At 45.3% G+C, this 60,948-nt stretch overlaps 2 protein-coding genes, 1 long non-coding RNA gene and 1 other non-coding gene across 6 annotated transcripts; 1 reads left to right on the forward strand and 3 right to left on the reverse strand.

Moving 5' to 3' along the window:
- The first annotated feature begins 2,937 nt into the window (after positions 1–2,937).
- Positions 2,938–4,325, forward strand: LOC120678576. 3 transcript variants are annotated; one of them, XM_039959826.1, is made up of 2 exons: positions 2,938–3,498; positions 4,165–4,325. In XM_039959826.1, exons 1-2 carry the CDS (start codon positions 2,962–2,964, stop codon positions 4,183–4,185), a joined length of 558 nt encoding a protein of 185 aa, XP_039815760.1. In that variant the 5' UTR covers positions 2,938–2,961; the 3' UTR covers positions 4,186–4,325. The 3 variants fall into 3 exon arrangements, with proteins under 3 accessions (XP_039815760.1, XP_039815761.1, XP_039815759.1); XM_039959827.1 differs by lacking the exon at positions 4,165–4,325 and adding an exon at positions 3,881–4,010; XM_039959825.1 differs by lacking the exon at positions 4,165–4,325 and adding an exon at positions 3,759–3,931.
- A 22,932-nt stretch (positions 4,326–27,257) lies between these two features.
- LOC120680144 lies at positions 27,258–28,419 on the reverse strand. The gene is made up of 2 exons (XR_005677487.1): positions 28,175–28,419; positions 27,258–27,771 (listed from the first exon to the last, which is right to left on the reverse strand). It is a non-coding gene; the product is annotated as an uncharacterized LOC120680144 (long non-coding RNA).
- An 873-nt stretch (positions 28,420–29,292) lies between these two features.
- LOC120677686 (MLO-like protein 4) lies at positions 29,293–31,597 on the reverse strand. Its single transcript, XM_039958858.1, has 5 exons — positions 31,135–31,597; positions 30,702–30,910; positions 30,495–30,611; positions 30,340–30,402; positions 29,293–30,245 (listed from the first exon to the last, which is right to left on the reverse strand). The coding sequence occupies exons 1-4, from the start codon at positions 31,235–31,237 to the stop codon at positions 30,343–30,345; spliced, it is 489 nt and encodes a 162-aa protein (XP_039814792.1). The 5' UTR covers positions 31,238–31,597; the 3' UTR covers positions 29,293–30,245; positions 30,340–30,342.
- A 5,923-nt stretch (positions 31,598–37,520) lies between these two features.
- Positions 37,521–37,627, reverse strand: LOC120680319. The gene has a single exon (XR_005677590.1). It is a non-coding gene; the product is annotated as a small nucleolar RNA R71 (small nucleolar RNA).
- Positions 37,628–60,948: the final 23,321 nt, after the last annotated feature.

Consider the following 60,948-nt stretch of genomic DNA (forward strand, 5'->3'; position numbering starts at 1 on the left):
CCTGTTGTATGTGAAATGGTGAATGAACATTCCTTTTCTTCAGCAAAATGTGTATCATGGCGCCACCTTTTGATGCATGGTTTCCAAGCATTATGCTTTGTTGCTTCACACATTATCGGTCATCTAAAAAGAGAGCACACTGCTGGAAGAAGCAACCACAGTCAGGAACTGGATCAAGCTCAGTGCATTTACCCTTTGACTACTGATTGCAAGAACGAGAAAATGGTGGGTCCCCAGTTCTTTTGGAAGAGCAATTTTGTTTATTTTTATAGGTAGCCAAATGTTCACACTAGCTACTAGACACTGACGCACCCAAGTAATAACCACTTGATCGATGTAGTTTCTGAAGAAGCAGGACCGGCTCTATATGTTTTGAAGGGCCTAGCTACAGCGAAGATGACATCACGGCCTGTTCAGATCAAGTAGCGATGTCGTATGACTGATTCTCTTGTTCTTTGTTTCCTCAGGCAACATTATTCTAACATTAGTTAGACAATTCGACTTCACAACAGAACGGGAGTACAGGAGGATAGCCACATACCTCGAAGTCCGGTCAAGGCGAAAATTAAGGTCGTCGGCGATGAGTGACCGGGTGAGGGGGCTGGTGGGCTGGAGCTGGATGCACGCACCATGCATGCTGCTAGCTGTATCGAGTGCGACGTCCGGCCCCCGCGCGCCGCAATGGACGATAGCACGTGCGCGCTGCATGATGCCATGATCGGTCGAGAGTTTGGGAATTAGTCACGGCATCCAAGTATAGGAGGGCTGCTTCGGTTTATTCTATCCTTGGATGACGACTCGTTGGGTGACGTTTCGTGAAAAGCAGCAGACAATGCAATCCTTCATTTGTGGATCAGTGCATATTGAATCAGACTTACTACGAATTTTTTTTCTTTCAAATGAAATATTAAGAAAATAGGGAAAATATTCATAATATGAAACGCTAAAGTAAGAATGAATTTTTGCTTGAAATTGTTATTCTGTTGAACATGTTTAGGCAATTTGCAGCATAGATAAATAATGGCCTTGGTATAATGCCTTGGTATCTCCTCGGCAAAGAAGGTTCAACAAAAGGGTGATAGATTTTAAATGAATAATAGTACGAGGATTCAGAAGTCAAGATTACCACACAATGTTCTAAAAATGGTATGATCAGGACATAGATCTAGACTGCAACGTCTTTTTAAATTATAGATTGCATCAGTAGACACATATAAAAAGTAGTATTATTGTGATTCCATACCGTTACACGCTGAAATAGATGGTTGTTTCCATTTGGTTATGGTTATAAGTATAACAGCACAAAATACATCAGAAATGGCTGCATTAGCCTGTCCACAGCCAGCCTTTGACACTTCAGTCAGATCCTTGGACAGAAAAGTTCGTTGGTTTGTTTCTTATTGATGGAGTCACCGACTTTCTAAATAAAAATCTCACCGTTTGGTAAAGTTATCCACGATAGGATCCTTTTGTGGTTGGTTATAGAGTAAATTACACCTATCATACAACAACTTGGCAGGTGGGTGCAAATTGGTCCAACAACTTGTAAAATATTCAATTTAGTGCAATAACTTGATAGGTGGGTGCAGATCGGTCCAACAACTTGTAAAATGTCCAACTTAATGCAATAACTTGGCAAATAGGTGCATTCACAGTCCAAACATTACACAACAATGTAACTAACGTAAAGTCTCAATAAGGAGTATATTCACATTAGCACAAATTATTAAGTATTATTTGACCATTGATTTTTGTGTTGCGCCTACATGGAATGTATTTGGCCAGGATAAAAACCCTCGCTGTTTAGAAACTAATGTTATGTCTTTACATTAATTATACATTAATTATTTTTTATAGTGATTTAATTTTAATTAAAACTATTCAATTTGATATTTAATATTAAAAAATTCACCCTCACTGTTTTCGATATGTTTGATTATAAGCACTGTTAAACTAAAAAAGCTAATACATTGATACAAACTATTGATATCTTTTAGGAGCAAACATGAGCATTGTTGAATACATGAGCAGAAGCACAGAAGAAACCTAAGGTTTCAGGGTCTCTTATTGACTTCAGTATTTGGGTGATGCTAATGGTGTAATTCTAAAATTTATTTGCATTTGAACTAATAAAAAAATGTACATAGTTGAAAGGCAACAACCGGGTCACCATCAATAATTTATATTTATAAAATTTAAGAATTATTGATGTTCATCTACTTTGCTTAATATGTTGCTGTTGTAATGGTGGTTAAATAATATATTATTTTTAATGAAACCATAATTAATTTATTCTGAGAATAAAATTAATGGTGTCCATTGCACACAAAAATCTACGGTCAAATAATACGTTTCGTAAATATATTTGCTAATGTCAAGTCACAATAAAGAGTATATTTACGGAAGATCTTACAAAAGCTTGTGCAGAGGAAGTCATGAGTGTCATTATGGATGAGATTCGTGGTAGAAAATTCTCAGTGCTTATTGATGAGTCTCGAGATGTATCAATAAAGGAGCAAATGGCAGTGATTCTAAGATTAGTAGTTGCATTTTCTTGCTTACGTTATTACCTCTATTTCTATAGTTTTACTAACACACGATGAAATATGGCATGCAGGTTTGTGAATGATGAAGGGAAAGTGATGGAGAGATTTCTTGGACTTCAGCATGTTGAGAGTTGTACAGCTATTGCATTGAAAGAGGCTTTGGTCCGTATGCTTTCAAGTCGTAAGTTATCAATCTCTATGCTTCGTGGGCAAGGGTATGATGGAGCTTCTAATATGAGAGGTGAATTTAATGGGGTGCAGAAATTGATTCGTGATGAGAATACTTATGCTTTCTATGTGCATTGTTTTGCCCATCAATTGCAACTAGTGGTTGTTTGTCTCAACTTCTAGTGCACATATTGCAGATTTCTTTAATTATGTTCCCTTAATAGTCAACACTGTGGGTGCATCTTGTATGAGAAAGGATGTTTTGCTTGCAAAGCATCATGATGTGTTGCTAGAAAAGATTGAGAATGGTGAGATTATGACCGGAAGAGGTTTAAACCAGGAAAGTGGTCTAGCTATACCTGGAGACACCAGATGGGGTTCACATCTTAAAACTTTGCTTCGCATTTTGGTGATGTGGGAGGCTATCATAGATGTCCTTGAGATAGTCAAGAAAGATTCTGTTAAACCAGCATGTACTGGAGGAGCTTTAGGTTTAATTGGAAAAATGGAGAGCTTTGATTTTGTGTTCATCATGCATTTGATGATAGAATTGTTGGGCATGACAGATATTTTGTCACGCGCTTTGCAAAGGAAAGACCAAGACATAGTTGAAGCTATGCATTTGATAACGGATGTGAAAGATAGCTTGCAGGATATAAGAGAAAATGGATGGGAGCCATTACTCAAAAAAGTGAAAACTTTCTGTGAGAAGAATGAGATTGAAGTGCCGGATATGGATGAGGAAATAAATATCAGAGGGACATCTAGACGTAGGAAGCAAAAGGTAACAAACATGCATTACTATCATGTTGAGATTTTTCTTGTCGCCATTGATGCCATCTTGACTGAGTTGAACCATCGATTTAGTGAAATCAGTTCAGAGTTATTAGTATGTATGGCTTGTTTTAACCCAAGGAACTCCTTCTCTAATTTCAATGTGGATAAACTTATGAGACTTGCTGAAATTTATGCTGAGGATTTTGATATTGGTGAGCTTGCTCTTTTGCCAAATCAACTTAAATCCTTCGTCAACCGTGCTAGAAGAACTCAAGAGTTCCTTGGATGTTCTGAACTTGGAAAAGTTGCTGAAATTATGGTCAAGACTACGATGAACACATCTTATCAATTGGTTTATCGTCTCATTGAGCTAACCTTGATACTACCAGTGGCAACTGCTTCAGTAGAGAGGATATTTTCAGCCATGTCCCTTATAAAGACAGATTTGCGTAGTAAAATGGGTGATGAATGGTTCAATGACTTGATGATATGCTATAATGAGAAGGAGATATTTAGAAAGATTGAAAATGAAAAGATCAAAAAAAGGTTTGAAGAGATGAAGAACCGTCGTATGTTAATGCCTAAAAAATTGATGGTACGCTCTGTTCTATTCTAAATTCATAATTTGAAGGTTCATATATGTTTGACTAATCAATTGTATCTATTTCTGTAGATTGCTTCTTCGGATGAATAATGGGTGTCACCGTCACGCCCGTCGTCTATTAGTCTCGTACTTTGGCTTTTCGGTATGGATAAACTGCATTTTTATTTTTTCATGATGTATTTTTAAATTTTCATCCGTCATTGATGTTTCAATATCATATTGCTTCAAACAATTATATTTCTCTTTTGTGGGGTGTCTTAATGGAGCTACAAGTTGTTGTAGCGTGTTTTTCAGCCTCTCCTAAAATTTTTTCTGGATCCGCCACTGCTTGCCCGTCCTCGAGGATGGGTGACAAGAGGGGCTGTCAGTTCCTACCCCCATACACGCACACTGCCTTGCATCATGTTGTGGAAGGATAAGGCCCTCGACGAGGCGCCGCGATCCACCCACCAGCAGAAAATCCGCCTCGACTGGTGAAACAGGGCCAGCCCGAGGTCATCCGTACTCCCCAGCTAAAGAGGAGGGATGGATAGAGACGAAAGCTTGTCAAGGAAGGACTGCTTAGGGGTCGCCTATCCGCTCAGCTGGCGACGACGACAACCCTGACTGGAAGGAAAGGAAGCCCCAACCGACAAGGCTGACCATAGACATCAGTTAGACACCACAATAACCATTCTCTAAGAAGGCTCCCACTTGAACTATAAAATGGGAGGCCCTCATCGTAGATAGAGGATGGAACAACATTCCAAGTAACAGATAGACAGACTCTTGCTCACTCGCAAGCTTGCTCGAGCAACGCGATCAGCCTCCACCCCACTGGACGTAGGGCATTTAAGTCTGAACTAGTATAAATCCTGAGTCATTATGTGCTAGACCATTCCAATCTGATGCACGGCAACACATAAGTGAGTAGATTAGTAGTCTGCCGTTTCCGGAACCGACACTATGTGTGCAAATATGGTCCTTCTAGTGTGAAATTCTCATCCCAAAAGAGTTTTGCAACCTATAGTCAATCCTAATAAGATATTACACTAAGAATGTAAAGTCACACTAGTTGCAAGTATGAAATATGAAAATATAGAGGGGGTGAGAGGAAGCAAACTCTCGACACAAAAATTTACCTCGTGGTATCTTTAGACACTAAGCCGCCACTAGTCTATGTAGTTGGAGCACCCAATTGAGAGTGTTGCTTTTCGGAAATCAAGTCTCTTCTGGGGACATCTTGAATTGCCACAAAGCTAGACTAGGCCACCAAGGCTCACGCCAAGTTCCCGGTCACCTTGATCCCACATTCCACTAGGGAGTTTCTCCATGAATGATGGGGGTCTCCACACGTCCCCCGCACAAAGCCCGTCGACACCGCTCCACATCAAGTCTTAGGGTTGAAGACGTAGCCGGAGGGCCACCAAAGCTCCAAGGGGCTAGCATATTGAGATACAACTGTAGTTCACTCTAGAACCAGTGCACAAGGAAGCAGCACCTAACCTCGCACTCTCACTCACAAAACTTGTGCTAAACATAAGGATTTGATGAATTGGCTCTTGGATGGCTTGGAGACATTCTTCAATGTGTGTGGTTTCTCTGGACTCCAGCAACCTCAAATGACCTAAGGTGAGGCATATATATAGCCCACGAACTCCAAGTAGTCGTTGGTAGTTGCTAGGCCAAACTTGCACGAAGTGTCTGTTCAACCGGTCACAAGTGTAGGTTTAACCGGACACACACAGTCTGAACTAGCTGTTGAACTTCTGACAGCCTCTTCTGCTGACGTGGCATTGCACTGACGGTATGAACCGACACCAGTGGGTTCAACCTTCTAGTGGGTCTTCTCTGCTTCCACTATCACAGCTTCTTTCTAATGCATCGACCTGTTGTTTTCCATAGTGATGGTTTAACCAGGAAACTGTTTTCCTTTGTTTCTGCATGACATGCTCTCTGGAAAATGCCACTACAAGTCGATCTTAGCTATTGGTTGCTGTTTTACACACATTAGTTTCTTTATTTCCTTTTGTGAGAGTTTGTTAGCTTTTGGAATAGCCTAATCTATAAAGGCTCGTGTAATTAGACTTGAAAAGTTATCAAAGGAATAGACTCTCCCGTGGTCGGCGAGGTCTGTTCGATCATGGCGAGGAGAGGTTCCTCTATCGCCAGTGATTTGCCATTGTCTCCACCAGTTCCTCACTATCCTACTCGCTCCAATTGTCAATCCCATCTACTGCTAGTCTCTCCTCTACGTACTCCTCACCGATTGAGACCCAGCGGTATCAATTTGGTATCAGAGACAGTGGCAGGGGCATCGTCACTGTCGTCGGTGACCATGACCGGCCCCAGGATCCCGAGCCCACGCTTCGCAAGCTGGGAGCCAACATGCGGGACCTTGGCGCCAAACTAGATCGCATGCTCAGCCAAGTCGCCACCATCAACAACTGACTGGACACCCATGACCAGCGCATCACTCGCACGGAGAAGTTCCAGCCTGGCGAAGATCTCGATGACGGCTTCCTGGAGGAACCACCGCGGCACGAGCGCGGCAGCGGCAGGGATTTTGGCGGCGGCTCTGGTGGCAGTGGATATGGAGGGCACTACGGCGGCGGGTTTGGCCATGGCAATTTTGGTGGCGGCTTCAGTGGTGGTGGATATGGTGAGTACCCCCACGACCAGCGGGACGACCGTGTGTATGGTGGCGGCGGCGGTGGCGGAGGTGATAGCGGCTACGGCGGTGACTGGTTTGGCGGCGGCTTTCGCCATGACCAGCGAGATCGCCGTGACTTTCGTGGCGGTGGCGACGGCTTCTACCAGCAGGGTGGCGATGATGGCTGACGCCGCCCACGACCACCCAAGCTCTCCTTCCTCGCTACGATGGAGAATCTGATCCACTCACATGGCTGAACAAGTGTGATCTCTTCTTCCGTGGTGCCAGCACCATGGAGGAGGAGAAAGTATGGACAGCGTCCTTGCATCTGGACGGGGTGGTGTCCGAATGGTACTTCCAGTTGGAACGCGACTACGGCATGATCTCATGGGCGCGGTTCGCCGAGCACTTGAACTTGTGCTTCGAGCCGCCAATCCTCTCCAATTTCCTAGGTGAATTGAAGGAGTTGAAGAGGACTTCGTCCATGGAGGAATACCAGCGATGTTTTTTGGCGCTCCTGTGTCGCTGTGATGATCTCACCCCATAGCACCAGATTGATCTCTTCACTTCAGGACTGGGGCAACTGCTGAGCTCCGACGTTGAGATGCAGCGACCCACAAGTCTCCAGTCAGCCATGAGCCTCGCTCGGGCCTACGAGCGGCGGTCAGCAAGCATGGTTCCGCCATCGAAGTCGGCTTTCTAACCAAGCAGCTCGCCACGCCGGGCATTTCTGCAGCTTCCAGCCCGACCAGTGAGCCGGCCAAGATAGAGACGGCGAAGCCCCGCTTTCGCTGTTTGTGTCCGAAAGAAATTTCCAAGAAGAGGGCCAACGTGCAGTGCTATTTTTGCCCGAAATTTTTTTCCAAGGATCACAAGTGCGCCACAAAAGGGGTTTTTTTGCTGGCCATGGACCCAGATGATGACAGTTTACCTACAGAGGATGATATCGGAATTTCTTTGGCAGCCATCACTGGAATTAACACAGAGGATACTCTGCGGTTGTATGTTGTTATCAATGGTATGACCCTGCAGGCTCTAGTTGACACAGGCTCGACCCACACATTCATTCATGATGAGCTAGCCCGGAATTTGGGACTGCACATCACCCGGCGGCCTGTTGACGGTTGTTAAGTCCTAAAATCAGCCGTCAACTCCTATAGCATTTCATGTTTAATAATCACCAAACTTAGTTATGGGGCTTATGACTAATCGAATTCCACGAGTTTTGGTAAATTATCATTTGCAGGCACCCACATCTATAAAACGAGGAAAACACAAGTGAACACAGAAGAAATGCACAGAATATCTTGCACCTGTGTTTCACTTAGAAGAAGGGCCCACAAACCAGACGAAATGGACGTGCCAAGCAAGATGCACCCAAGGATTAAGACCAGGGCCCACCTATCAGTTGATCAGAGGAAGGTAGGCCCAGGGGAGCGCCACTTGGGCTCGGCCGACCCCCTGGGTCGCCCGACCCACTAGTGGGCCAAATCAGGCCCATCTTTCTACTGCAAATTCCCACGGCTCCCCTACATCTATTCCGGATGTGCATAGTACCACCTCGCAAGTCTAACCGCGGATCCACCTTTGGAGAGGCTACATAAGGAGGAGGAGAGCATCCCATTCAACACACAACCATCATGTAGATCTTGTGCTCCATTGCAAAGGCGAGGTGCTGCCAAGGCTAGTGCTTAGAGTAGCAGGAGCGTGAGGAGTAGTTCGGAGGGGCGCCGGCCTGTTGGCGCTCTTCTCAACCTTGTACCTCTACGGATGCTGACTTCCTCTGTTATGAGTAAGTTAGTATTTATGATTCTTGTATTGCATAGTACTTTCATATGGGTGAGATCAGTTCTCTTACTTGCGGGTTCGTCACTCCGTATTTATACGGAGTGCTGTAGTTTGGTACAGGATATCAGACGTAGTTAGATTGCAGTAGTAATCAGTAGCATAGACGTGGTGTCTAAGCTAAGGGTTACCTTTGTTTGCCTTATATCCCACGGTTTGTGAGGTAGGCCGCAGGTGGTGACAGCCCTGTTGGTCCTTAGTAGCCCTCCACGTTCGGATATAGCGTAGAGCCGTTGGCCGGAGTCTCCTGACAATTTCAAGGGTAAGCTGGTGCCTGAAGCGAGTCTTACCCGAGAGATCGACCTTTAACTCATCTTTAGTGCTACCGCTGGAATCCTCTCCAGCCTTGCCACTTAATCTTGGTGTGTCCTTGGACCGACTGAGTTAGGAGTTAGTGCACACACGTTCCCTGTGGATACGATACCCTTGAATACTCACAGGTGAAAGCTATGACGGTATCCGTGCGCTTACGGATTAATTTCACATCGTTAAAATACCCAACAAGCTTTCTGGCGCCATTGCCGGGGAACGGTTGCTGTTCTGACTTCGAACCTAGATGGCCCTCATATGTTTTCAAAAAAAAAATCTGTTTTCTTTTTCTTTAGCTCTACCTTCGCCCCTGCTACCCATTCTACTCTCGTATCTTTTCGCTTTTCTTATCTCTACCTCTACCCCCGCTACCCTTGGAAGGTTATCCTCGTACACACCTTCCGTCCCTGTGGGGTGAGTCTTTAGAGCCATCCTCTGGACTTAGTTCCTCATCCTGCTACGAGATTCACCCTCACGCCTTACCGATCGAATCGAGTGAAATAAATTCACATTCATATCCTCGATTATCGATCGATGCCAATCAAATCAAGTGAATCAAAGTTCATTTCTAAATCCTTGATTTTGATTGATGCCCAATAGAAGTTATGTTCACCCTTCCTATCAAATGAACTTCTATTGGAAGCTTAGAATGGATTGCTTTGCCACCATGTTCATCTTTGATGAAATGCAAAGCTTCCTACCTAAGGAGGGGATGAGTTGAAAGAAATTCATTTCCCTCATGACCCAAACTCGGAATTGTTTATTTGGCCCATAGAGTTACACATCCTCTTTCACTATGGGGCCATGAACATTCCTGCGTTTCTCTATCCGGAGATCAAGCCACTCACTCCATGAGCATGAAGTTTCATCACAAAGATCATGCTCATCCTTGACATCTCCGTGGTCTTTTGTGCCAAGTCGTTGTGAGTCTTACGATCATCTCAGGGTTAACGCCCTTTACGATGGTTGTATTTGGTTTTGCTTATCATAATATCTTTGCAGTGCTCGTAGTTGTATTTGTGCACTAACCATGCAGCTTGAACGATGATCAATCAATAAATGGTGATGAAGCTGGGAACTACATCACCATGGTAGCTGTAGGATGAACCCACATGGTCGAGCTTGGGACCCTAAACCAAGCATTGCCGGGAGATAGCCCGGATTCTCAAAAAAAAAACGGGTGCTTCAAGCACTTCTCACTTTTTATTTGAATAAAGTTTAGACTCCCCGGTGTTCAAAACTGGAAGAGTCATTTTTGTTTCCACCTTTGTTTTTCTTTTAAATATAAACAGGTACAAGAATAAGTGTGGGGGAGATCTCTCAAAATTACCAATTGCAAAATCTTTCGTGATCTCTCCCCCAACATGTTGCACATCATCGACGGTCCAACATGCTGAAGATCAGGACAGATGGAATCCAGAGAATGATGGCCGAACCTCTGGTTCAATCAAACATCCTCTGATTTCCCTCAGTTCCCTCTTCTTCCTCTTCCAACGATGGTTTGCACAACCCTACCCTCAAACTCCTCCCTAACTTCTTGAGTTTAATGATTTTCTTTGTTGATCACTAAATTTAAACTCAATGAATCATGCCAATTCACCATGTGCACTCCATGCGCTTCCATGAATAAACTTGCATACTCTTTATTCATTGCATTCTTTCAAGTTCTTGTGAACATATATCCTCATAGGGACCCCATGCTATCTAAGTAATTGACTAATCTGATATGATTGGATGAATGGAACCATGCTCTTCTTTGCAAAGTACTTGGGATTTCTTTTCAAAAAAAAAAAATCATCAATAGCTTGTCTCCTTAAATTAATGAAATCCTACCAAAGCCAAAGTTAGATGTTCATGCTCAAACCTTCATATGTAGTTTGACTTTGCTTTGAGTTTGGTCAAATTCTTTGACCCTTGTTAGAGACTTGTCATACTCTCATGATCAAGATCACGTACACGTCCACTCACATGCTACTCTTCTACACTAGAAGATAGCAAACATTATCTTTCGCCCACAAAATAAAACTCCATGACATACCATGACTCTTTCTCTCTAAAGTGACCATCAAGGATGTGGGCTATGCAAAAAGGAAATAAAAGATGCATACCCAAAGAAGGTATGCCACATGCTCAAAAGGCATGTTAGAAAAAAAAAGATAAAAAAAAGAAAGATGCATACCCAAAGAAGGTATGCCACATGCCCACAAGGCATGTCAAAAAGAAAAAAAAAGAGAAAGATAGACCACATCCATGGAAAATAAAGAAGAGAGATGGATCATGCAAAGGAGTTCATCCATCCTCCACACACAAAAACAAATATTCCCACACACTTGCACATCTTGATCAGATTGTATGACTCGTTTATGCTTGGATCTTGTTTTTAACTTAGCAACAAAAGCAAAGCCAGCATGCCTCTCTACTCCTACCCTGAGCTCCACATAAGCCTGATTAGATGATAGGAGAAAAGAAGGCAGCAACTTTTCCTTGGTGAGGATCCGAAACAAAACGAGTGATTCAAGAGAACAATTTGAGGAGCAAGACTATTCTTTTGTTTCAAAATATAAAACCCAAGTTTCTAAGCAAGAAGAGCTAGGAACCTGAAGTCTGCATCGTTCCATTCTTCAATTACCTAAGAAAGCATGGTAGCCACTTCAAAGTTCACAGGACTAGAGGAAGCTTGGAATAACTTGTATGCAGGTTACATCCAAGGAGTGGCATCCAACTTTGTCCTTTCTCCTTCACTCGAGTACGAGCAAAGGCTAAGTGTGGGGGTGTTGTTGACGGCTGTTAAGTCCTAAAATCAGCCGTCAACTCCTGCAGCGTTTCATGTTTAATAATCACCAAACTTAGTTATGGGGCTTATGACTAATCGAATTCTACGAGTTTTGGTGAATTATCATTTGCAGGCACCCACATCTGTAAAACGACAAAAACACAAGTGAACACAGAAGAAATGCACAGAATATCTTGCACATGTGTTTCACTTAGAAGAAGAGCCCACAAACCAGACGAAATGGGCGTGCCAAGCAAGATGCACCCAAGGATCAAGACTAGGGCCCACCTATTAGTTGACCAGAGGAAAGCAGGCCCATGGGAGTGCCACTTGGGCTCGGCCGACCCCCTGGGTTGCCCGACCCACTAGTTGGCCAAATCAGGCCCATCTTTCTGCTGCAAATTCCCACGGCTCCCCTACATCTATTCCGGATGTGCATAGTACCACCTCGCAAGTCTAACCGCGGATCCACCTTTAGAGAGGCTACATAAGGAGGAGGAGAGCACCCCATTCAACACACGACCATCATGTAGATCTTGTGCTCCATTGCAAAGGCGAGGTGCTGCCTAGGCTAGTGCTTAGAGTAGTAGGGGCGTGAGGAGTAGTTCGGAGGAGCGTCGGCCTGTCGGCGCTCTTCTCCAACTTGTACCTCTACAGATGCTGACTTCCTCTGTTATGAGTAAGTTAGTATTTATGATTCTTGTATTGCATAGTACTTTCATATGGGTGAGATCAGTTCTCTTACTCGTGGGTTCGTCGCTCCGTATTTATACGGAGTGTTGTAGTTTGCTACGGGATATCAGACGTAGTTAGACTGCAGTAGTAATCAGTAGCATAGACGTGGTGTCTAGGCTAAGGGTTACCTTCGTTTGCCTTATATCCCACGGTCTGTGAGGTAGGCCGCAGGTGGTGACAACCCTGTTGGTCCTTAGTAGCCCTCCACGTTCGGATATAGCGTAGAGCCGTTGGCCGGAGTCTCCTGACCATTTCAGGGGTAAGCCGGTGCCCGAAGCGAGTCTTACCCGAGAGATCGACCTTTAACTCATCTTTAGTGCTACTGCAAGAATCCTCTCCAGCCTTGCCACTTAATCTTTGTGTGTCCTTGGACCGACTGAGTTAGGAGTGAGTGCACACACATTCCCTGTGGATACGATACCCTTGAATACTCATGGGTGAAAGCTACGACGGTGTCCGCGCGCTTGCGGATTAATTTTGCATCGTTAATATACCCAACACGGCCGAGGCTATCTGTCAAGATAGTCAATGGAGAATGGGCCATGAGCCCGTGGGTCTGCCGTGCCACTCCGGTTCACATTGGCCAAGAGACATTTGTGATTGATTGCTTCGCCTTGAGCCTCGATGGTTTCGATCTTGTCCTAGGAGTCAAATGGCTCACCTTGAGCCTCGATGGTTTCGATCTTCTCCTAGGAGTCAAATGGCTCAAAACCTTAGGACCAGTCAGTTTTGACTTTGGTGTGTCGTGGATGGCATTTCGGAGGGATGGCCGGCCAATCGGTTGGCACAGCATTGGGGCCAAGCCGCAGATAGAGCAATGGGCACAGCAGCAGCAGCAGCAGCTGAGGATCTCATGGAGGTTTTATTATCGGAGTTTGCAGATATTTTTATAGAACCACGCGGGTTACCTCCTCCACGCCGTCATGATCACAAGATCTACTTATTGCCTGATACAGTTCCTGTTGCTGTTGGCCCTTATCATTACCTGCAGCTTCTCAAGGATGAATTAGAGAAGCAATGTGCTGATATGTTGGCGCAAGGTATTATTCGGCCATCAACCTCCCCATTTTCTTCCCCGGTATTGCTGGTCAAAAAGGCAGATGGCAGTTGGCGCTTCTGTGTGGATTATCGTGCTTTGAATGATCACACCGTGAAAGACAAGTTTCCAATTCCAGTGGTGGATGATCTATTAGATGAGTTAAAAGGGGCAAAAATTTTCACTAAAATAGATTTATGCAGTAGCTATCATCAGGTCCAGATGCATGTGGATGATATTCTGAAGACGGCCTTCCGTACACACCAAGGCCTTTTTGAGTTTCTAGTCATGCCGTTTGGATTGACCAATGCCCCAGCAACCTTTCAGGCTCTTATGAATGAAGTCTTGGGATCCTTCCTTCGCTGTTTTGTGCTGTTATTTTTTGATGATATTCTTATTTACAGTTCCTCTTGGTTTGACCATGTCAAACATGTCAAAGCAGTATTTCAGCTTCTTAGGCAGCATCAACTTCGGGTTAAGCACTCCAAATGTTTTTTTGGTGCCACCTCGGTCTGATATTTGGGACATATTATATCGGAGCAGGGAGTCTCCATGGATCCCAGCAAGGTCGTGGCTGTGGAGGCTTAGCCGCGGCCGCGTATAGTACGTGCCCTTCTTAGATTTCTAGGCCTCGCCGGATATTATCGCAAGTTTATCGCTTCCTATGGTGCAGTGGCTGGCCTACTTACAGCGTTGCTAAAACTCGAGGCATTCTCTTGGTCCATTGAGGCCGAGCGTGCGTTCTTGGATCTCAAGCGCGCGTTGGTCACCGCTCCCCTCTTGTAGTTACCGGACTTCTTGCGCCAATTTGTTATTGATTGTGATGCTTCTGGATCTGGTTTTGTTATTCTCACCGTTGTTGACCATTTTCTAAGTTTGCTCACTTTATTGCGCTAAGTCATCCTTATTCAGCAAATTCAGTTGCAAGGGCCTTCTTCGACAATATTGTGCGGCTCCATGGTTTTCCGTGTTCTATTGTAAGTGATCGCGACCCGATTTTCACTAGTAATTTTTGGTCAGAACTGTTTCAGTTGGCGGGTATGAAGCTTCATTTGAGTTCAGCATTTCATCCTCAAACGGACGGTCAGTCTGAGGTCACGAATTGCATTATTGTTATGTATTTGCGATGCTTAGTGGGGCATCATCCGCGTTCTTGGCTCCAACAGCTTCCTTGGGCAGAATATTGCTTCAACACTCCATATCAGACATCTCTTAAGGCCACTCCCTTTAAGGTTGTTTATGGCCGTGACCCTCCATCATTAATTCAGTACAAGCCTGGGTCAGCCCGCGTTGCTGCAGGAGATCGACAGCTCAAAGACCGGGATGAATTTCTGGCTGAGATTCGTGACCGTTTACAGCTAGCTCAACATGTGATGAAAGTTACTCATGATCAATCTCGGCGTGAGTTCGAGTTTGCTGTGGGCGAGTGGGCTTGGTTACGGTTGCATCATTGCTTGGCCTCCGGTATAACTCCTTCCAATCCGTCCAAGCTTGCTCCTCGTTTCTATGGGCCTTTTCAGGTTGTTGCCCGGGTTGGGGCTGTGGCTTATCGACTCCGCCTTCCGAATAATGTGAAGATTCATGATGTCTTTCATGTGGGGCTTTTGAAGAAATTTGTGGGTACTCCTCCGACAAAATTGGTGCAGCTGCCGGGCATTGTCCGTGGATGAGTGGTACCTACACCGCAGCATGTCATTCGTGCACCTCTCAATCGGGGCGTGTGGGAGTTATTGATTCACTGGACTGGTTCAGATCCTGCAGAAGCTACTTGGGAGTCCCTGCCTTCTTTCGTCGCTACGTATCCTACGTTTCAGCTCGAGGACGCGCTGTTTCTCGGTGAGGGGGGTAATGTTACTGACGCATTTGTCGGTAAGGTTTATCACCGTCGTAAATCGGCGGCAGAAAATTAGGAAAGAAATAGATTAGTTTCTTTATTTCCTTTTGTGAGAGTTTGTTAGCTTTTGGAATAGCTTAATCTATAAAGGCTCGTGTAATCAGACTTGAAAAGTTATCAAAGGAATAGACTCTCCCGTGGGGGGTGAGGTCTGTTCGACTGTGGCAAGGAGAGGTTCCTCTGCCGCCGGCGATCTGCCCTCGTCTCCACTAGTTCCTCGCTGCGATCTGCCCTCGTCTCCACTAGTTCCTCGCTATCCTACTCGCTCCAATCGTCAATCCCATCTACTGCTAGTCTCTCCTCTACGTACTCCTCACCGACTGAGACCCAGCAGTATCATTACCCGTCTCTACAAGTCGATTTTAGTTGCGAATAGTAGGGTTAGTACCACACCAGTCCCTAGCGCGCAGCTTGTGCCAAGGAAGCATGCTGCTGGGCGTGGCCGCTACCGGGGAGGAGTGTGCCCTCGCCTGTTTGTGTGGCCACCAGCGCGAGGAGTGCAGCGGGAGAATCCTAATTCTGCAGTCGACCGCAGGTTACACGACTCACGATCAATCACGGTATAGGTGGCCAAACAGACCGCCCGGGCACGACACGGCCCGAGCACGGCGAGGCCCGGCACGGCGGGGCACGGCGGCGCTGCCGTGCCGTGCCGCGTAGTGCCGCCGTGCCGGCATCCCGGCCCAGGCACGGCACTATGCCGTGCCGTGCCGATGGGCACGGCGGCTCGTCGGGGCCGTGCCGGCCCGTCGCCATGGCGGGACGCCGTCGACCGCAGCCGTGTCTCCACAAGGATGCGCCGCCGCCGCCGTGGGCACGCGCCTGGACGCGCGAGCTCACTTCGTCGTCGCTGCAGTCCAGGCACGCTGATGCGCACTGCCTCGTACGCCCGCACCGCCGACGCTGCTACAGAGAGAGAGAGAGAGAGAGACGTGAGGAACGGGAAACGGACGGGAGATAGGGAGTGATGCGGTGGCGGCAGCAAGACAGTAAAAGATAGGGTTTGCCCTTTATATATGCTAGCTTCTTGTGATCCAATGGTGATGATTCATCCAAAACAATCCAAAGATGGAAACGAATCGGGCCGGCATCGTGCCAGCCCATTATTCGTGCCGTGCCCGTGCTAGTGCCGTGGGGCGGACCTACAGCCCAGGCACTATATAAACTGTGCCTCGTACCGGCACTGGCACTATGGTGTCGTGCCCGGCGTCTTTTTTATTTTTATATTTTTGAAAAACATTTTTTACAGAAATATATTTTCAATTTTACAATTTACAGTTTTATACCCCTACCGCCTGGCAGGGGGCGTCAGGGACTTATATGTAAATAAAAAAAATTTATTTGCGCGGAGGCCCTTTGCGGGAGCCTGCCGCCCCTCTGCCGGGCGGCAGGCCCCCTGCTGCCACTCCACTGGGCGGCAGGGGGCCTGCCGCCCGGCAGGGGGCGACAGGCTCCCCTCCCCGCAGAATGGGCCATTAGATGTGGTTTTAGATATTTTGGATACAAATAAAAAGCATTAGTAAAGTATATGAATATGAAAAGTATAAGTTAGCAATTCATATACATACGCAAATGAGAACGAAATAGGTGATGCATGAGAACGAAATAAGTATAACATGACGACATGTCCATAACAAAAATACGGAAACAGCTAGAAGCACCTCCTAACCACCCCGGCCATGTCGACCTCTTTTACGCTGAGCGTGGACGTGGTCTGTAGAGTAGGTGTGCCGCTCTGGAGGCCCTACGTCTCTACCTGGACGTCCGGTGGCCATAGGTGTCTGGAAGGTAGGATTGGCCTGCTGGTTAGATGTAGAAAATAACCGACTCCAATCTTCGAAGTTTGCCTCAAAGGTATCCTGTGTGGGCCCTATACAGTAGCAATTAAGATATCTTAATCATCGTCTTATAAGTCATATATTTGGGTACATATTCATCATACGTACCTGGTGGTGGTGGATACGAAGAATGACCCATATCAGGAAGCTGGTGGTGCGATCCTGTAAACCGTTCAAATTATTTAAAATATTCATAGAAATAAGAAGCACATGATAAATTTGGGCTACATATTAGGTATTTACCTTGCGTTCCTTCTGTTGTCGCCATAGGATAATACGAAGAAGGTCCATCATCATATAACTGTTGTGATCCTATATGTAAATACAAAAGGAATTAGACTTCATACCACAATTAATTGAAATTAAGATATTGACTATATGTCTACCGAAAGGTCGTGGTGGTGCCTGAGTTGGTTGAAATGACATCCCTGCAGCTGGTGCCATGGTACTAAACTGAGTCCCTCTGTGAGGTTGGTAAGGTGGGTGTGCATCACCTGTATGGACTGAGAATTAATTGTTGGCTTCAAAGTAGGAAGTTAGTAAGTATCCTCACGTATCTGGATAATGCTGCTGAGACCAATAAGGTGCTTGGGAAGACTGCTGCTGTGTGGGACCACAAGGAAATGAGGTCGAGGCTTGAGACGAACCGTACGAGTCATCGTACGATGTCCGGCTACCAAAGGCTTCAAGCATGGAATGGGCTCTTTGTGAAACTCGGGTCCAGGCCGACTCTTGCTCATTCCTATCCATCATAGATCCCGCTCGAATCCTCATCAAATTCGCCCTGGCATCTACGTCCATCAACCTGCACATTTCAAAATGCAAAGAAAGACATTTCAATCCTATGTCGTGCGTAGTCATCCTGTGCTGTCGCAACATGCGGCTGTGGTTGCATGTCAGCATATATCAAGCGACAACGAGTCTGAGGCTGGTACCAGCTCAGGTACGCCCTGTACAAAGCCTCCGTGTGTGCAGGGGTCGCAAGCGCCACGTTCTCCTCTGCCTGGTCCCAGCCATCGACCCAAGGCTGCACCCTTGTCACCCACATGTTGGAGAAGGGTTGCCCAGTCCTCGATAAACTAAATATTGAAAACAATTTAGTCAAATATGATTAGTTAACTATACAATGCATAGTCACTGAAATAGTATATGAATTGTTAACTGTGGTCATGGCGTTCGACTCGATCCAATGATGACGGCACAGGATACTACTGCCTTTGACCGAACTGTCTCCTGACTCTTTCCGGGCAGTGAGCCTCAATGTAAACGTCGTACACCAACGCTGTAGTTGTCATCCAAAAGGCCTGGTCCTGAAAGCAAACCGAAGATATCCCGATCGGTGCATGAGTGTTTATAGCCAACTCGGAGTAGGGCTCCCACACGACGTCTTCAGGTGTCAACTGATCAAACTCAGCCACAAATTCAGGATAGGCCCGACGAGACTGTACGTGGGCCCACCTCTTCTGCACAAAATTAATAATAATATGTACAAATAAGAAATACAAAGTGGGTGAAATAAAGCAACAGAATTGCCAACAGAATAGTACGAGTAGCAGTCATTTCCGTACCTGACGAGCGTACCAGAGAGTCCCCATGGTGGGCCTATCGTCCTCGGTGTCACCGTACATATGCAGCTCATATGGTGAGTGGTCGACAAGCGGGCGACCAATTGCTATCCTCTCGTACGACCAAAACTGTAGCAGAATCGGACATCCTGTAAGAATTGCATTGTGCTTATTTTGCACCGATGCCTTGCAGAGGCCACGGTACGTGGCTGCAAGTACCGCTGCACCCCAACTATATTGAGGCATTTCCTCCACAGCTGCCTCTGCGATCTCCAGTGCGTAAGGCACAAGCACCCTATCCACATAGGCCCCGTGTGAGTTGTTGAACATTATGTATCCAAACAACCACAACAGGTATGCCTCAAGGGATCGAGTGACGCTATCCTCATCAGCATCATGTGCCAAATTGTCGGGCTGCATAGAAAAGATGAACATTTATGAGTACGAGATCAATTATAAAATAAAACCATAACTGCACTAGTCAAAAGCATAACTCTAACATTAATCGTAACAAAACAAGGTATGTACCTGGAACTGCAGGATCCATGCCTTGGCAGGGCCTGTTGCTTTTGGGTGCTCTTCTACATCAACCGCGATGTCAATATTTGCAAAACGCTCTTCTAGATCGTCCAACCACGTAGGCGGGGCGACACGAGGCCCTACGGCATCCCCACTGATAGGAAGACCCAACAGCATCGCAACATCCTGTAGGGTCGGTGTCATCTCCCCACAAGGGAGGTGGAAGGTGTTTGTCTCAGGCCTCCATCTATCAACTAGAGCCGTCAGTAGGGACCTGTCCAGCTTTACTGAACCACTCTCAGCAAGACGACCTATAGTAAGAAGACCAGCCTCACTCAACCTGAAAAATAGAATGATCAAAGGTAAGTACATTATGTACGAAACGTATACGAAACAAACGTATTCTTAGAAACATAATCCGACGACATATCACCTGGGCACCCATCGTGGGTCAACAGGAATAAACTCTGCTGGTGGACGTGGACGCAGCACGTTAAGTTTCACGCGCTGAACCACTGCAAGGAAGGACCGGTGCGACGAGTCTATGACTCCGTCAAGTAGAGCTGGCGTATCTTCGGCCATACCTAACACAAAAAAATATAAGTTTTCTACATTTTCTACAATTTTTCTGCATTTTTCTACAATTTATCTTAAATTTTCATAAACTTTTCTAACATTTTCTTGCATTTCCTACAATTTTTGTACAATATATTTTTCTAACATTTTCTAAATTTTTCTGCATTTTCTACAATTTATCTTAAATTTTCATAAACTTTTCTATCATTTTCGTGCATTTTCTACAATTTTTTACAATATATTTTTATAAATATCTTTTCTAATATTTCTAAATTTTTCTGCATTTTCTACAATTTATCTGAATGTTTCATATACTTTTCTAACATTTTCTACAATTTCTGACTATTTCTCAAAATTTTTTATCGTATTAAACAACTAATCAATACCACAAAATTTGTTGGTAAACCTAATTGGTTTTTCTAAAAACTAATCTTAATTCTACCTAAATTATATTAAAAACATTACCTAAATCGCTAAAATATCATTACTGCTGCATACACTAATTATAGAATTAAACATACAAAAAATTTAGATCGAGAAAGTTGAGAAATAGTTATTACTTGCGGTTAGGATCCAAAATCCGGTAGGGCTTCACCGTTACAACTCCCTCCCTCACCCCTCCTCTCTCCCTCCCACTCTCTGGATGTCGTGGGAAGCAAATGAGGGGGGAGGGGGGAGAGAAGCCTTTTATACAGTATGGGGGAGCCTGCCGCCCCCCTGCCGGGCGGCAGGGGGGCGGCAGGCTCCCGCCAAGGATTTCCGCGCAAATAATTTTTTTTTAATTTACATATAAGTCCCTGCCTCCCCCTGCCGGGTGGTAGGGGTATAAAACTGTAAATTGTGAAATTGAAAATATATTTCTGTAAAAAATATTTTTCAAAAATATAAAAATAAAAAAGACGCGTCGTGTCCGTGCCGTGTTAGTGTCGTGCTTTTTCGAATCGTGCTCGTGGCCCATCGGGCCTCCTATAGATCACGGACGCATCCCCGCCACCGGTTTCACTCACGCATGTATAACCCCATGCCCACATGGTGGGCCCTAGTACCTTTTTAATTTCTTTCCCATTCCACCTTCCGTCTGCTCCTCTCTTTCTCTCTCTCTCACTCTCGGTCTCCAAGACTCTAACAACAGTTTCTCTTTTTCTGCTTTATTTAGTTCTATCTATAAAGTATGTTCTCCAACTTTTTTCTTCCAAAGTTTCGCTCAAAACTGTTAAAAAAAGTTTCTCTCCAATAATTTTATTCTATAGAATTTTATATCATAATTTTCTCTTCCAAAATTTTGTTTCCAAATTTTATCCCTTTTGAATATCAACTTTTTTCTTTCCAATGTTTTCTGCAATGAATGTTTCTTTTTATTTTGAACTTTTGTTCATACTGTTAAGTTCTAATTTTTTGTTTTCAAATAATATTTCTAAACATTTTCTTTTAAAAATTTTTTATTCAAACTTTTATCAAAAGATTTGTTTCCAAAAATTTTCAGTACAACTATTGCTACAATTTTTTTTGTGTTTTTGGATTTTTGCTCTCAATTTTTTGTCACAAATTTTGATTTGAACTTTTTTTATCAACTTTTGTTCTGAAATTATGTTTTTATTTTTTTTTCTCTCCTATTTTTATTTTCTCCATTTTTTGTTAAAAAAATCACACAACGTTTTCCAAATTATTCTTATTATATAAGCTTCACCACTTATGTTTAGATTAATGGGTTAGAACTTTGATAGGCAGGCGGAGCCAGACATTAGCTGGCATGGATTGGACCAACATAGTAGTTAGCTAGCGGGGCCGAGGGGTATCACTCACTTTGGTTGGAAACTGTCGGTGTCCAGACCCGGAGGCCTAGCACTAACTAGTAAAGATGTTGCGTGTCCTAATCCTATATGGTTGATGCAAGAGGTAATACAGTAACGCACGGGATTTATCCTGGTTCCGGCCGCGGGGCTGTACATCCAGCAAAAGTGTGCGAGTGCACTGTACTATCTTGCACCAGAGTGCCTGTAGTAGGGGTACAAGCGAGGCGAGAGAGGGAGGAAAGCTCCCAAGTCTCTGCTATGTGATTGTGGCGAGTGCCAATATCATGCTCTGGAGAGCGGGGTGAGTTGTGCGTCGTGTGGTGATCGTCCGAGTGTGTTCGTTGTTCGGATGAGAGGCTCGCCTCCTCTTTTTATAGACACGAGGAGGGGTGATGTACATGCACGGGGGGTCAGAAGTCGTCGTCTTCTCCCCGAATCGGGGGGTGTGCAGTGGATGCCTACTGTAGAAAGTACACTGTGCGGCACTGGAGATTATGGCGCCGGGCGTGGCAGTTGTCCTAGGTGGTGTCCTGACCTCGCGGAGATCACGCCGACGTCCTTGTGGCTCCAGTGGGCTTCGTGGCGATTGCTGTGGAGGGTACTATCCTCCAGGCGTGGCGTGGCAAAGCGTCGAGGGTTCTGCAGGCTGGGGTCTTGCTCCGGTCAAGACCCGGACCGCGATCGAGGGTTCTGCATCGGAGAAAGTACGCGGAGTAGGCAGCACAGTGGCGGGAGTAGTGCTGAGCACGTCTGCACAGGACGCCACAGGTTCCCACAGTGCCGACACAGTGCTGGGGATGGTGGAGAAGTGGCCGGAGTTGGCGGACGGTGTAGCGAAAATGGCCTCTCATGCCATATTTCAATATAATGTTTTGGTGATTGATAAAGACAACACAACACTTGGACTAATATGATTGTTAAGAAAACCATTCTCAGGCTTTTAGGTTCAAGTGATGACAAAGAGAAGATAGGCGTAGCTAGGCCCGAAGGGCCACCCCTACGGGGGTTCCAAGGAACAAGGATTGAGGCATTTTGCTATCATCGGTTAAACCGACGTAGGGCAAAATGAACTCACCGGTGCAATCACAGAGAAGGCCTGCGAGCTAGGGTTTGGCACCGGATTAACTGGCGTTGGGTAATTTACACTCGTCGGTGCATTGACTTGGAGCATGTCTGGAAGTTTGGTTTCACCGGTTGAACCGACGTTAGGAAATTTGTATACGTCGGTGCATTGACAGATGAAGACAGAGGAAATTCTATACACCAGATGAACTGACGATTGGGTCTTCGTGAACGTCGGTGCAGTTGTCCAGAGAGTTGGTTTTTAGAGTTCAAATGGCAACTACATTCACCGGTTAAACCGACGTAGCATCGGTTGATTGCCTGTACATGTAACGGCTAGTTTTTGAGGCAAGCAGTTTTAGTATCACCGGTTAAACCGACGATGGCTTTGGAGGTACGTCGGATTAACCGGCGTTAAGTGTTTTTCTGGCAACTTTTCTCCAACGGCTATATTTGCTTGGGCTGCCTATATATACCCCCAAGGCCGGGTCATTTGAGAGTGCTGGAGTTCAAGGAAGTATACAAGAGCTAAATATCATCTCCAACCACCATAGAGCTTCATTGTACGTCATATAGGCTTAAGCACACTTGTGAGAGTGTTTAGTGCTTGTTTAGGCTTAGTTCTTGAGAGAACTAGCTTGAGAGAAAGCCTTGCTGTGGCAAGCACCTTGTGTACTCGTCGTGTGACCCTCCGATTTGGTGTGGAGTGGCAACGACACTTTGTGCGGGGAAGGAGGCCCCTACTTGGTGTTAAAGCTCCAAGATAGTGAAGACGGTGCCGTGGTGACGCTTCGAGATAGACGGTGGCGGTGACCTCGTCTTTGTGACTTGGCGTCACTTAGCCTTTGCTTGTCGGGAGCCTTGGAGGCGTGGCAAGACGGTGATCAAGTGAAGAGACTCGGCATCACACTTGTTCGTGTTGGACAAGTGGCCGTGGACGTAGGGAGGGACTTTTGTGTCCTAACCGAACCACGTTAAATCGTGTGTCTTGGTGTCTTCACGGGAGTTTGCATATCCTCTCCCTTACCGCTTTACTTACCGCATTACGTTTCCGCATTTACTCTTTCTTGCTTACCGTTACTTTCCTAGTTAGTTTGATTAGGATTGGCTATAGGTTGCAAGTCTTTTGGGGTAAGTAGAGAGTAGCATAGATAAACCTTAGTCATAACTAGCATGTGTAGGACGTGTTAGGTTTATCTTATGCAATTAGATTGAGCCCTAGGTTAAAAAGCGATTAGCGACCCTATTCACCCCCTCCCCCTCTAGGGTCGGACACCCCGGTGATCCTTACAGACGGGACTTCGGTCACAGCTGATGTGCGGCGTGATGGCCTGACACCGTCTGACCTGAGCGTTGCGGTGGAGTGGTTGGCATTTAATGCCTTCGTCTGTCAGGTAGGCGAGCAGATGGGTTACTAGTTCCGTCAGCCGAGGGGTGGCCTCAAGCGAGGCGGAGCTGGTCCGCTCTCCCGAGGGTAGGTCCGCTTCCCTCGAGCGAGGCGGAGGTGCGATGCACTGTCGAGGGCCTCGGCGGGAAGGCCTCGAGCAAGGCTAAGATCGCTGCGCGGGTTCGAGGGGTGGCCTCGGATGGGCCGTACTGCGGAGCTGGGCTGCGAGCCGAGTGAGGACTGGGCCTTTTCGGGTCTTGGAAAGGACTTTGGGCGTTGTAGGAGAGTTGGAGCTGTTGAGTAATCCTTCTTTTCCTTTGGACCGGAGGAAGACGGTAGGTCTAGGCTTGCTGTGGTTGTAGAGCCTGGCAAGGTGGTAGGCACCGTGGGTCTGATTGTGTTTTGCGTTTTGAGGGCAATTTGGTCCCTGGGTTAGGGTGCCTCTAATTGTGGTACCCGACAGAAACCGACCGCACGGATACCAATTTACGGGCGACCGTAAATCAGCAATTAAACCGATTAAAATAGTGCTTGCAGTGTCTATACAATTATTTAATAATTTATAGCGAAAGCCACCAAATAACGGTGTCTATACAATATCTCATCATCTCTAAGATATCATTACCCTCGTGTTATGGGACATGATATATAGCTGGCTCGCATCTCTATCTTCTGATTCTGATATCTTGATCCTTATTGCTACAAATATTATAGATAGATGCCATAGCTAGCCTGATATCTTCCATGTTCCAGCATACTCTATCTTAAGCATATCTTCGTACGGCATCAAGTTACCCTATATATACATAGGTAGGTCGGGTTTCACCTTCCTCAGAAGCGCACAAACGTGCTATATCGGAGGTTTGCAAAATGTCGGCCTCCAACGATGGAAATGACCCAAAGGGCAAATCTGTCAAGACTGCCATCAATATTGCTCCTCGTGTGCTCTTAGTCGATGATTCTCCATCTGATTGCGTTACTACATCGATCAACTTAAGGCGCCATGACGTTCTAGGTATTCTTTTTTTTTTATATCACGTTCTAGGTATCACTACTAGAAAAAGTGCTTATAGTACCGGTTGAGAATGTCCTTTGGTACTGATTCTTACAACAGGTACTAGACATGTGGGACTAAAGGTTAGATCCATTAACACTGGATGGATCCAGTACTAAAAGGATTTTTTTTGTACCGGGTGCGGTGGGCCGGAGGCTTAGATTCGAATCCGCAACCTATTGCATCGCGTGTACCTTCCTCACCATCTCACATACACAACATTTGTGACTAAGAGGGAGATACATTCTATTTGAAGTAACCCATGGAGGACCTTTAGGTACCAAAGGCTATATATAGGTACCGGGTGGTGGAACCATGTATAGGGTTTAGGAAATGGTCATAGTATAGTATAACGACGCGCTCCCCACGGACGGCGCCAAACTAGTACCGGCATAGAATTAGTACCGGATCATCTTCATACTGGATTCGGTATAAAATTAGTACCAGATCATCTTCATACTTGTACTTTTGGGATCGATCTTTGGCATGTTTTCTAGTAGTATATTCATGATTTAATATTATGAATTTCTATGTTTTTTTAACATGTAAAAAACAATCTTTGAAGAGGTATTTCTATCAAAGCTAGTACACTGAACAACTATATATGCTTTTCTGCCACCTTTAAATGTATTCTGGGGCATCTATATATATATATGTGAGTACTCTATCTATTTAGGATCAGAGACAACATGAACTGTAGCATCGAGGAAGTTAGAACCGTTTATATTAGAACCATGTATATAAATAATTTTTACATATTACTACCTCCATCCTAAAATATTACAACTTTTAGACTCAGTCAAATATTTTCATCTTTGACCAATAATATCTTCAAAAATAATTAATTTTAAATAGAAAAGGTTACATCTTTATATAGTTGGTTTCATTATGAATAAACTAATATCACTTTTGTGTTGTCATTTATAGTGTTTTTTACCGCCTGCAGTCAAAGTTTAGAAGGTTTGACTTGGAGAAAACCAAAAAATAGCAATATTCTAGGAAGGAGGAAGTATAATTTATGATATATTTATAATTCTCTGTCTATCTTACTGACATACATGTTTCCCTAAGTTTTTTGTGCTTGATTTATTTTCAGTGACTGCAGTTGAAGGCCCGAGGCAAGCCTTAGAGATCTTGAATTCGGTATATTATTAGTCTAACTTTTCATATCTCAACAATATTGTTTTCATATAATGTCCTGTTTGAAGTGAATGATGTGCCAATGAACTATGTTAACGATTGACCTTTTCTCTGTATAAACTTTCGACACAGGAACTTGTTGTGAACCTAGTTCTAACTGTGGATTGTGTGCCTCATATGAATGGATATGATCTCCTAATGGAAATGAAGGTATACACCCATTTGAGAAAAAATGTCTAAGCTTTAGATTTTTTTTCCATTGGGTTTCTCTTTGTTTGCTGAAAAGTATTTTCTCACAAGTATTTTTTTAAAATTTTGTATATTGTTTGGTTTTGACCAAATGTGTTCTCATTCACCTAGAAATCACCAAAGTTAAACCACCTCCCTGTGGTGCTTACCTCCGAGAACATAATCCCAGATAGGGTCAAAAAGTAAGTAAACAGAAGATCATTTCAAATTTTCACTATTTACATATTTGTTATATTAGTAGTCAAACTGTATTTGTTCAGGTGCATGGATGGAGGAGCTAAGGACTACATTCAAAGGCCTATCAACTCTTCTAATATTGCTAGCATTCTAAGGTACATTTGATGTAAAAAATAAAGGGTGTAAAAAAATATGGAACAAAATTTCCATACAGGACTATCTGTTGTGCATCCTATTTATCAATGTATAAGCCATAATATGTATTATCTCATTACCGTCTCATAAGGTGTGTTTTAATTATTGGCTTGAACTGGAAAAAAATATATTGTTATCCTCCGAGTATTTGAGTATTGTTTTATGTTGGCCACTGGGAATATAAGGTTTGAGCATCTAATGTGTATGTACTATGTAGTGCTACATGCTTCCTTTAGTACCACATGATAATGTTTGTCTACAGGTGTTTTCTTTTTTCATGATAGAAATCTAGGCAGCGAGGTAAGGCATGTTTTGGTTTACTAGGTTCATACCCGTGTGTTACTAAAGGAGATATAACTTTTTGTACGCAATACCAAGCATTCTTGAGGAATAATATAGGCCATATTTGAAAGTGGGATGTCAATTCAGAGTTTAATCTAAGTTCCCTTACATTCTTGTTGCCAACAAATTGAAACTAACGTCGTCCTCAGTAGTGCTGACCAGTTAAAACAAGAGCCTAAACAAGCTAGCTGCAGCCCAAAGTTCAGTGAGGCACGTCACAGGGGGCTCTTGGCAATGGCATCGACACCACCACAAATAGCTCAATTGTGCACAAAGCACTGCCTGAGGTTGATTTGTGATGGTTTCATGTACAAAGCTTATGCTTCAGACCTTGATGCTTCAGCCAACTGCATCAGATAGGAACTAGGTCGATGCGGATCACAGCTGACCCTGCGGATTAGTGGATGCGCTCCTACTGACGTGCCAGTCAAACCCTGTGTTGTCTGAATATTCCTCATTCAGAGTTCCCAACAATATAAAATTTGAAAATTTGAAACTAACATCAACGTGCCTCAATTTGCCTTCAAATTTGGACTTCTGGCAACTCTCCCTCTCCTGTAGCAATAGCATCACCTTTTTAAGTTTTTCCTCTTGTATATGCAGCATCAGACACGTAACAAGATTAACAAGTCAAATATATTATGTGGATAATTTTTGCAGAATTCCAAAATTATAAAGAGTGATTTAAGTTGACTAAGGTGAAGATTGTCCATTTAGTATATTGAACTTTGCAACCTTTGAAAAAGCCTGCACATATAGAATTCTACCCAAATGTAAAAATTTATATTCTATATTTTCTAGGAAGAGGAACAAAAGAATATTTACTTGTAAACACCATATTATATAAACTAAAAGGTTAATCTAAAAGGTAAATATTTACTAAAGAACTTTGCAAATTGTAAATGATTCGGCTATGATGCCTCTCTTCTGTAGGTGAGAAGTGAGCAAGTTCTATTACCTGATACCAATAGACCCATTGTAATCATTCTTCCATGCTCCGCACCATGTATTTGTGGAAGTCATAATAATGTGGTAGCTTGTGATACTGACATCAAAAAGATAAAAAGCAAATCATGGTGAGGGGAAACTGGCATATTGTAAGCATCTAAACAAAACTCGACCTGCGAGGGGCAAGCCGCCCCCCGGGCATTAATGTAAGAAGAAGACCTCTCACACAGGCCGAGAAAACCCCCGAACCCCTGCCCCACCCCAGAGGCGGGCCTACCTTAATTCAAGGGTATTCAGTTGAATACCCTTTATTTTGAGCAATTTTTTATATATAGATAGTATATACCTTTCTAGGTATTCAAAATATGAAAAAGGTACGTAATAGATTGTCAACCTCCTCTCTTCCGGCCCTAAAATAGTATTGTCTCCATCTCCCTCCTCTCTTCCGGCCCTAAAACAGTATTGTCTCCATCTCCCTCATCTCCTACACGGCTGCCCAGAATGGCCCAATTTTGCACCAGGTCCACCAAGAGCCCAGCTGCTCCCCATGCGGCCATGCCCCTGCCCCCAGCTCCCATCGTTGAATACACGGCGGCGGCGGGCATTACCGAGCAGTGAATGGCAGCCAGCGGTGGCCAAGTCCGCCTCCGCGGCGGCCGGCGGCAGCCGCGCGTGCACACGTTGGGCCTGCAGGTGCGCCACGCCTCCACGTTGGTCGGCGGCGGCTGAGTCCGCACCTTCACAGCGGCCTGCGGTGGCTGAGTCCGCACCTCTGCGGCAGCCGCGCATCCATGCAGTCGGTGGTGGTTTTGGTTCTTCTGTCTTTGTCTTTGTTGGGTTTGCTTTCGGGCACTACTGTGTTGCTGGTGCGGCGGTCTGCGGCGACTGGGCACGAGGAGGCGAGGGGTTGCTCCAGTTCGATGGTTCCGACGGCTGATGGGCTACTACCGAGGATCTCTTGAAGTCTTTTATTTGGTGTCCATTCCTCGTTCTGGATGGCTGCGGATGGTGGTTGGTTGCTGTGGTGCGCTTCGCTGTGTTCGGAAGACCGACGGCTCCCAGTTTCGACGAAGAAGAACAGTAGCGGTTGGTTGGGCCTTGTTGTAATTTTGTGTTTCATCAGGGTCCTTTCCACAAGAAAGGGGTGTACTATGCTTACTTTCATCTAATACATGGTTGCATCCTTTTTCGCAAAAAAAACTAGAATTTAGGTTGTAGAAAAATTGCTCTTCAAGATTTTGAATACCCAGGTTTGAAATCCTGGGCCCGCCCCTGCCCACCCTTACACAGGGGTGCTGTAACTCATACCGTAACCCGTGTGAGAGCGGGCCGGGGTGAGCCGGGACCTATTTCCATGTGCTTTGGCGTGTAGGTAGGCGAGAGATTTTTTTAACCTCAGCCTGAAATTCGCTCACACCAGGAGTCGAACCCAGGACCTGAGGAGTGCTACTGAGGCCACCTAACCAATCTGGCTAGGCACCCTTTCGCGTAAGCATCTAAACACAAAGGAATAAAACATATTTGAAGTACTCACTGTGACAAAGCCCAACCTCAGTGCCAAATAGTATGACCTTTTGATGGAATCCTTGAACTGACACAAAAAGCACAACTGCAGTGTTCCAGTGAAAATTAGAGAAACTTTACAATCCAAGTATTCTCTGTATTGATCAAACAAGATATACCAAATATTTCAACATCCTATAACATTAAAAAGTGTCAATTCTTAGAGTATAGGTTATTGAGTATTTACAGTACTCGAGACTTCACATACATGATTTTTATTTCCCTTTATATAGTCCAATGACATTTTAGATGTCATTCTCAATGAACATCTGATGTGTGTTCAAGGTAAAATTAACAATGACTGAATGAGATGGGCAGATAAGGCATTTTTAAGTCTTTTACCATCTAACATGCTTATCAGGTACAGAATAGTACAATCAGAACCGGTTTATATATCCCGACCAAGGAACGAAAAAGGAATCTTACCAACCAAATAATTATTTTGTTTTTGCTCCATGGACGAGAAGCATGGTGAAAAACAAAAGTAGACTGCCTCCCTATCACCCAGTTTCTCCTAGCTGAGAGAGACATAGATGCGTGAGGTAGAAGAGATCAACAAATGCTGCCTTACAAATGGCCAAAAAAGCACATCAATTTAGTTGATGACCATACCTTTCATATCTCCTGAGCAGCGATCGGACCTGCTAGTGTCTCCCATTTTCTCCAGCTATATATCTGCATCAGTAGCAGCATGCATGACAGGGGCACGACAAACTCACAAAGAAGAGTCAAATTGTTAAATCAGCATCGGAGCCGTGAACACCAACCTTGATCATGGTAAGAACCACCGTTACAAAACTGTACACTACATGAGTGATACCAAGGATGAACGAAAACCCATGCAGCTGTTTGAGGCCCTCATACAAAACAAAAGGCTCATGGCCCTGCAAGCAGCAGCCACACACCAGCTTGTTAGTCGGTAAAGTGTGGCTCTCCCGATCAGCCTTTCACCTGACGGAACACCTGGCAGGTACCTCGGTGCAGACGTGCATCGAGTGGCTGCCAAGCATGGTCTTCTCCAGAGCCGTCTGGTTAGCGCCCGCGTCCGGCAGAAGGTCCTTGCAGTCGCTGTCCGAGCACATGTAGAAGTGGCTGGTGAAGAGCGACGAGGGCACGCAGATCTTGAATATGAAGCGCGACGTCTGGCTCAGCAGCAGTGAGATGATGCCGAGCAGCATCAGTTCTGCGGGCAGACATGGTTTTCTCTGGGTGAGGAATACGGCCGAACAGCTTATGGGCGGCGGCCACCGCCGCAACAGGGAAGTCTTCAAATTGCATCGGAAACTAATTTTGTTGTAGAATAAAAGGATGGCTAAGCAAGATATCGCAGCACCTGCAGAGACCTACGAAACCAATGTGGCAAGAACGTCTAAGCTAGTAAGATCCTAGAATTCAAGAGTGAAAGACCATGAATGCAGAGCTTGAAGGGAGGCCGGGAGTGCGGACGCAGGCGCTGCCGGTGTTGCCGGCGGATCACGAGCGGCTCTACGCCTGCGTTGGCGCCCACCATGAGTGGGATCTGCCGGCAAGCGAGGGCGCGGGAGGATCACGGGCGGCTGCGTTGGCGCACCACCACCATGCTCGTCGCACGAATCTAGCGAAGGTTCGTGCGGACAAACGCACGCGCGGAGCCGGCGAGAAAGAGGGCTATGGGTTCGGGTGCTACGGGCATCTGTTAACAACCCCTCTCCTAATCCAACTGAAATAACACAAACGTGATACAGTTGCAGGCTTGCAGCTGATACAAATATGAGGCAAATTGAGTTTGGGATAGGAAGCAAAGCAAGAGAATCGAAGAGGACTAGTGATGCTTCACTGAATAAGTAGAATCTAGAGAATGAAGAGTAGTAGAGAGAGGAACAAGGGAAGAATGAGAGAAGAGAAGCTTGTTCCTGTTTCTAAATATTTCGTTGATGCCCTTCATGTGTGCTATTGTTGCCCTCTTCAATTGTCCATCCAAGCGCCTTATCACGGCCCACGGCCCAAGGCCCATTGGCAATCTAGCATGGTAGCTCCTACCATTCCCTCTCCGTTTAATTTCAACTAATGGAGGTGCACGTACCACAACCACATGCACGTGTTTTAAAAAATTGAACCCTAACAAGAATTGTATATTTATAAAGACCTAAATCGAGCGACAAATAGAGAAAAAATTGAGAGCCGACAAACCTAGACCCACATCGAGCGCCACCGCTAGCCACGTTCACTATCCTCGATAGATTATACAATTGGATAAACCATGGTGAGTCACCAGAACAAACTACGGACAACAAAAGAAAGAACAAAAAATCAAATCAGAACAATAATCAAAACAAATCAGTAAAAAAAGGAGAAATTCAATGAAAAAACATTGGATTCACTACTAGAAAAATGCCTTAAGGCACCGGTTGCAGGTGCCCTTTGGTACCGGTTTTTTGAACCGGTACCCCGAAAGTGGTACCAAAGGCTCGGGTAAATTAACTGGTACCTAAGGCCTCCAAAATTCACGAAAAATATTCTCTTTGGCTGGGATTTGAACTCGCGACCTCTAGCCTTGCGCATTGCTCCTTTACCATCTCCGCTACACAGTTCTTTTGATTGAGAAGGAGATGCTTTCCTTTTGAAGTAACCCATGGATGAGCCTAAGGTACCGGTTGGTGTTACCAACCGGTACCTAAGGATCCTAAAGTACCGGTTGGTAACACCAACCGGTACCTATGGCTCGTCTAAAGGTACCGGTTGGTGGTACCACCCGGTACTAATATAAATGTTATCACCCGGTACCTATAGAGAGCCTTAGGTACCGGAAGGCTCATTCAAAGATTTCATCCACCCCAAAAGTACCGGTATGGAGATGAACCGGTACCTATGCTAGCATAGGTACCGGTTCATCTCCATACCGGTACTTTTGGGGTGGACCTAAGGCTTGTTTTCTAGTAGTGATTCGTGGGTTAGCGTGCCCTTGCTCTCGCCGTCGCCGAGTCTGGACTCCAAGTAGTTGTCTTGATGTTGTTTCTACGGTGGTGTCAGTGGAGACGGCGTGGCGCTGCCGCAACCCAGTACCGGCCTAGGGCGGCTACCCTTGCCACCTCCACGACGGCCACGACTCCGCCGATGGGACCTGCAGTAGCTGCAGCTCTTGCGCCAGCACCACCGCCATCGGCCTCCACGCCACGCGCGCCTCCCACGGCCGCGAGCAGAGGAGGGATGATGTGCGCACGTGTACAGATTACACGAGAGCAACTTTTGTGGCCCGATCTTCTCGAAGGATCCTCACACTAACTTGATAAATATCGCTGAGTGACCTGACGATGAGGCTGCGCACCGCGAGATCTTGCACACGCGACGAACAACAGAGACAATCGCCCTTCCACGTACCGACGATGCCAGACCATGCAATCACGCCGTATAGACGTGAAGGCACGAACTGGGTGAACCGCAGTTCGGCGTTCTACAACTCCCTCAGGAATCGAAAGAACAAGTTTGTAAGCCTCTCAAGACTCACGTTAGAAGAACTCAAAGAGTTTTTATTTCTGAATTGGCAGCCAAAAAGTCCCTCACGTCATCTATTACATGGATATATATAGCACTAGTGGAGTTTTCAGTTCAGATTAAAAGTAAATGAGGCATGCACTAGAAAGATGTAGCACTCCTATTAATAGCATGGCCTAGTGGAGTTCCTTGGATGGTTGGTATTCTTGTGCATGCTGGTACGTGTGTAAACAGCAACCAGGTTGCTAAGTGCCTTCCTAACTTCACGAATTTATTTGCTTTGTATATCCATAACTGATTTGCATGGTAGCTGAATGGTTCTCCTTCTCTCTTTATTCTCACTAGCACAGCACGTCCAAGCATCCAGATCCTGCAATTTAAATATAGCACACAATATAATATTTTTAGATACAAAATAGTATTTGATATTTAGGGATAGCTTTCACCTATCATTATTCTTCCAAGATTCACACGTCAACATGTTCCCAACAAACAGCAAGCTGATCACCACACTGTTGGAGGATTAAAACCATCCTCGTCCCATGCCCTTGCGCATATGCCATCGTTCCTAAGAATGTTCAAACAACAACTTGGAAGCATGGAATGATCTGAAATATTGTCATTGAATAGAATAAGGTTAGCATTCACCTGAGAATGAATTTCCTTCTCTAATTGTTTAGCCCGCTTTCGTGTAACTGGACCAACAATATTAGTTGCATCCTTATCCTTAATAATATTATTGTCGATGCCAGGGATGTCCTCATCAGCCTCACCCTCTTGAGAAAGAGTCGTCCTCGACTCAGACTCACCGACAAATGGAACCAAGTCTTTGACATTGAATGTTGCACTCACATTGGAATATTCGGAAGGGAGCTCTAGTTTGTAAGCACTATCATTTATCTTTGCAAGAACCTTGAATGGACCATCTCCTCGAGGTGATAACTTACTCTTGCGCTGCTGAGGAAAACGATCCTTGCGCAAATGTAGCCATACTAGATCACCTGGTTGGAAAAGAACTTGTTTCTTACCCTTATTTGCTTGCTTAGCATACTGAGTAGATTTCTTCTCAATATTCCTCCTTGTGTCCTCATGTAATCTTTTAATCAATTCTGATCTCGTGATAGCATCTAAATTAACTTGTTCCTGCAATGGTAAGGGCAAAAGATCCATGGGTGTATGTGGTTTGAAACCATAAACAATTTCAAAGGGGCAAAAATTAGTTGTTGAATGTACTGCCCTGTTATAAGCAAACTCAACATGTGGAAGGCATTGTTCCCACATTTTCAGATTCTTTTTCAGCACAGCCCGCAACATTGTTGATAGAGTACGGTTGACAACCTCAGTTTGGCCATCTGTTTGCAGGTGACAAGTGGTAGAAAATAACAATTTGGTGCCAAGTTTACCCCACAATGTCTTCCAAAAGTAGCTAAGAAATTTGGCATCCCGATCTGAAACAATAGTCTTGGGCACTCCATGTAAACGAACTATCTCTCTGAAAAATAAATCAGCAACGTGTGAAGCATCATCGTTCTTATGACATGGAATAAAATGTGCCATCTTAGAGAAATGATTAACAACAACAAAAATGGAATCACTCCCCCTCTGAGACCGTGGTAACCCCAAAATAAAATCCATGGATATATCTTCCCAAGGTACTTTTGGAATTGGTAATGGAATGTATAAACCATGTGGATTAAGGTGGGACTTAGCTTTCAAGCATGTTATGCAGCGCTCAACATGTCGCTGGACATCACGTCTCATATGTGGCCAAAAGAAGTGGTCAGCAAGCATGTCTAGGGTCTTCTTCACACCAAAATGGCCAGCTAACCCACCAGCATGTGCCTCCTGCAAAAGAACATGTCGAACAGAGCAAGCTGGAATGCATAGCTTGTTAGTTCGGAATAAGAATCCATCGTGCACATAGAATTTTTCCCAACCTTTCCCAGCTACACACTTAGAGAAAGATTCTTTAAAATCTGAATCAGTAGAATAAAGTGTTTTAATTGATTCCAAACCAAGAACCTTTGCATCAAGTTGAGTAACCAATGCACATCTTCTTGACAAAGCATCTGCAACAATATTATCTTTACCTTTTTTATGCTTTACAACATATGGAAATGTTTCAATGAACTCAATCCATTTTGCATGCCGACGGTTCAATTTACCTTGACTTTTGAGAAATTTTAAAGCTTCATGATCAGAGTGTATGACAAATTCTTTAGGAAATAAATAATGCTGCCATGTTTCTAAAACTTGAACTAAGGCATAAAGTTCTTTGTCATAAATAGAGTAGTTCAGATGCGGACCATTTAGTTTTTCAGAAAAGTAAGCAACGGGTTTACCTTCTTGAATGAGAACACCTCCAATGCCAATACCACTTGCATCACACTCAATCTCAAAAGTCTTATCAAAATCTAGTAGTTGTAGGAGTGGCGCCTCACAAAGTTTTCTTTTTAGTTCTTGGAAGGCTTTGTCTTGTTCATCTCCCCACAAGAATGGAACATCCTTCTTTGTTAAGTTGTTTAGTGGTGCAGCAATTGTGCTAAAATCTTTGACAAACCTCCGATAGAAACCTGCAAGTCCATGGAAACTTCGAACTTGGCTCACATTTTTGGGTACAGGCCAGTCCTTTATTGCTTGGATATTCTCTTCATCAACATGGATGCCATCTGCAGTCACAACAAAACCAAGAAAAACAACACGATCTGTGCAAAAGGTGCACTTAGCAAAATTTCCATACAATTTCTCTGCTCTCAAAACAGCAAGGACTTGATGAATATGATCAAGATGTTCATTAAATGATTTACTATAGATCAGGATATCATCAAAATAAACAACCACAAATTTTCCAATGAAAGCTCGTAGAACATGATTCATTAAACGCATAAAAGTTGAAGGAGCATTCGTCAAACCAAAGGGCATCACAAGCCATTCATATAAACCAAATTTAGTCTTGAATGTTGTCTTCCATTCATCACCAATTTTCATGCGAATTTGGTGATAGCCGCTACGTAAGTCTATCTTGGTGAAAATAGTTGAACCACTCAATTCATCTAACATGTCATCAAGCCTTGGAATGGGATGGCGATATCTAACAGTTATAGCATTGATAGCACGACAATCAAGACACATGCGCCAAGACCCAACTTTCTTTGGGACCAAAAGAACTGGAACAGCACATGGTGATAGGGATTCACGAACATACCCTTTGTCCAAAAGCTCTCTTTTACCTGTCGCTGAATTTCTTTTGTTTCTTCGGGATTGCTGCGGTAGGCTGGACGATTTGGAAGAGAAGCACCTGGTACCAAATCAATTTGGTGCTCTATGCCACGTATTGGAGGAAGACCAGTCGGCACCTCATCAGGAAACACATCCTCAAAGTCCTGCAATAAATCAAGTACAACCGTAGGCAATGTCGAGGGTAAGCTATTAGTTGAAAACAAAGTGTCACTCGGTCATTGCCTGGCCATTTATCTCACTACCTATCTGGCTTACCCCCGACTAGTCAGTCGGTCGATGAAGATAGTATGGTTATCATTCGGTTTACGATACTCTTTACCATAGTGCTTCCCTGAGGAAAAATACGAAACCCTGGAATATTCCAAAGTGAAGTGCTACAGTGGTGATTCTGTGCGCTTGCAGAATATCTATTCTAATCGGGCATAAGAAATGCCAACAAGCATTTCTGGCGCCGTTGCCGGGGAAGCAATTGGCTAAAGATATCATAGATAGTTTGATAAACTCTACTAGTTTGTCGCCGCTAACCCTAGCGGGCTTACCATTGCTCTCTCTATCTTTTAATTGATGCAGAGCAGTGCATGACCGGTTTTGACCTACCAATTAACTTCCACCCAAATCCAGAAAGAATTGGGAGAATTGTGAGACGCCGCATCGTCCCACCTCAGAAAAGACTTACTTGGCCTTCCAGTTCACCCTCCACTTCAGCATCTCCATCCATGGCTAAGACTCTTCGTCAGTTCTCTGCCCCGTCCAGTAGCCACACTCCCACTGGATTGAATGTCAACCAAGCCGGCAATGATGGCTTTGAGCTGAAGACTGCACTCGTGAACATGGTCCAAGCAAGTCCGTTCTGCGAAAAGGCATCCGAGGATGCCAATGCCCATCTCCAGAACTTCCTGGAGGTGAGTAACACCATCAACCCCAAAGGAACTACTCTGGATGATGTCCGTCTTCGCCTGTTCCCGTTCTCACTACTCGGGAAGGCCAATATGTGGTTCTACTCCAACAAGGAAGCTTTCACGACATGGGAAGCTTGTTCAAATGCATTCCTAGCCAAGTACTTTCCAGTGGGCAAGACCAATGCCCTCCGGATTAGGATTACTGGAATTCAGCAATTACCGGATGAGACTATCCCAGAAGTCTGGGAACGTCTCCAGGAGTACATACAAGCATGCCCACACCACGGCATAGAAGAGTGGCTGATCATTCAGAACTTCTTCCATGGCCTGAATCAGCAAGCCCAGGACCATGTTGACGCACCAGCGGGTGGTTCCTTCCTTTCTCTCAACGTTGCGGGAGCAAAGGCGCTGATTGACAAGATAGCTTCCAACCAAAGTTGGAAAGGAGAAAGGCAGGCAGCCCTTCCCAGGGGTGTGCATCAAATCGACACAGTCGACATGATAGCTGTCAAGTTGGAACTTCTGATGAAGAAGCTGGAATCTCCACATCAGGAGGTTATTCAAGTTTCGGAGTCTCGTATGACAAGTGAAACATGTGGCAAGACTGGGCACTCGGGCACTTCATGCCCCTTAACTCAAGAGGACGCAAACTTTGTTGGGAGCAACAACAATCCCAACTCAGGATTTCGTCCTCAGCATGGTTGGAACTCCAAGCCCAACCTCTCCTTCGGTCAACAACAAGGTACAAACTTTAATAATAGTTTTCAGCCCATATTAAAAGACCTAGTGTACGGCCAAAAATAAATCAATGATAACATTAGTAGGAAATTTCTTGCTAATATCAAGATTCTAGAATATGTGGCTGCATAACTAGAGGGATTCTATTCTGTTATTAAAAATCAACTGAGCTTTAATAAGATGATAGAAACCCAAGTAGCTCAGCTTGCATCCTCATGTCCTAACATTAATGTGGGGAAACTACCCGGGCAACCGGAAGTGCCCTCGAAGGAAAATGTTAGTGTGGTGACCATGCGTGGTGGTAAGACCACGCAAGAGCCACCTTTCCCAAAGGATGCAGGAAAGCACTGGAAGACCGTAACCGCTAGCAGTATCGAAGTTGAAGACGAAGAGCAGGAGAAGGCTGACGACTCCAACACACCTGCTACCCAGGAAGACCCCGTGGAACCCCCGAGAACTTCATGGGACTATCACGACACAATTGCCTTACCGTTTCCGGAGCGGATAAGGAAGCCAGTGGCTGACGAACAATTCGGCAAATTCGTCGAGGTAATCAATAAGTTATATGTGAATATATCACTTCTTGATGCTATGCAGGTACCCACGTATGCCAAGTATATCAAGGATATTCTTGGAAACAAGCGGACGCTGCCCACCACTGAGGTCGTGAAGTTAACAGAAGAGTGTAGCGCTGCTATACTCGATCCTCTCCTGGTGAAGAAGAAAGACCCAAGCTGCCCACCATCACTTGCTCGATCGGGGCTCAGCATTTCTCTAACACCCTCTACGACTTGGGAGCAAGCGTCAGTGTCATGCCCAAGGTAGTTTATGACAAACTTAACCATCATGCACTTGCCCCTACTGCCATGTGTTTGCAGCTAGCGGACCAAACGGTCCGCTATCCCACGGAAATAGCAGAGAATATCCCGGTGAAAATTCAGAATTTCTTTATTCCCGTCGACTTTGTCGTACTTGACATGGAAGTCGACGCCAAGACGCCGCTCATCCTGGGCAGGCCGTTCTTGAGCACAGCAAACGCCCATATTGATGTCGGGGCCGGAGAGATCCAGCTAAACATCAATGGCCAGCAAGAGAAGTTCGCCTTCAAACCGAAGGTTGAACAATGCAACCAAGTCAGTGAGGTCCATCGGAAGAAGAAACCCGAGAAAGAGATGAAGAAACCGTCACTTCCAAACATTGAAGCCCTCATCACGTTCGTGGAAAATCTGCGGATTCAGGAGGAGCAACGACTTCAAGAGGAAGCCAGGCAAATCAAGCTTCACAATCAGAGGAATGCCAAACATCGAATCCAGCGTAAGAAATTTCTGGAATCACAGGAACTGAAGGTTGAAACACAACCCACACCCAAGAAAGTGTGGCGGAAGAAAGTGTCATCGCCCAAGACTCCATCCGGCGACGACAATCAGACTAAAGGAATGGAGAGTCCGGCTCCGGACTCAAAACCCGAGTCCTCGTCATGAGGTACGTGGCACGTATCCATCACTTGCATTGCATATAGGATAGTTTAAATTTTTTCATGCATAATTTTATTTCCATCTTGCATAATCATGTTTGAATTTCAACCAACCCATGTTTAAAATTTGAAAGTTCTGCATCAGTAGAACTTCACAAAAAATTTCGAAATTTTTTGGCCGAGCTCTAGGCCGGCCGGCCCCACCTTCTTTTGCTTGCCAGAGAACAACAAGGAGTGGAGACTTTGATTAAGCACGAAGCAAGGGACAAAGGGGCGAGCACTCAACGTGCTGGAGGTAGGCCGAGCGGCCCCATGCAGGCCGGCTGGCCTCTGCCATCCGCTCACGTTCCATCACCACCGACAGGAATCACCATACCTGCATGCCTAAGTACTAGAGCCTCGATGTGGATCACTCGGCGCCGCTCAGGGGGCCGACCGGCCTGCCCCAGGCCAGCCGGCCTGGCCTCTGCACGCGGCTATAAAAGCCAGCGAGGGTGACTCTCCTCGGTGTACCAGAAGCTCAGGTACACATGTCCCAGCCCGAGGTCCTTAATCTCTTTGCCTAATTAAGCTCTTTTGAGTTAATTAGGAGAAGAACTCAAGTGCTAGCTTGCCTAAAAATAAAATTTGAGTAGTAATTAGTGAAGTTCATAAACCAGAAACACAAAAATATTTCCATTCTTAATAAATTCATGGCAGGCTGAACGTTGAACATTTGTGGTGGTTTAACGCCCCCAAGAACGACTAACAACTAACGACTAACGCTAACCCTCCTTTTAACCTCTTGTTTCCTTCGGGTATTGCTCGTGCTAACCTTTTGCAGGCACCATGATAACTCGAGCAAAGGAGAAGGTCAAGAAGGCGTTCTCGAGAAGATCGCGGAGTTCTTCCTCTTCTCGGGATAACATGTCGGTCGACTCCGGTCACCGCTCACATGCATCCTGTGAAGAAGAAGAAATTCCCGCAGTCCCAAGAAGCCGCTTCCGCATCAGGATCTTGACGATGGTCGAGCAGATCGTCTACAAGAACGACTACGAGCGGCAGGCACTCGAGCTGCTGAAGAGGCAAACCTATGCTCACGTCAAGAGATTCGAAACCCACTTCGTCATCACGACGGGGCTTTTGCAAGACATGAACCAAGCCTTCACTGCCGTCGGATGGGAGAACTTCACCGACATCATTGAGCCAGGTTCGCACCTCTTGACCATAGAATTTCTTATGTCTCTTACCGTTGAAGAAACCAGCACTGAAACTAAAGTTTACTTTTGTTTCTTTAATGAACAATTTGAAATGACTCTCCAACAATTTAGTGTTGCTTTGGGCTTTAATAGAAGATGCATCTTAGACCCCAACACACTTGTTGAGCGTTATCAGTATGACCGTAGCTCTTTGTGGAGTGAAATTTCTAATGAACCCGTGAGTAGTAAAAACAGCATAGTTTCAATTCATAATCCTACTCTATGGTTTCTCGCCAAGTGGCTCGCCATGGTTGTGCATTCTCGCACAGACCTTCGCCTCTGTAGCTTGCCTGAGCTGTAGTGTCTGTACGCTATGGCGAACAAGATTCGCCTCTCGCCCGGCCGGAGCATGCTTGCTCATTGGCAGAAGATGATTACGGCCAAAAGCCCCATCGACATAACCCCACTGGTCACCCGTGTGGCGAGGTATGTCAAAGCGATGGATGGTGCCGAAGTCACCTTCTTGCCTGAGACGGAGGCGTACCAATACGAGGTCGGTCTTGAGCTTTTTGTGCAAGGGCACATGATGCGGGAAGGGCCGGGAAATTCAATCTTTATATGTTACCCCGGGTACGATAGGGAGATCGAGCTTCCATGCCTGAGACTCTCTCTACTCGGTGAAGAGTCTAACATTGCAGATGGAGAAAAGAGAACCCGCACGACGGAGTGTTGCAGGTCCACAGACGAGGAGCAGGACACGGTGCGGACAAGCCGAAGCAGGTCCTTCACGACGAGCACCTCCGGTTCATGCTTCGGCACAGCCGGGACCGTCCACGGAGAACATGAGCTTCGAGGAGGCATATGGGCACTACAACTATGACCCGTACCAGGCCGGCAGCAGCGGATTCGCCGGTGAACAAGGGCCGTACTACCCCACAGGTATGCATGCGCCTTATGGTCCACAGGTGGGTCCCTCATCGTCAGCACGCTTCAACTATGAGGACCCGATCCTTCGAAGCATTGCAGACCTTTCAAACCGCATCAGCACACTTGGTACACAGCAGCAGGAGATGCAGGACACGATGGTACACAACACCCAGCTCACTCTCCTCTCACTCAGGAGAGCTGGGGGTTGACCTCCGCTTTGCAGTACAACGTCTCGAACGTCTTCATCCACCTTGGGCTGGACTATCAGCAGTCCCAGCCGTACCAGCCGTACCAGCAGTACCAGCCACCCGAACAGGAGAACAACGACAACAAGGAGGAGAACAACAACAACGAGGAAGACAAGGATGATGAGGAGGAGGACCCCAACGAGGGAGAGTAGGACTCCGATGAGGAGGATTGAGCTTCATCGAAGCTTTGGGGGTCACACCAACTGGTAAGTCATAGCACCGGTTCTTTCTATTCAGTAGCCATGCCAAAAAAAATTAATAGTAATAATAAAAAATCTCTTAACGAAAACCCCAAAAATATTTACATGCTTTGAATAAAATATATGAGTGGAAATCTGTGTGAGCTCTTACTTAGGAAATGATGAATAGTTGCTCTGTTTAAACTCTGTATGTGCCTCGTTTACAGCTTTTTACTCTCCTAGTACCTGAATTAGTTGGCACATAGTAGTTCCACTGAAAATCTGGTTGTGTGGAGGCATGAGTTTAATTTCTGAAGTCTAAGTTGTTGCGGGATTCGAGATAGCCCAAACCGGAATTTAAACTGTTTGCTCTAGTAGGGAACCCCTCGGAATTCTTTGAAAATTAAAATCTTGGTGAAGGTTTCCCATGGTAAAAAAGACCCATCCAGAGCCTTATATTGCATAAACCGTTTTGAGCTATCTGAAGTTACTTTGAGCTTTGTCGAATGGTGCATCCACTTCGGGAATGGTACTTGCCACCTACAGGTCTTTATCCCATAAAAATCCATCATTTGCTAGCCCAAACATAGCTGGCATGTCAGTCACCCACTCCGGGTATTGACATCCACTTTTGCCAGCAAAGGAGGGTGGAGTTATCTTCTTTAAAAAAAAGAAAAAGAAGCCCACTCTCCATTCTAAGTTGCAAATTATGGAGTTCAAATAAATTCAAATGGGAAGCCATCCACTCCATCCACTTCATACTCTCCAAATACCCCATGTTCCATGAGACATAAATTTGGCTAAGTACCGACCCCGGCTTGGATTACCCTTCGGCTAAGCAATACAGGTAACCAAGGTATGCATACATCTTCCTACCCATAAACTCCACATATCAGCTGTAGAGATAGGAAGAACATGGTCAGATATCTTGACCATAGGTGAGGATCATACACTTTGAGCGACTCGAGAGTACCATTGGGGAACCTGAACTTCTTTTGAAAAATTCTTGCAAAAATCCGAGTTGGGAACCTGAACTGGTAGCAGGGAACATTCCGGTGAAGGTTGTTCAGTCCAACAACCGCCCAAGACAGAGGGATGAAAAATGAATACGCCCCATCTTCCAGAACCTTAGGTATGAGCCAACTTTTCATAAGTACATACGAGAAGAGTAATATGCTGTGCACAAAGTACCTGCAAGGGGGTAAACATTGATGCAACTCCTGATCCACTGAGCCTCAGTTTAAGCTTTGCTCGAGCACGAGCAAAAGTTTAAGCTTGGGGGGTATTGACGGCCATAATTTCACATTCTAAGCCGTCAACTCCGGAATAACATGAGCTTTACACTATATTCCATTCATATTCTATTTATTTCTAACGAGTTCCACAAGTTTTGGATGAGTTTTGATTTCAGGGGCAGGTGTACCAAAATTGAGCAGGATTGGGCAAAATCCCAGGCCGGGCGGCCTCTCCTAGGCCGGCCGGCCTGGCACCTTCAAGAGCACGGCCCCGGCTTCGATCCAGTGGTCATGAGACACACTCATGAGGCTCTGAGTCGAGGGTTGAGCTCTGGTTCAATTGGATACACCGAAAGGCTTCAACATCCATCCAAAGACCTACAAGACAGCCCAAGATCAAATATACTTCAGCAACCCACTTCCCTGGAGAAGGCACAAGAGCAGAGCGTAGTCTCGGCAAAACTAGAGGCTGAGATGGGGCAAAGGGAGGCCGGCCGGCCTCCCCTAGGCCGGCCGGCCTGGCACATGCAACCGCCAACCGAAGCCAACTGCCAACCGACTCCAGGAGAGGATCAGAGCCACTGTCCGAAAGGCGGTGGACGCATGGCGGCATCCCCAGGCCGACAGAACATGTGGAAGTTAAGCACAACGGTATTACCTGCTTTCAAACAATGCTACCTGCAGTAACCGCCAGAACCGACCTTGGGAGGGCTATAAATAGAAGCACCATCCATCACTCAAGACACACACCATTGGAGCTCTTCTCTTTCACTTGTACTATCTAGAGTAGGTTAGTAGCTTGGGAGTTAAAGTCGAGTCGAGCGTGCTCGGGATTCCGGAGTCGTCGGAAGTCTGGTATAGCTTTTGTATCTTTCTTTTGACTTTATTTATATAATTTATCTTCTTTACTTTTCTGAGTCAGCTTACTTTCCTTAGTCTTTCATTTACTCAAGTCTGAAGTTCAGCTTGAGCACGGAAGTTTTCCTTTAGCTTAGACTAAGTTATCTCTCTTAGTAATCGGGAACTTATCTTACGGGTTTTCTCGCCCGGACTAGAGTATCTCAAGTTAGTGCTCTAGGTTGAGGGGGATTTCTCTCGAAGGCCTCGAGGGAAATCCTAACACCGAGTGCAGACGTGGTGTCTGACCTTAGTGTTAGCTAGAAAGTGTGTTCCACCCCACGGAACCGTTGTGGTAGTCGGTAGGTGGTGACAGCCCTATCCGTCCTTTGTAGTCCACCACGTTCGGGTGTTTTCATAGCAGTAGTGCAGGTTGCCGTTGGACTCCCTTCTCATCTCTTTCTGAAGTCCTTCCTCTTCCAGCCGCCGAAGTAAGCTCTGTTTTCCCAAGAACTAGTTAGGTGTTTAGTCTGATCTAGAGAGGCTTGCTCGATAGTTCAGAAGTGTATCAGGTGTCTTTTCTTGCTCGTTGTCCTCCCAGCTGCTACCTCTCTAAGGATTAGAATCTCCGTGTGTCACTCGGTCATTGCCTGGCCATTTATCGCACTACCTATCTGGCTTACCCCTGTCTAGTTAGTCGGTCGATCATGCTAGTGCGGTTATCATTCAGTTTACGATACTCTTTACCATAGTGCTTCCCTGAGGAAAAATACGATACCCTAGAATACTCCAAGGTGAAGTGCTACAGTGGTGATTCTGTGCGCTTGCAGAATATCTATTCTAATCGGGCATAAGAAACGCCAACAAACAAAACAACATCTCATTTCCCTCTTCATGTCTTCCCAAGTGATATGATCATGTCCCACGCGATGGAATTCTGCACGTACTTGATTCCACCATGTGATGGCATAACCTTTGAATTCAATTACTACCAATTTTGTTTTCTTCTCAGCTGGGTATTCATATAAATCAAAAATCTGATCCACCTTGGTCTCCCACTCATAATAAGCATCAGCATTTTCCTTGCCAGTAAATGCAGGTATGTTCATTTTAACTTTGCCCAAACCATCATCATTGTGGCGGCGGTCAGGAGCTCCACGACGCCGATCACGGTGGCCATCATTACCAGCGAATTGGTGGTTAACAAAAGCACCAAAATGACCAAAGGGGGCACCTCCACGATCATCATCATGACCACCACGGTGACCATAGTGTCCTGCTCGATGGTCGTCTTGATAATCAAAATCAGCATCACCGTCAAAATCTGCAGCGCCAATTGTGGCCGCATATTAGGTACACCAAAATTGCCAAAACCAGCACCACGACCACCACCAGCACCACGTCCGCGGCCACCGCCTCCTGCAGCGGCACGATGTGCAGCTTCAGCCTCCAAGGCAGCAGGATCATCGTCCTCTACCTGTTCTCCATCATCATGTTGATCCTCCCTATTTGGTGCATGGCGTAGGTTACGTTGGAGTGCTTGTAGCTGTTGTGTCAATTGGTTCATTTGTTCACGCATATCCTGAAACTCTGCAGCAGAAATAGGGCCAACTTGGTCGCCCATGTTAGTGTAGTAAAAGAAAACAAATGTTTATATGTGGAACACTCACCCCTTACTGAACAAATTCTTTGTCTCCCTAAAAAACTGAGAACCGTGGCAGCAAGTAGTAATGGAAGAACGATTGTCCCAGAGACGACGTTGTACAGCTCACTGATGCTTTGAGTGTGGCTTGGTGGGGTGAATTTTAGTGGACTGCAAGCTGAATGTAGTGATGCAAAATCGAATAATAATCCAACAAAGCACAAGTCTAAGTTGCTGATTAAGAAGAGAGGAAAAAAAAAGGAGAGGAAAGCAGAAGGGAGAACGAAAAGAATAGAAGGAAACAACTTTTACTAACCAAACTGCAGCTCAATCTTCTTTCTCTGGCCAAAACTCATATGTATATATTTTTTATTTTTTTTACTGAGACGCTGCTGCTCTTTCTTTCTTAAGAGATTTTTTCTCTTTTTTTTCAGTACTACTTGGAAACAGAGCACATAACTTCAAAAGTTAGAGTGACATAGATCAACAAAATGAAACCTCATGCAGTTTGATATGCACAGGTGAAAGTAATCAAGGGAGGGATGGGTGGGGATTTTTTTTTGTGTGTTTAAAAGAGACTGAACTTCAGACCAAAATAAAGAGAAGGAAGAAGAAGAAAAATTCGAGCAGAGGATGATCAGAATGTGTGTACCAAGGAAAATCAGCAACTAGACAAGACTCAAAGGATTCAAAACTCGAGAATGCAAACTACTGATCAGCTGCAAAGAAAAGGCTATAGGTATTTTTTTGGAAGCTTTTTGTGGACTATAGGCAAAAAAAATCTATCTTACCAAAAAGAATGATCCTACCGAGTAAACGTAGGCTCTGATTCCAGATGATGTGCGTACATGTACAGATTACACGAGAGCAACTTTTGTGGCCCGATCTTCTCGAAGGATCCTCACACCAACTTGATAAATATCGCTACGTGACCTGACGATGAGGCTGCGCACCGCGAGATCTTGCACACGCGACGAACAACCGAGACAATCTCCCTTCCACGTACCGACCATGCCAGACCACGCAATCACGCCGTATAGACGTGAAGGCACGAACTGGGTGAACCGCAGTTCGGCGTTCTACAACTCCCTCAGGAATCGAAAGAACAAGTTTGTAAGCCTCTCAAGACTCACGTTAGAAGAACTCAAAGAGTTTTTATTTCTGAATTGGCAGCCAAAAAGTCCCTCACGTCATCTATTACATGGATATATATATAGCACTAGTGGAGTTTTCAGTTCAGATTAAAAGTAAATGAGGCATGCACTAGAAAGATGTAGCACTCCTATTAATAGCATGGCCTAGTGGAGTTCCTTGGATAGTTGGTATTCTTGTGCATGCTGGTACGTGTGTAAACAGCAACCAGGTTGCTAAGTGCCTTCCTAACTTCACGAATTTATTTGCTTTGTATATCCATAACTGATTTGCATGGTAGCTGAATGGTTCTCCTTCTCTCTTTATTCTCACTAGCACAGCACGTCCAAGCATCCAGATCCTGCAATTTAAATATAGCACACAATATAATATTTTTAGATACAAAATAGTATTTGATATTTAGGGATAGCTTTCACCTATCATTATTCTTCCAAGATTCACACGTCAACATGTTCCCAACAAACAGCAAGCTGATCACCACACTGTTGGAGGATTAAAACCATCCTCGTCCCATGCCCTTGCGCATATGCCATCGTTCCTAAGAATGTTCAAACAACAATTTGGAAGCATGGAATGATCTGAAATATTGTCATTGAATAGAATAAGGTTAGCATTCACCTGAGAATGAATTTCCTTCTCTAATTGTTTAGCCCGCTTTTGTGTAACTGGACCAACAATATTAGTTGCATCCTTATCCTTAATAATATTATTGTCGATGTCAGGGATGTCCTCATCAAGGGAGGCCGCGGCACTCTTTCCCGGAGCGGGGACCCTTCGCGTGTTTGAGGATGCGGAGCAGGAGCCGTTGTGCAGCGCAGCGTGGCGGGCGTCTACTTTGGAGACAGTGTGGAGGACCCCGAGGACGACTCCCGTCGCCTTCCCCCGTGCACCGGCGAGATTCGGAAAGAATGGGAAGGAAGGGGTAGGGGAGTGGCGGGGGATGGGGATACGAGCGGGAGTGGGAGGCTCGAGCCGCGCGGTGGCGGGCGAGGGGGCGGGGTGGAGGCGGCTGTGGAGGGTGCGGAGGCTGATTGATTGATTGATATTAATTACCAAATAATAGGAGCAGCAATTTAGGAACAAATTAGATTTGGCTGCAACAAAAGGCAAGGTTGATAGTTTGTCCCACGAGACATGCATTTTTTATTTCACATCCATGCTATATATATAATTATACAATATTTATTTCCTGTGATCAGAGTATACGATTGATTCCATCTATAATAGTATCCATAATGTAAATATCTTTAATGGAAAGCTATATAATTTGATTCGATATATAGTAATTTATATGATCTTCTTCTATAGGAAAGCATCATGTGATTATAACCCTATCGTGCAAAGTCATGTGTATATTTAGAGAGATGCAAGGAAAATTCCACACCCCTGCCATTCTTCCCTCTCCAGAAAGTCATTAGTTTTTCCGACTCACCATGTCTTCTCCTAAGTCGACTACAAGCCCCATTGTCCAATGTTGCGACTTAAGTGTGGATCCAAACAACATCATTATCGGCCATATTGATGTGCTGGACATACTCAACTTCTCATCGATGGCCAGGCCCTGGGCATCGATCTGCAAGGAAAGTAATATGCATGCTAAGGCTACACAAAAAAAAGTAATTAATCAATTCTAAGTGAATAAGGAAAGTAAATAGAGAAATTTTAGAAAAAAAATAATATACATGCTAAGATTACACAAGGAAAGCAATTAATCAAATCTAAGTGAATAAGGAAAGTAAATAGAGAAATTTTAGGAAAAAAATAATATGCATGTTAAGCTTACACAAGGAAAGTAATAAGTGGGTACAAAGGTGGGTAAACAAAAGTGTTTGGTATAGAAAGTATTAGGATTTTGGCAAAAACATTTTACAAAGAGTTAAATACACCAGCGGTCCTCGAACTTGTCCCGAGATACCACTTAGGTCCACGAACTCGCAAAATCTAAATCTAGCACCCTGAACTTGTTAAGTTGTGTCGCTTAGGTCCATACCTCTTGACGTGACGCCACGTGGCATGAATATATGCAAAAAAAAGCCTCCAAATTTGTCATCTTCTACCTTCACATCCTAGCACGGGTAGGAACCACCCCAGCGCCACACCACGCACACGAGGACGGAGAAGAACGCCGCGATCTTGAGCGCCATGGCCCGCGCGTGGTCGCTGCCCAGCTCCCCAGCGGCGTCGGCCCCGCACAGCCGTCGGCGGGGCGGAGTGTGCGAGCAGCAGCAGCAAGGCCGCCGCGGCCTCGGACCCCGCGGCCTAGAGTGCCGGCATCCTCCGCCAAGGCCACCTCCTCCATGAGTGCCCTGCGGCGGCGCATGTCCTCGTCCTCCATGGCCTGCCGCCGCCACCGCGCCCTCCACGCCCCAGCCCCGACCCCCACGGCCCGACCTTCGCCGGCGACACCGCCGCGGCCTCGGATTCGCCGCCGCCATCATCATCGGCATGCACGGCGAGCGCGAGTAGCTGCGGTTGCGCCGCGGTGGCCTCAGACCCCGCCGCCCGGCACCGGCGCCCTCCGCCATGGCCATCTCCTCCACGAGCGCCCTGCAGCGGCGCTTGTCCTCGTCCTCCGCGGCCTACCGCCACCGCCGCACCCTCCACGCCCCGACCCCGGCCCCCGTCTCCGTCGGCGACACCGCCGAGGCCTCGGACCCACCGCCGTCGGCGGCGGCGGTGGGTGCGAACAGCAGCAGCCAGTAGCAGCGTCGCCGCAGCCTCGAACCTTGCTACCCGGTGCCAGTGCCCTCCGTGAGCACCCGGCGGTGCCACACGTCCTCATCCTCCGTGGTCTGCCGCTACCGCTGCGCCCTCCAAGCCCCATCCCCGGCATCAGCACGGCGGAACCAGCACCGCAGCTGCTGCTCGTGTCCCACCACGAGAGGAGCATGCAGAGGGTGAAGGTGCGCATCAGCGACCTCCGAGGCAGGCGCGCGACTGTGGACGCTCGGGCCGGAGTGGTCGGCGGCAGTGGGAGCAGGGTAAGCCGGCGGATTGAGAGAGGTGAAAGAGATGAGGAGGATGTAATTATAGAAGATAATAAAATTTGAGGACTTTTTTGCATATATGTATGGGGTATGGATCTAAATGGCACAATTTAATAAGTTCAGGGTGCCAGATTTCGATTTTGCGAGTTTGTGGACCTAAGTGGCGCCTCGGGACAAGTTCGAGGACCGCTGGTGTATTTAACTCTTTTAGAAACATCAAAACCATTGATCTCCACATTTCTTATCAAACCTCTCGCGTTGACAAGTGGGGCCTCTGTGAGGAATAAGGTGGGTCTAATTTTGGTGAGAAAGGTTTCAGTTCTTTTATCCTTTATAGTATAGACTTGACCTCAGGCCAATGTGGCAAAATACTTTTGACTAGCGCAACTGATTGAACCCAGAACCATCTATAATTGTGAAAATGTAATGCTGCCATACTATTTGAAGAATTCAAAATTTGACCCGGACCTTCAACAATCAACATTATTTATGAATATAGGCGTTGTGAAGACGTATGAGTCTCTCTTCTATGGAGCAACCCTGTTTGAACCGAGCAAACTGATCTGGAAGTCTTGGGCCTCCAAGAAGTGCAAATTCTTTCTCTAGCTGGTCGCACATAATTGCTGCTGGACTGCGGACAGGCTCTCTAGACCTTCCTCATCCTGACCGCTGCCTTTTTTGCGATCAGAAGGAGGAGACGATCCACCATTTGTTGTGTAGCTGCGTTTTATCCAGGCAATTTTGGTAACAACTGTTGAGCCGGTTCGTCCTTCCTGACCACCCCAATCAGCCTTGGTTAGTCTGTTCGAGTAGTAGCAGCAAGCCGGAGATACTCTAAACAAAGAAACCCGACAAGGTTTTAATTTGCTGGTCATTCTAGGTGCTTGGGTCCTTTGGATGTTGAGGAATGATATAGTGTTTAATGACACCTCGCCGAGGATTGATCAGGCCCTTCTCCTGGCACAGAATGAGGCTGATCTCTTGATGCTACCAGGCACCAAAGGATTGTCCGGACTGGTCGCTGCTCGACCTGGTTGTTAGCATAGCATTTTGTGGTGCTAGTTGTGGTTGACTCATGTTCGTTACAAGCGCGTTTGTTTTTTGAAGCCATGGCGTGTGTGTACGGCTACTTTACCTTTCTACTTCTGTTTTAATGCAATGATACGCAGCTCTCCTGCGTATTCCAAAAAAAAACATTATGAATATGGATTGCATGTCGCCACCTAGATCACATGTTAATTGTAGACAGCATATGAACACATTGTTGAAACTATCACTTGTACAAGCCCAACTAGAGTAGCATTGGCCAATGCCTCTTGCAATCATCAAACATGCATCCTCATGTTCCCAGCAAAGCCCATTATGACAGTAGCCAAGAATGATCTCTCAAGTGAAAACACCATCAGACTTTTGCAAATATGGCTCTCCATTTGAGCATCAGTAACCTGAGCTCTGAACTTGACCAGTCGTATTAGTACTAAAAATTGCGTCCTGCTTCTAAAAATATTCAATGATGTATGTCTCAGTGAAATATGTATTTGGACTTCGATGGTCGTGTGCCATATTGCTTAAGCAAGCTTACTATTCTGCACAATGTATTCCAACTTGAAGAGCCATAACGTTCATGAGACACTAAAGATAAGCAAGCAATCAGCACTGACAAATGACTGCACCTGATTTCTTCTAGGGAAGAACACATCACAAAGCTTCGGTGGCATAAACAGATGAACTTGTGGCAATAGCACATCTGCAACATTTGTCACTCCACTGAATAACCTGACTGCTTCATAATTCCAGTATAGAAACCATGGAATCTCTCTTTTCACAACTGAGCTTTTGCTTGTGTAATTTTTGGTGTCAGCCATAAAAAACACAACACACATAGTACCGCACCATTGAAATTGTACCTTGGCCAAATCGATTCTCACTAATAATTCCCACATGTCATAGAGGTCTTTCAAGAAGCAGCTGTTATTTGCCTTTAGAAGAAACATACCCCAGTCATAAAACAACATTAAGCAAGTGAAGCTATGCACCATTGTTCCAGGATCCCATGGATGATACTCTTTGCTGTTAAGAACTATTATGTGCATGCTGGAAACTTCACTGTCAAAAAATCTTCCAAGATTGACACTTTTTAGCTGCTTTAATAAACCACAATTCTTGTTGCTAAGAGTAGATGGATATGCCACCACAGGACCAAGTAATCCAATCACAGGAATAACAGCTAACCTTTCTGATGTCAATAACATGGTATTCCTAGCTCTCTATTGCAGCTGGCACACATCTGCAACCTCGACAAACTTAAGGTGACCATGGAGCTTTCCCGAGCAAATTGAAACACAAATAAGCAGAAACCAAAACCTTCATTTTGAAGGATGGCCAAGGTGTTGATCGAATCTCAGCCCTATTTCCCATGAACTCCACTAGCACAGGTGGTGGCCATGGTTCCCACTTGAGCCACTTCACAGGCAATAGCTAGGTTTGGAGGACATAGCCCAATGGAAACGAGAGATACTGGCATAGCCCTAATTTGTCTTAAATGAACACATTGCCACCAAGAAAAATCTTGCCAAGTAAAATAGGGCTACAGCATGTATTGCTTAACGAGCACTTAGACCGTCCACAGCGGCCAGAGCAAATGCACTGTTTGGCACTGTAGATGCACTGTTTGGCACTGCAGACAGTGGAGGCACGGGGAAAGAGGAGGGGAAGGAGCATTTTGCTCCACCGGATGCTCCGGCCACTGTGGACGGTCTTAGGAAGCAAGGTGAAATTGAGGCTTGTAGACGTAGGTGGTGATGCTGCTCCAGCATTGGGTGAGCTCACATATGTCAGGAACACCAATGACACGGCCCTGACATTTCATCAAGCATCTAGTGGGCATGGCAATGCTGATGTCACTGGGCACAGATGAAGCCATAACGATGAGGTCGGGCCTAGGGACAACCTCCTTAGTGATGGTCACAACGGCTGGCATTGGGAGCTCATCATTGATGTCACTGTAAACAACGTGCGACATGGTGACAAGCGGGACAGCAATGATGCTACCGCTTGCCCTACTACAAGAGTAGCCTCAATGTGTTCTTCACTTGTAACTGCCTCCATAGGAAGCTTCTTGAAGCCAAGCTCATCCAGTGTGGACATAGAAGTAGTATTATCAAAAGGGGTCCCTATGGATGAACTTTGCCACTAGTGGCGGATCCAAGAATTGAACACTAAGGGGGGCTTCCTCCTCCCTCCCCTCTTTTTCTCTCATTTCCTTCTTCCCCTACCTCATCCATGGCTAAAGAATGTTTGGGGGGGGGGGGGGGGGGGCCTTCATGGGGGTAGGGCGGGCTCCTTCCCCCACGCTGCATCCACCCTTGTTTGCCACTGCATCACCCTTGATTGTAACCATGAAAACATCCGGTTCCTAGGAGAACCCCAGTTGATCTCCATCTGATAGCCCCGATCATATATGTTTTGCCCATGCAAATCTCCAAAGGCTTCTACAGCTTGATGCTTTGATTGGAACACCACTATAGCCAGCTAAACAGTTAGAGCTAGTCTATGACCTATAAGAAAAATCTTCCAAGATTGACACTTTTCAGCTGCTTTAATAAACCACAATTCTTGTTGCTAAGAATAGATGGATATGCCACCACAGGACCAAGTAATCCAATCACAGGAATAACAGCTAACCTTTCTGATGTCAATAACATGTATTCCTAAAACTGACTGCAACATTTGTGAACCGACTGCAATGTTTCCATCGGTTCTCTACACGTGCGGACCCAATAGGTCAGCCGGTCAGCCAGATATACCATGGAATACCCAAATATTCCCGCCCACCTAGTAAAAAAATTTACCATACCAAGCCCAAGGCGATGTGCATAACTCACAGCCTCTCATGCTCTCACGAACGCACGGCCTGGTGGCGCGACCGCGTCACCGTGAGAGGCGACTCGCAGCTCTATGGGATTAGGGGACTCCACCGGCCGCCAGTTCGCTCGTGCGCTGCATCATCTAGCCTACGTCCACACTAGGCTTCCCTCCGCAGGCTGCAGCTGAGCACTCCACCTCAACCTCAAGCCTCTCGACATCGAAGCTGCTGCTGTGCTGCTGCTCTGCATCCGACGACCGATGGCGCCCACTGATGTTTAATTGACCGTGCAGCATGGTGGCTCTCTCTTCTGTAGCCACGAGCGTGATTTCAGCACCTCAGCCCTCGACTCCTACTAGCTCGGTAGCTCCACTGCCTCCACACACATTACAACAACAACATAGTCTTTTTTCCTAAGCAAGTTGGGGTAGGCTAGAGATGAAACCCGAAAGAAATAAGTTCAAGGTTCAGACACATTGATAGCTAGTCTCCAAGCGCTCCTATCCAAAGCTATCTCTTTAGAGATATTCCAATCCTTAAGGTCTCTCTTAACCAACTCATCTCACGTCAGTTTAGGTCTACATCTACCCCTCTTTACATTATCGACCCGTTCAAGAACCCCATTACGCACCGGCGCCTCAGGAGGCCTTCGTTGGACATGTCCAAACCATCTCAGCCGATGCTGGGTAAGTTTCTCCTCAATTGGTGCAACTCCGACCCTATCCCGAATAACTTCATTCCGGACTCTATCTCTCCTTGTGTGCCCGCAAAACCACCGCAACATCCGCATCTCTGCTACACTCAGTTGCTGGACATGTCGCCTTTTTGTAGGCCAACATTCAGCACCGTATAGCATCGCCGGACGAATTGTTGCCCTATAGAATTTGCCTTTTAGCTTTTGTGGCACCCTCTTGTCACAAAGGATGCTAGAAGCTTGCCGCCATTTCAACCAGCCAGCTGAAATTCTATGCCTAACATCTTCATCAATGTCGCCATCCTTTTGTAGCACCGATCTTAAATACCGAAAAGTATCCTTCTGGACCACCACTTGTCCATCTAATCTAACGTCTCCCCCCTCATGCCTAGTCGCGCTGAAATCGCACATCATGTACTCGGTCTTGGTCCTACTAAGTCTGAACCCTTTCGACTCTAACGTGCATCTCCACAGCTCTAACTTCCTATTAACCCCTGCCCTACTCTCGTCAACTAGCACCACATCATCAGCAAAGAGCATATACCAAGAGATCTCACCTTGTATATCCCTTGTGACCTCATCCATCACTAAAGCAAATAAATAAGGGCTCAATGCTGACCCCTGGTGTAGGCCTATGTTAATAGGAAAGTCAGTGGTGTTGCCATCACATGTCCGGACAAACGTCGTCTCATCCTTGTACATATCCTTAATGAGGGTAATGTACTTAGTTGGGACTTTGTGCTTCTCCAAGGCCCACCACATGACATTTCTCGGTACTTTGTCATATGCCTTCTCAAGGTCAATGAAGACCATGTGCAAGTCCTTCTTCTGTTCCCTATATCTCTCCATCAATTGTCGTATTAAGAAAATCGCCTCCATGGTTGACCTTCCAGGCATGAACCCAAATTGGTTTTGGGTCACACTTGTCACTCTTCTTAGGCGATGCTCGATAACCCTCTCCCAAAGCTTCATCGTATGGCTCATCAGCTTAATCCCACGGTAGTTAGTACAACTTTGAACATCACCCTTGTTTTTGAAGATAAGTACTAATATACTTCTCCTCCATTCTTCCGGCATCTTGTTTGACCAAAAAATGAGATTAAAAAGCTTAGTTAACCATACTATTGCTCTATCTCCTAGGCATCTCCACACCTCAATGGGGATACCATCAGGGCCCATCGATTTACCTCCCTTCATCCTCTTCAAAGCCTCCCCGATCTCTACCTCCTGAATTCTCCTCACAAAACGTCTGTTGGTATCGTCAAAAGAGTCATCTAACTCAAGGGTAGGGCCCTCACTCTCCCCATTAAACAACTTGTCGAAGTACTCTCTCCATCTATTCATGATCTCCTCATCCTTCACTAGCAGTCGATCTGTCCCATCCTTAATGCATTTGATTTGGTTGATGTCCCTTGTCTTCCGCTCGCGGATCCTAGCCATCCTATAAATGTTCTTCTCCCCTTCTTTCGTGCCTAGCCGCTGATACAGGTCATCATACGCCTTACCCTTTGCTACATTCACAGCTCGCTTTGCAACCCTCTTCGCTAATTTATAGCTCTCGATGTTGGCTACAGTCTTGTCAAGGTGGAGGCGCTTGAAACACTCCTTCTTCTCCTTAATAGCCCTTTGCACCTCGTCATTCCACCACCAGATGTCTTTCCCCTCTTGTTTGCCTCCCCTACTCATGCCAAACACCTCTGAGGCCACCTTCCGAACACATGTTGCCATCTTTAGCCACATGTCATCTGCGTCTTCTCCTTCTTCCCAAGGCCCCTCACCTAGCATCCTTTCCTTAAACGCTTGTGCCGCTTCCCCTCTAAGCTTCCACCACTTTGTTCTCGCAATCTTGGCACGTTTGTCCCGGTGGACACATACCCGAAGACGAAAGTCCGACACCACAAGCTTGTGTTGAGGGACAACACACTCCCCAGGTATCACCTTACAATCTAAGCAATCACGTCTATCCTCCCTCCTAGCAAGGATAAAGTCGATCTGTCTCGAGTGTTGTCCACTACGAAACGTCACAAGATGGGATTCCCTCTTCTTAAACACGGTATTCGCTATCAACAAGTCGTAAGCTAACGCGAAGTTCAACACATCCTCCCCCTCTTGACTCCTGCTACCGTACCCAAAACCCCCGTGCACTCGCTCGAACCCTACATTAGTCGCACCCACATGGCCGTTGAGATCTCCTCCTATGAAGAGTTTCTCGCTGGTAGGCACGGTATTAACCATGCTATCTAGATCTTCCCAAAACTGCATCTTGGTGCTCTCACTAAGGCCTACCTGAGGGGCATAGGCACTGATCACATTCAAAACCGAATCTCCAACTACCAACCGGATTAGGATAATCCGGTCGCCTTGCCTTCTAACCTCTACGACTCCATCCTTAAGGCTCCTATCAATCAAGATGCCTACACCATTCCTACCCGGGGTTGCTCCCGTGTACCAAAGCTTGAAGCCAGTATCCTCAACCTCCTTCGCCTCCTGGCCCTTCCATTTAGTCTCCTGAACGCATAGAATATTTACACGCCTCCTAATTGCTACATCAACTAGCTCTCGCAACTTACCCGTTAGGGACCCTACGTTCCAGCTACCTATACGAATCCTAATTGGCTCAGCTAGCTTCCTTACCCTTCGCACCCGTTGAGGGAAGTGCGAAGACCCTTGCTCATTTTTCACTACACCCGGGCGTAGATGTAGTGCGACATTCAGGTGACGACCCGACCCTTGCTCACTTATCATCGTACCCAGGTCATGATACGACGCGCCCTTGGGGGGATGGCGACCCGGCCCTTGCCTATTTATCACCACACCCGGGTTCCGATGTAGTGCGTCGCTAAGAGGGTTACGCCCCAACGAGTTTCTTGTGGGTTTCAAATCCATTAGAGTGGCTATTTTTATGCTGGTTTGCCAAAACCTAACGCAACTCTCCTCCTTTATCCGGGCTTGGGACCGGCTATGCTGAGACGACTCAAGAGAGAAAGTCTTCCAGTCAGCATAGTCGGAATTGCCTCCACACACATTCTGGTATGAAATTTGTGGAAGTGGAACCCTAACGGTAGCTCGCTATATTTTTCTTTTTACAGTGATTGGACAATTGCAAATCAGTGTAACACATAGGAATTGTTGATTCATGAACCGATTGATTATTGATGTACTTTCATACTTTGTCTGTAATGGATGAAAAGAAACTAAGAAAAGAAATAAGTTGGGTGACGCTCTTTTGAATGAAAAGAAACTAGTATGTTTGAACTATTTGTATTATAATTATGCAACATCGGATTTAACTGTTGACTTTAAAATTTGAAATGTAATTTTTACTCTTGATAACTGAATCATATACGAATTATACTGAATTGCAAGTGAAAAAAAATATGGTGACATACCTTCTGTAAAATCCTAGGTATGCCACTGGGTCTCTGCACCTACGTCTATTTTATTGAAAACCAAACTGTCGTTTCCATAACTGTAGTATATATGGATCGTTTGTGTCCTAGCCTATGTTTGTGCATCTTCCTTGTAACCGGAAAAAAGGCATAGAGCACCCACTACCGAGTTAAGAGATAGAGAGAAGATAGTAACACATGATTAACATGAGTACTTGGAACACACTTGAAGTTTGATATGGCAGAGCCAAATAACTTATTACAAAAAGGATAAGCAAAATCTGACAGAGAACAGATTGTCCAAAAGCAAAAGCTAGACTTCTATGAGCCCCACCACTATCACTTCTTGGACTTCTTCTTGTCTGGCTTAGATGCATCATCACTTTTATCTTGTGGCTTTCTAGGCTTCTTCCCACCAGGAGCAGAAACCTTCTTTTTCTTGTGAAGAGCCTCATCAGATAACTTCACAGGATCAATTTTACAGAAAAGTGGCACCCAAATTCTTGATTACAGTTGCAGAAATAGAAGGAGGTTTGATAGAACAAGCAATACAGTCCTTCTCTGAGTAGGTGGGGTCTTTGTAGCCTTTGTTGATGTTCTTTCTGCGGGCACTCCTCCTCAGGTTAGGATCATCACGAGTCAACTTTAATTTTTCATATTGGGCTAAGACAGCCTTTGACCAGGGGCCCAAATTACTCTGATCCTGTACCAGCTTGATAGGAGAAGGTGAGTCATATTCAGCTGACTGTGTATCCTTTTCAGAATTAACTTTCTCTGTCAGCATTTCTTCATAGAGGTCAAAATTAACTGTCTTTCATGCAAGAACTGTGAATTGACTGGTTTCATAATGGATCATATTAGAAATGTTAAGAATTGGAAAATCTTGTGTTGGAATGTTAGGGGGATTAATTCTGTGAGTAAATGGGGTTCTGTCAGAGATAAAATTGTGGAAAGTGGTTGTGATATTGTTTGCCTTCAAGAAACAAAAAGGGAAAGCTTTGACCTACATTATATCAAAAATTTCTGGGTTTAGGGTTTAGGGTTTATGGTTTAGGCTTTTAAAGGGCGTCTCGGCACATCTGAATTTTAGGAAATGCACATGAACTTAGATGAACTATTGACAAGTTCTAACCTCCTGGAATTCATGGAGGAACCTTTCACGCATGACCAAGTTGTCAAAAATTTACCGTCTGACAAATCTCCGAGGCCAGATGGGTTCAATGTAGATTTCATCAAAAGGGCATGGCCAGTTATCAAGCATGATTTTTATGAGCTTTGTTTAGCATTTTACAATGGGGATCTTTGCTTTAAGAGCATTAATGGTTCTTATATCACTCTTATTCCAAAAGTGAATGATGCATCCAGAGCATCAGATTTCAGACCAATTTCTCTTCTCAACACTTCAGTGAAATTGATCACCAAGCTCCTAGCAAATCGACTGCAGACAGTGATCCAAAATATCATTCATAAAAATCAATATGGTTTTATTCAGACAAGAACCATTCAAGATTGTGATTGTGTTGCTTGGGCTTTTGAATACTTGCATCTCTGCCATCATTCCAAGAAAGAAATTATTATCCTCAAACTAGATTTTGAGAAGGCTTTTGATAAAGTGGAGCATCAAGCTATTTTGCAGATCATGGAACATTTGGGCTTTGGTGAAAAATGGATGCAGTGGATGGCATCAATCTTCTCTTCTGGTAGTTCTGCTGTCCTACTAAACAGTGTACCTGGTAAAACCTTCCATTGCAAAAGAAGTGTAAGACAAGGTGATCCACTTTCACCACTCCTCTTTGTCTTAGCTGCAGATTTACTACAGTCAGCATTAAATGTTGCAAAGAATGATGGCCTGCTCTCCCTCCCCGTACCATTAAATCATTCTCAAGACTTCCCCATTTTACAATATGCTGACGAGACTTTGATAATTATGGAAGCAAAACGTGATCAGTTGGCAGCCCTTAAAGATGTCCTCAGGTTTTTTTCACTTTCCACTGGTCTCAAGGTCAATTTCTCTAAATCACTGCTTGTGCCCATAAACATGACTTTAGAAAGTGCTCTTTTGCTGGCTCAGTCATTTGGCTGCACTTTGGGCTCACTCCCCTTCACCTATTTGGGTCTTTCCACTCGGTCTGAGCAAACCAAAGGTGGCAGATTTCTGGTCATTAATCTCCAGATGTGAACAAAGATTGGCCAACACATCAACTTTTTTTATCTCAAGTAGGGAGGTTACAACTCACCAATGCAGTCCTTTCAGCCTTGCCAACCTTTTATATATGCACCTTTAAGCTACATAAAACAGCTATCAAGCATATTGACAAATTCAGAAAATATTGTTTGTGGAGAGGGGCAGATTTAAATGCTAAAACACCTCCTAAAACAGGTTGGCATGTGGTTTGTATACCTAAATCCCAAGGTGGCTTAGGTGTGATCAATTTGACAACTCAGAATGAAGCCCTCTTACTCAAGGATCTCCATAATTTTTTCAACAGACTAGATATTCCATTGGTACATTTAATCTGGGAAAAGCACTATCAGAATGACAAGCTGCCAAGTGCAATAAAAAAAGGATCTTTCTGGTGGAAAGACATTCTCAAATTATTGGATAAATTCAAGGGCCTGGCTTCAGTCAGTATAGCTGATGGAAGAACATGTTTGCTGTGGTGGGATCTGTTGGAAGGCCAAGTCTGTGCACAAGCTTATCCTAAACTCTTTTCTTTTGCTAAGATGAAGAATGTTTCAATTCAAAGAGTTTTATTTCCCACAGCAATTGACCACCTATTCCACCTACCTCTTTCTTCAGAAGCATATTCTCAGTTGTTACTCTTAAATGAAAGATTGGATGCACTCCAACTCAACTCCAATCGGGATACATGGACTTACATTTGGGGCTCACCTTTCTTCTCTAGCTCTAGAGCTTATAAACAACTTACAGGTCATGCAAATGTCCCACCAGCCTTTAAGTGGATTTGGAAGAATTGCTGTCAGCATAAGCATAAAGTTTTCTTTTGGTTACTCCTAAAGAATCGACTAAGTACAAGAGATTTTTTGGGAAGAAAAGGGATGGTC

The sequence above is a fragment of the Panicum virgatum genome, chromosome 6N (genome assembly GCF_016808335.1).
Source record: "Panicum virgatum strain AP13 chromosome 6N, P.virgatum_v5, whole genome shotgun sequence".
NCBI classification, from domain to species: Eukaryota; Viridiplantae; Streptophyta; class Magnoliopsida; order Poales; family Poaceae; genus Panicum; species Panicum virgatum.

Bases quoted from the DNA above. Each gene is read 5' to 3' on its own strand.
- LOC120678576 (XM_039959825.1), top strand. From the start codon at position 2,962: ATGAGAAAGGATGTTTTGCTTGCAAAGCATCATGATGTGTTGCTAGAA. The intron at 3,499-3,758 runs GTAACAAACATG...CCGTGCTAGAAG, and splicing joins CTAGACGTAGGAAGCAAAAG to AACTCAAGAGTTCCTTGGAT.
- LOC120677686 (XM_039958858.1), bottom strand. From the start codon at position 31,237: ATGGTGGGCGCCAACGCAGGCGTAGAGCCGCTCGTGATCCGCCGGCAA. The intron at 30,911-31,134 runs GTCTTTCACTCT...GTCTGCCCGCAG, and splicing joins CTTCAAGCTCTGCATTCATG to AACTGATGCTGCTCGGCATC. The intron at 30,612-30,701 runs GTACCTGCCAGG...TGCTGCTTGCAG, and splicing joins CGATGCACGTCTGCACCGAG to GGCCATGAGCCTTTTGTTTT.